The sequence below is a fragment of the Camellia sinensis genome, chromosome 9 (assembly GCF_055761805.1).
Source record: "Camellia sinensis isolate YWXY chromosome 9, ASM5576180v1, whole genome shotgun sequence".
Classification (NCBI taxonomy): domain Eukaryota; kingdom Viridiplantae; phylum Streptophyta; class Magnoliopsida; order Ericales; family Theaceae; genus Camellia; species Camellia sinensis.
In genome coordinates, this window is record NC_138969.1 from 119,893,739 (window position 1) to 119,965,827 (window position 72,089).

General features: G+C 44.3%; 1 protein-coding gene and 1 long non-coding RNA gene across 2 annotated transcripts; one reads left to right on the forward strand and one right to left on the reverse strand.

Moving 5' to 3' along the window:
• Window positions 1-4,598: 4,598 nt before the first annotated feature.
• LOC145799165 (uncharacterized) lies at window positions 4,599-5,480 on the reverse strand. The gene is made up of 2 exons (XR_014341177.1): window positions 5,382-5,480; window positions 4,599-5,173 (listed from the first exon to the last, which is right to left on the reverse strand). It is a non-coding gene; the product is annotated as an uncharacterized LOC145799165 (long non-coding RNA).
• Window positions 5,481-19,602: 14,122 nt separating this feature from the next.
• LOC114295803 (uncharacterized) lies at window positions 19,603-20,375 on the forward strand. Its single transcript, XM_082888710.1, has 2 exons — window positions 19,603-19,788; window positions 19,966-20,375. The coding sequence occupies exons 1-2, from the start codon at window positions 19,777-19,779 to the stop codon at window positions 20,302-20,304; spliced, it is 351 nt and encodes a 116-aa protein (XP_082744836.1). The 5' UTR covers window positions 19,603-19,776; the 3' UTR covers window positions 20,305-20,375.
• Window positions 20,376-72,089: the final 51,714 nt, after the last annotated feature.

The window sequence follows — 72,089 nt, forward strand, 5'->3', positions numbered from 1 at the left end:
GATTTGAAGTATGTAACGCGCAAGTCAGTAAAAGGGAGAGCGGTAGCGGAGTTCCTTGCCGACCACCCGGTTGAGGGGGATGAAGCGGTTGAGTATCTATTCCCAGATGAAGCCATTCTGCACTTCGAAGATGAAACTTGGACGATGTACTTTGACGGAGCGTCAAACCAGTATGGGTATGGGATAGGGGTGTTGCTGATAGCGCCTAACGATTCTCGTATCCCTTTAGCATTCAAGCTCCGGTTCAAAGTATCCAACAATGAGGCAGAGTATGAGGCATGTATTGCTGGCCTGGAAGCAGCCCTGGAACTAGGGGCAAGACGGTTGGACGTCATTGGGGACTCGAACCTTGTTGTGTCTCAAACAAAAGGAGATTGGAAAGTCAAGGAGGAAAGGATGATAATTTACCACCAAACCTTGGATTTGTTAATTCCTCGATTTGAGAAGCTAAATTTCACCCACCTCGTAAGAGAGAACAACAGGTTTGCAGATTCATTAGCAACTCTATCTTCTATGATAGACATCCCATCCGGAGTCCGGATGCGTCCAGTCATTATTGATCAGAAGTTTGCGCCAGCATACGAGTCGATTTCCGCCATAGATGAGGTTCAAGACGGCAACCCCTGGTATTACGACATCTGGAACTTCTTGAAAAAGGAGACATATCCACTAGGGGCAAATGCCAAAGATAAGAGGGCCATCAGAAGAATGGCTGCTCAGTTCATTATCTGCGGGGGAAAGCTGTACAAAAGGGGTCATCTGGGAATGCATAAGCTCTGTGTAGAAGCTGAAGAGTCGAAACGCCTGATGGAAGCCATCCATGGGGGGGAGTGCGGTGCACACATGAATGGAGTAATGCTGGCCAGAAAGATCCTCAGACAGGGCTACTACTGGTCAACCATGGAGGAGGATTGTATTAGTTTTGTTTGACGATGCCACAAGTGTCAAATCCATGCAAATCGCATGAACATCCCGCCGTCAAAACTGTACAACATGACTTCGCCATGGCCTTTTTCAGTCTGGGGAATTGATGTGATCGGAGCTGTAACCCCGAAGGGGTCAAACGGGCATGAGTTTATCCTAGTAGCGATAGATTATTTCACAAAGTGGGTTGAGGCCCAATCATACGCAGTGTTGAAGGCGTCGCATGTCGCAAAGTTCATCAGAAACAACATCATCTGTCGCTACGGGGTGCCAAACGAGATAATTTCAGATAATGGTTCCCACTTCAAGAAAGAAGTGATAGACTTGTTGGAGAAATACAATGTGGCTTTCCATAAGTCATCTACATACCGGCCGCAAACCAACGGAGCGGTTGAGGCCGCCAACAAGAATATCAAGCATATACTACAGAAGATGGTGGGAACCTATCGGGATTGGCCAGACAAGCTGCCATTTGCTCTGTGGGGCTACAGGACTTCAATCAGAACTTCTACTAGAGCAACTCCATATTCATTGGTCTATGGAATGGAGGCTGTTCTACCCATTGAGATTGAGGTTCTGTCGTTACGAGTATTGGCTGAATGCCAAATAGCCGAAGCAGATTGGCAGCAAAGCAGATTCGAAGAACTCATGCTCTTTGATGAAAGAAGACTGAAAGCACTGTACCACATCCAAGGCTATCAACGCAGAATTGCCCGGGCTTTCAACAAGAAGGTTAAGTCCAGGAATCTGAAAGAGGGAGATTTGGTGCTCAAAGACAACCGAGCTCCCATCCACGACCCAAGGGGCAAGTTCAAACCCAATTGGACTGGTCCTTACATCATCAAAGCTATCTGGTCAGGTGGGGCTGTGGTTCTGATGGATCTAGATGGCTTGGAGTTCTCACAACCGATCAATATGGACAAGTTGAAGAAATACTATCCTTGAGAGGCTCGCTAGGCCGAAAACCCGAAAGGGCGACCTAGGCAAAAGTCAGAGCACAAAAAAATTAGAAAATATAAAAACTGAGCTCGCAAGGTTGAAAACCCGCAAAGGGCGGCCTTGGCAAAAGTTAGAGCGCAAAAGGAGAGTGAAAATACTCGAGTGAACCTGAGCCTGAACTACGTAAGGCTTGATTCCCATCTTTGGGATACGTAGGCAACTTCACCTTGAAGTTCAGCCATAAACTTTTCTCCGATCAACTCTGTCTATTTTGATCATCTCAGTCATCTTTATCCATCAGCATTTATCGTGATCTCCGGTACAGTGCTGTTCAGACTAGGGGCAACTTTCCGTTGCCGCGACGGTGCAAAGTTACTCAGACTAGGGGCAACTTTCCGTTGCTTTGAAGTGCCGCGTTGTTCTTCAGACTAGGGGCAACTTTCCAGTTGCAGGGATCTGGGGTTGTGCATCTCAGTGATAGATCTTCGGCGTGTCCAGTTCTGATCCACATCGAAAATAGTTTTGAAAAGTTTTAATAAAAGTTGACTTTGTTCAAATCAATCTTTTTACGACTAAGACCATTTTTGGACCAAAAGCGGAAAATTTTCAGTACCACAACTTTCAATTTCATTGATTTCAAAATAGAGTTCTCCTGCTCTTGCATTACAATCGAGGTTGCTTTTTTAGGTACATTCATAAAGAAAACTTGAAAACGCTAAATAAGCAATAAATTTGGGGCATAGTTGAATCAAGTATCTCTGCGTCCCCTCCCAGAGCTGGACGAAGCATCTGATGCCAAGCTAGGCCCAACCTGTGCCTCCTCATTGAGCCAATCCAAGCACTCATCGAACAAAGTGCAACTGAAAGTGGGAGCAGGGGCCAGGAGCTCTCTAGTCCTCCATGTTGTGGCATATCGGGCAAGCTGTGCACCCCGGACCGGGAAAGCGGCTGGGTACTCAATCCCCTCCGGTGGGCAGGTCTGATCATGACCAAACTGACGCAGGAACCGGAACGGAAAATAAAATACGCAGTGGGTTAGACCAATCAATTGGATCCCAATCAGCCGAGACATACTATAGCTCATTGCCGGGAGGTTGAGCCAAGGACAACGCCAAGCAATGCCGTCTACAGACAAATTGCACATCCAATCGAACCACCACCTTTCGTCAAGAGCATTGACTAGGCGCTGTCGAAAGAAGTAGCCTCGAGCTGAATAGGCCGGGCAAGAGTCCACAACCTGCAACTTATCCATTAACCATACCTAGGGGAGGGATGGAAAATGAGAGAATAAAGAACAGAGAGATGTGCGATGAGAGAAAAAGTGAGGAAAAGGGTTTTGTGAGAAAAACCGAGCCTGAGGGTCGAGTGATGTGAGCAAATATATATGTGAGGTCGGGTGGGAAACATTACCTGCAGCAGCAGTGGACTCCCGGCGAACCTAGTCGCCTCCCGGCGATAGACAAAATCTAAGCCCATCAGTGTCTCGGCCAAGGTCATGGCAATACAGCTCTTTCCTTCTCTCAAACGTTGGGCAACTTCAATCAGACGAATGCTAGCCCCGCCGAAGCCCGAGGAAAGCAGAAAGTGAGACAACAAACATAAGCAGAGGGCGTGTTGCCTGAAACCCTGCCAATAATGGTTGCTGCGGTCACCGGCTTCGGAAAAACGATGGATCAAACCGAGGATGTCCAGTTCCCCACCGTAGATCAGAGATCGAGCGTCATGCGCCGTAAGCCCACACATCCGCCCTAAAGCCTGAGCATGGCCAAAACGGAGCTGGGGCAAGATCACTTCAGAGCATTCAGACTCCATCAAAACCTGAAAATCTTCGAAAGTGGGACACATCTCTTGGCCGCCAAAGCTAAAAACGTGCGTCACTAGATTCCAGAACCTTGCCGCGGCATGGAGAAAAGGAAGCTGTAGCGGAGTACGACTCAGCGTGAATAGTGCATTCAAGCCGAAACCCCAGAAATTTAACTTTTCCGAGCCATCTAGAGAAGAGATCCAAGATGTGACATTTTCTGCGAGAAACGCCTCCATATTTGTCTAAAACTAAGATGAAATGAATGTTGCCGAAGTTGAGGCTTTTATAGAAGGAAAAACACTATTCACGGGGACACATGTCAAAAAACAGGTGGCTGCAGGACTGAGTGGCCGGCCGGCCACCTTTTCTGGCTGGCCAGCCATTTACTTTTTCAGAAATGGCCGGCCAGCTGTCTCTCTCTACAAAATTGGCCGGCCGGCTCCCAGGGATGGCCGGCAATGCTGCAGTGTATCTCCTTGGCCCTATTTTACCCTTCGAGGGAGAGTTCCAAGCATTTCCATGCAACGGGAGAGTCAAAGGCCTTCATCTCCCTCTGTTTCGGATGCGTCCCGGTGCCCAGATCGTCAGAAGTACACTCTGTTGTTGCCAAGTTTTGTTTATTGAGTTGTTGTTTTGCTTATCGAGTTGTTTGTCGAGCGGACGTGTTTCGTGTTTTTGAGTCATTACGCTCTGTTTAAGCAATCTTTGTTTAAAGTCTTGTTTATTTGCATTGTCAACATTGTTGCATTTTGCTTATCGAGTTGTAAACTTCCTAAGGTTCTGTTATATCTTAGTAAGTTGAGTTGCTTAGTTTGTTGCGTCGGTTCACTACCTGACTTGGTGATTACACAATGCGCATTCCCATTCAATTTCATTCTTGTGCAAAATAAAATGATGCGATACGATGCTAAAAGTTTAAAATACAAACACCTTTTCAAAAGCTATTTCATTCCATCATGCTTTACAACGAACAAAGGTACAAGTTTTACAAAAAATAAAACTGCCTAACAATGTGCAAAGTGCTACAAACTACTAGCAAAAAGAAAAATAAAGCAGGAAACAACAGCATCAAAGTCCTCGGGAACGGGAATGAGAAGCACTCCTCATCCTCTTCTGCGGGACAACCTCTGCGCCATCATCATCATCTGGGTCAGAGCTGTCGTCCTCAGGATCCCCCTCAGCCTCACCTCTGTTCCCCGAACCAAAACCGGAGCCCCCCTCCTCAGCAGATGTCTCTGACTGACGATCGGTAGCCTCCTCCTCCTCCTCAGCATCCTCCTCCTCCTCATCAGGCTCCACCTCTACAACGTGAGCCCTGCGTCTGCGGACAGGCCCTCCTCGAGCTCCCCGAAAAGGCCTAGATGGCCCGGCTCCTCGGGAAGGCCGAGATGACCCCGCCCCCTGAAAAGGCCCGGGTGACCCAACTCCCTAAAAAGGCCCAGATGGCCCAGCTCCCCAAGGAGGCCCAGGTGGCCTGGCCTGCGGCTGACCGGACCATGAAGGCATCTGAAAACAAAGAGTTCAATTCAAATACATCAGTCCAAATATATACATCAGATGCAGATACAGGCAAAGGCTACGTGAAGTGGGTGCATGTAAATGCAGTGTCCAAGTGGGGTGTGTGTCAGATGTGCTCTACACAAGTAGTCTATCGATGCAGTAGAAATCAGCATGTCATCAGAAGTATGATAAATGCCAGAAAACTGAAGGGTACCTGAATGCCCGCGACAGACAACTGTGCCTCCCTACGCAGGACCATGCCCTCGAGTGTGGCCACTAGTCCAACCACCTCCTCCATGTACCCGTGCGGTGGCTGCAAATATGAGCTCATAATCATCAGTGAACAAAAATGTCTAAACATCTGAATGATGAATGAAAAACAGCGGAGCATACCAGCGGTGAGTCAGGATCAATGGCGTATCGATCACTGGGCATCGGAGGCTCTAGTGGAATCGGAGTCGGGGAAATAGCTCCATACTGCCACGCCATCAACTCAGTAGGCATATCTGGCCATCCAGGATGAGGATAAGTCGACGGAACCGGAGGAACCGGTCTACTCCCACCTCTAGATGTACCAGCCCTGCTAGTAGAAGGGGCGTCTGCAGCCCGAGCCCGAGCCTGGGCCGAGGATGACATACCGGCAGGCCTCATCATCGGGATATGAGCTCCCGTCAATGGAGGCATCAAATATATGTGACGGTAAGTGGCGTAGTCCCCCTCCTCAACATATAATAAAGCATCACTACCCAGCATGGCGCCGACTACCTCCGAGTAAGAGATCCTGTCAGCAGTCCGCATACTGACTGGGGGCACTGCGGGAGGATCCTGGGAAAGATACCCCCATACCTGGCGCAGAAAGCGTTCCCCCAGGAACCATGCCCTGCCAACCGGCCCTTCGAGCAGGACCCTATACTGGGAGATGTCCGACCCTCCGGTATACTGAAGTCGGAGACCGTCACCCAGGGACACCCAGGGCTGCCATGTGATCTGCGGATGATAAATGCATAAACCAATCAGAAATCAAGAATATACAGAGCAAATCAAAGATGAAAATGAAAGGAACTGAAAGTTCTGAGGTACCTCTGAATGTCGCACAGTGTCAAAGTACTGTCGCAGGTAAAGGAGGGTCTCTCGAGGTCTCGGCCGGTGCGGGCCCTCGAACACTAGTGAGTATGGGGTCGTGGGAACCCCTACCACCTCCAACTCTGGGGCTAATGCTGGGAAGTATACATAGGCCCATAGCTGAGAAAAGCAGTGCAGAATGTAAGTACGAAATGCTGAGAGCAAAATACAGACTGTAAAAGTGCGCTGTGAGTGCAATGTACAAATAATGAAAAGCAGAAATGTAAATCAAGAGGACAGAAAAGTACCTCCCAGGCTCTCCAGTAGCCGCCAAGTAAATCGCCCCGCCCGCGGGAGGTCGCGCTCATATAAAAGTAAAGGGTAGCCAGGCCGGCGCCACCCCAGTCATATCGATGGACCTGTGATAGGTCAACCAGAGCGCTCAGCAGGTATAGCCCGACTGTGTTCCCTCTATCGGCGAACAGGGTGGTCCCGAAGAGGAACATAAGGAAACCACGGGCGTACTGCTCTGTCTCCTCGGGAGTCTCAGGCACCATCTCCGCCCGCCGGAAGTGGGAAGAGAACCAAGTGTATCGGACTCTCCCAGAAACCCTGTCAACAGGCGGGCGAGCCCCCAATAGATACATCCAAGCGGCCTCCCACTCGCCCATATCCTCATCATAAGGGATGGACCAACCTCCTATGTCTAAGCCAGTCAACACAGCGAAGTCTAGAGGTGTCATGGTCATGTCCCCGGTAGCAGAGAAATGAAAGGAGTTGGTGGTGTCCCACCATCTCTCTACCAAGGCTGCCATCAGTGTCCTCCTGGCAGGACAACGTGACAACCCGACGCAGAAGGGCCCGAACCCTGCTAAGTCTACTAAGTCTCGGACACCCTCCGGGAGCTCAGCGTACCAGTCCCGCGCGATGGTGGAACCATACCCCCGCACACTGCGGGAACCAACCTACATTCAGAATGAATACATGTGTCAATAATGAAATGAATGGGCTGTGTGCCAATGAGATGAAATGGGCTGTGTGCCAATGAGATGAAATGGGCTGTGTGCCGATGAAATGAACTGGGCTGTGTGCCAATGAGATTAACTGGGCTGCGTGCCAACGGAATGAAATGGGCTGTATGCCGATGAAGTGAAATAAGCTACATGCAAATTTAATCTGGGCTGCGTGTTCAGAAAATTTGAAGTTTGGGCTGCGTGTTCAACTTTCTATCAGTGTGGGCTGCGTGTTCACTATTTAATCTGGGCTGCATGTTCAGAAAATTTAAAGTTTGGGCTGCGTGTTCAACTTTCTATCAGTGTGGGCTGCGTGTTCACTATTTAATCTGGGCTGCGTGTTCAGAAAATTTAAAGTTTGGGCTGCGTGTTCAACTTTCTATCAGGGTGGGCTGCGTGTTCACTATTTAATCTGGGCTGCGTGTTCAGAAAATTTAAAGTTTGGGCTGCGTGTTCAACTTTCTATCAGTGTGGGCTGCGTGTTCACTATTTAATCTGGGCTGCGTGTTCAGAAAATTTGAAGTTTGGGCTGCGTGTTCAACTTTCTATCAGTGTGGGCTACGTGTTCACTATTTAATCTAGGCTGCGTGTTCAGAAAATTTAAAGTTTGGGCTGCGTGTTCAACTTTCTATCAGTGTGGGCTGCGTGTTCACTATTTAATCTGGGCTGCGTGTTCAGAAAATTTAAAGTTTGGGCTGCGTGTTCAACTTTCTATCAGTGTGGGCTGCGTGTTCACTATTTAATCTGGGCTGCGTGTTCAGAAAATTTAAAGTTTGGGCTGCGTGTTCAACTTTCTATCAGTGTGGGCTGCGTGTTCACTATTTAATCTGGGCTGCGTGTTCAGAAAATTTAAAGTTTGGGCTGCGTGTTCAACTTTCTATCAGTGTGGGCTGCGTGTTCACTATTTAATCTGGGCTGCGTGTTCAGAAAATTTGAAGTTTGGGCTGCGTGTTCAACTTTCTATCAGTGTGGGCTGCGTGTTCACTATTTAATCTGGGCTGCGTGTTCAGAAAATTTAAAGTTTGGGCTGCGTGTTCAACTTTCTATCAGTGTGGGCTGCGTGTTCACTATTTAATCTGGGCTGCGTGTTCAGAAAATTTAAAGTTTGGGCTGCGTGTTCAACTTTCTATCAGTGTGGGCTGCGTGTTCACTATTTAATCTGGGCTGCGTGTTCAGAAAATTTAAAGTTTGGGCTGCGTGTTCAACTTTCAGTTATATTGTGGGCTGCGTGTTCACTATCTATCTAGGCTGCGTGTTCAGAAAATTTAAAGTTTGGGCTGCGTGTTCAAATTTCAACTAGCGTGGGCTGCGTGTTCACTATTTAATCTGGGCTGCGTGTTCAGAAAATTTAAAGTGTGGGCTGCGTGTTCACTATCTAATCTGGGCTGCGTGTTCAGACAATTTAAAGTGTGGGTGTTCACTTTCGAATTCGGGCTGTGTGTTCGAAAAATCGGTGTTTGAGCCGTGTGTTCGCCTCTTAACTAATGTGTACTGTGCCTTCGCAATTAATTAATAAGCCGAGTGTTCAGAAATTCGAGTGTTGAAACTACATGTTCAGGATGCAAGCAAAGTACTATGTCATAAGCTAAACTGCGTGTTCAAGCATGGCAAAGGTGCGAAATCTACGAAAAATACAGAAAATGAAGTAAATACCTCTCCGGCCTCATGAGAGAGGTGATGCTCCGGCTTTCGGAGAAGCAGATCCCCGGGTGCTCGCTCGTCAAAGCTAGTAAAGTGACGGAAGACAGCACGCGGAAGAACGTGTGCTGGCAGACGGTACCTCCCGGGAATAAAAGGTCGGGTCCTCGGGGGTAGAGTCATGGGACCAAAATCATCTCCGGCACCTGGAAAACCTCCGACGTGGGGAGAATTACCCGCCATCTTCAAAGAATCTGCAAAAGGAGCGAAAATGAGCCAAAATTGGAAAAAGTCAACAAAAGTCAACTCTCGGGAAATGAAAAAGTCAACAAAAGTCAACTCCCGAGAAAATCTTCCAAATGTTGAGACAAACTTACCTCAAGTGGCGAAAATGCGAAAAGAAGCTCCGAAATTGAAATCTAATCGCTTCAAATTGTTTAAAACTGAATGTTTTTGCGAAAACAATTTGCACGGGGCGTTGGAAAACGCGTATGAAACTCAGATATGGAGAAGAAAGTGGTATAGGAGGCAAGAAAGTGGAAGGTCTCGGCTGCCTTATATAGGCCCCAAGTCTTGGATTGAAGGAGCATCAAAAAGGAGGTGAAAAGACCAAAAAGCCCCCGGATTTGGGCATATGGCCGGCCGGCCCTCTTTTCTGGCCGGCCAGCTATCTGCTTTTTGGAAAACTGGCCGGCCAGCTATTTGCTTTATGGAAAACCGGTTGGCCACCTCCCCTTGGGAAGATAAATGGCCGGCCATGTCCCCTACATGCCCACCTAGCTCTCTGCAAATTTTGAGGAAGATTGGAGTTCCCGGGACCTGAAAAAGTTCAAGAAAAGTACACTTCCGGTCGCGAAATTGCTCCGCCGGGACTTCGGCTTCGAGTTCTGACATGTGTCTCATCATCATTCATCGAAATCAAAGTGTATCCTTTTTGAATGAGTTGTAACCTTTCAGAGAAGCGGATCGGAGGCCGTGATTGAGTCGCCTTCACCGAAACACGCATTTCCGTACTCATTGTTTCATGACAAACGGACACCCTGATTCATGCTCATTTCGCACTATCATGCACATAACTTGCATTCTCATGAGCATACTCACATTGTTATGCACATGTCTTGATATTGGCATACCTCTATGTTTGAGCATACGTTGTCACGCATGTTCCACTTTTGCATTGCGATGCATTCACTCACCGGCGCTGCGCGTGTCGAACTTTCGGAATCACATTAAATATATGTTGGTAGCATATTGTACTTGTTGCAATTTCTCTCTTTTGCAGGCACGATATTGTATGTACGGTTCAATTGAGGCTGGTGCGACCAGACGAATTGCGCAGGTATCGTATCTTCTCCGTGTGAGATGTGGCGGGGATTGAATAATCCTCCGCATTCTTAACTGCATGAAATGTAGTTGTTGCTTTGCATTCTTGCTTAAAACTGTTGCATCTATTTGCGAATACTTGCTTCATTACAGCTTGCTGCATTCGCATGACCATTGGGTTACCTCCGGCTCTTTGCATTATCATTTGCATTTTGCCCCCCCCCCCCCGCCTGCGGGCATGCCTGCGGGCACATCTTTGTTTATCTTGCCTGTTTGTCTCAGTCTTCGGCCTTGTCAAAAATGGGTCGTCTCTCGGCTTTGACATTCACTCCCGTCACTTGTGACTTTCGAGTTCTGTCAAAGAGGGGCAACTGTAGACACCCCATTTTTGACCGACCTTAAGACTCAGATGTCACCGATTGAGCGCTTGGTGATGTTGCATAATGTGCTCGTTCAGAAGTTTCAGAGTTGCGGCCGTGAGCCCTGCCTCCGGACTTTCGAACCCTCTTCTGTGCCTTGTCTCGGTTTGCGAACCAGACTCGGTTTTCTCTGTTTCTTTTCCTGAGGGGAGGGAGAGGTCCGGTAGACCATCTCTCAATGTCCGTAGGCTACATTTCGTGTCCGTAGGCCATTTTGCCCATTTCGGAGTCCGGTTTCCGGTTTTCGGAGCCGTCAGGCCGTGTGCCTCGGTTCGGGACCGCCTAACCACCTCCGTTTGCTCTAATTTTTGGCATACTCCTTATTTGCTCCCTTTTGAGGGACACTGGGGTCTGAGAAATCCACTTCGTGGCCGAATGCCACTTTCGGTGTTTAACGGGCAGTTTTCGGGGCCCCGAATTGTGTGTTTTGGCCCCCGAACATTCGTTTTGCATCGGTTTTCATTCATTTTTGGCAGGTACCTCTGTTTCATCACTAGGAAGGTCACTGAAGGGTGGGAGGCCAGCAATTGTTGCAGCAACCAGTTATACATCCTCCGACGCCCTTCGGCGCCCGTTTTTCGCACTTCCGGGCTAATGTTGAACACCTTGGGCCCATTTTCTCGAACTTTGAACCACATATTTGTGATGTACACACATGGGAGGACCCTAAAAAATGGTGGCCGGCCATTAATATTACTTGACCCTTTTGACCCCCTCCTTCCGGGCTAATGTTGAACCCCTTGGACCAATTTTCTCGAACTTTGAACCACATATTTGTGATGTACACACATGAGAGGACCCTAAAAGTTGGTGGCCGGCCAGTAATTCCACCTGACCCTTTTGAACCCCTCTTTCCGAGCTAATGTTGAGCCCCTTGGACCGACTTTCTTGGACTTTTAACCACAGGGTTGTGTTGTACACAGATAGGAGGACACCATCAGTTGGTGGCCGGCCACTAAATCTGATTGACCCTTTTGACCCCTAGCCGGCCGGCTAGGGGGTGTGGCCGGCCGGCTACCTGCAGCAAAAGTAATAGGCCGGCCGAGCTCCTTGCACTGTGCACTTTACAGCTGTGGAGCTTTCTCTCCCAGAAAAGATCTTTATCCGGGGGATATTTTGTGGGGGAAAGTTGCTCTCCTTTTCCCCCACCTTTACACCCCCTCTTTGGCCCATATAACGAGCAAGCTATATCACATTCAAGGGTTAGAAAAATTCTTCTTCAAGCTTCCATACACAACTCCATCTTTATCCCTCTCATTTCCTTGAAAATTTCTAAGTCCCTAATCACCATTTCTTCTACACCACCAAGCCCTACCATCACCACCTCATTTCCAGCAACAAGGAAGGCTTCTCAAAGGCTAAAGGAGCTACAAATTGGTCCAAGAAGCAACAAAAGTCTTAGTCTTCAAGGGTGAGTAACATTTCTCCTCTTTGACCCTTTTTCTTGATCCATTTGTAAGCCCCACATTCTTTTTGTTTCAAGCTCCGGCCCTAACTGAAAGTGGCCCTCTTTTGAGCTCATTTTCACTTTTCATTAAGGGCTCAACCCTGTTTGAGCCCTCCATGATGCACTTGCTTCATTGATCCTCTTATATGTCATGATCTTGCATGCTATTTTTGGCCCATGAGTAATCTGTTTTTGAGCATGTTGTAAACTGATATTAGGCTTATTTTGAGCCCCTCTTCAACATTGAAGAAGGGCTCAACACCATTTGAGACTTCCATGTTGTACTTACCTTTATACTCCTCTTTTCTTCCCCATTCTTGCATGCAATGGCAGCCTACCATGCTTTTGTTTCTGGCCATTTTACAGTTCTGAAAAAGTGCTTATTTTGGTCCATTCTTCATATTTCATTTAGGTCCTTTCATGGTTTGGGACCTCCATATGCCACTTCATGTTATATCTCTCTTTTATTCCCCATTCTTGCATGTTTAGTTAGCCTATCATGCTTTTGTTTTTGGCCATTTTACAGTTCTGGAAATAGTCCTATTTTGGCCCATTCTACATGTTTTATTAAGGGTCTTTGGCTGTTTGGTGAATACTTTGCATACCTCATGTTATAGCCACTTTTGAACCTCATTTTGCATCACATTTCTATCATGTTTGTACACTAATTTTGGGGCTGCCATATACTGTAAATATTCATATTTTTGGTCCCTCTTCAGTGTTGTAGAAGGGAATTTTTCAGTTTGGATTTTGCTTATATTACTTGCTTCATTACCCCTCTTTTGGCCCCTATTCTTGCATGCCATTTTTGCCATACCTATGCTTGCTTTTTGACCATGTTTATAACTGTGAAAGTGCCTTTTTGGGGACTGTCTAACTTCTGTCTTTTCATTGCATGTCCATATTGTGCATGTTTGGCATAGCTATAGGCCATTTCGGGTGCCTAAATTTGCATTTCGGGACAATTCCATGCATTTAGTGTCATTTCGCCTCATTTCGGGACTGTTTTCCCCCATATTTTAGTGCTGGAATTTTATTAGAATGATTGCTTTCCATTTCTATGCCATTGCATCGCATTCCGTCATCGCCTCGGTTTGCGTGCCCGTGTGCACGCATTTCGAGGCACCTCATTTTTATCCGCCGGCATCCTATGTGAGTGTGGCTGAGGCTCACTCATGTTGGTATAAGCCCATATCATGTTTCTATGCCATTGCATCGCATTCCGTCATCGCCTCGGTTTGCGTGCCTGTGTGCACGCGTTTCGAGGCACTTCATTTTTATCCGCCGGCATCCTATGTGAGTGTGGCTGAGGCTCACTCATGTTGGTATAAGCCCATATTTCATTTTTATGTTATTACATCGCATTCTGCCATTGCCTCGGTTTGCGTGCCCGTGTGCACGCATTTCGAGGCACTTCATTTTTATCCGCCGGCATCCTACGTGAGTGTGGCTGAGGCTCACTCATGTTGGTATAAGCCCATATTTCATTTTTATGTCATTACATCACATTTTGCCATTGCCTCGGTTCGCGTGCCCGTGTGCACGCACTTCGAGGCATATCATTTGCATTGCATTCTGTCATTTTCTCGGTTTGCGTGCCCGTGTGCACGCATTTCGAGACATCTCATTTTTACAGCATAGCGCATACTAGGTTGTATCTTAGATCTCATTCTGTCATTTTCTCGATTTGCGTGCCCGTGTGCACGTATTTCGAGGCATGCCATTCCATAGCATTGTGTATGTTAGGATTGTATCTTAGTTGCATTTCATGCATGTCATGCATATTGCATTGTGTTCGGAATAGGAGTTAACCCGGGCACGGGAAACGAGGTGCATTCATCCCATATTAAATTGTGCAATGTATCTCAATTCCCCGGTCACCGACACTCCGGATTATCCATGATGGAGTTAGGTTTTAGCTGTGTTTTCATGTGCATTCATCCCATATTAAATTGTGCAATTCGACTCCTCGGCCATCATGTCTCGGTATGCGTGATTGGTGGCACGAGGACCGAGGCACGCATATATTTGTGAAAATACATTGCTATGCCCCTTTCCTGCTCTCTGTTGCAACAAAATGAAGAATCAGCAACTTTTCGAGACTTGGCACGCTTTTCAAGAATAACTGCTAAACAGAGGCTAATTGGGGCATCCCGGTGGATTTCCGCGCAAGGCAGCCCAAATGTACATCATCCATCAGAAGCAAGGCAGTCCCTGGCTTGCACGCCAGTTTTTACAGTTTTCTTAGTTAATTCGTTAATTAATTAGGAATTTGTATATTATTTGGACTGTAATATTCTTTTATTCGGGACTGTATTATTTATTCGGACCCTCTGCACGAGGGCACAACTGTAATAAGTGTGCGTGTGTGTGTTGTATGTCTTCCAACCCCACGTCTTTCTCCCTTTTATTTATCCGCTTTTGATGGTTAGATTAGGGCATGTTTAAATTAGCATACAGTATGACAGCATGTTTGCATCATTCATCTGTATTGCATGCACCGGGCTCGGCGCATCATACTAACTGCATTGTACTTTCAATTCCAAATTGAATACATGATAGTTGTAGCATTCCATATGCCATGTTTAGAGTAGCCGAGCCTGCTATAGTTGCATTTTTGCATGTGTTGCATTAGGCATTTCTGTATACTTAGGATTCATGCATGAGTTCTAATGAGTTTCTGTTTTGGCTTGGAGTACTCGGTGAGTTTTATGCTTTAGCATCCTTGCATGCGTGTGAGTGACTGCCATGATAGCATGCTTACCATGAGGCTATGTGCTTATGTGATATAACTGCCTGAATGCCTGTGGGTGAAGGTCGGGTTGTTTAAATTGGAACAAATCATTGACTGTGAGTTTTAAGCCCACTAGATAGTGGCAAAATCACATTTTTCTAAGCCCACCTGAGGGTGGCAAATCCACGTCTTAGCCTACTTGCGAGTAGCATCATCAAACCATTTTCAAATAAACAAGCATGAAATGTTTTGTTCCAATTCGGGCGACCCGGTCTATACTTATATGCTGTGCGCATCACATAGTAACATAGGCTAATAACCGGAATAAGAACACACAAAGTTTTCAAAAATAAATATCATGGTTAGTAGAGGCCGGTCTCTGACCGGGCGAGCGGGGGTGCTCACGAAGTGACCTTCCCCAATCGTACCCAAGTTCCCGAGCCGAGGCAACTTTGGTGATGACGGACACGTGGCCTTTGGCACCGAGTCAGGGTTTCCTAAATTTCCCATTAAAAAACATTTAGGTGGCGACTCTGTATCTGGCAAAGCAGTCCATGTTTGACACTTCTTTCAAAAAATCTGTTTTTTCTCAAAATGATTTGCCGGATTTGGACTCTTTGGTTCAGACTTAGAACCGTGACTACAAATCGAGTCCGAGCTGTAGCGAGGTCCCCCGCGAACTTGTTACAACGACCCATTTTTGACAAGGCCGAAGACTTAGACAAACAGGCGAGATAAACAGAGATGCGCCGGCAGGCGTGCCCGCAGGCAGGGGCAAAATGCAACCGACAATGTAAGAAGCCGAAGGTATCTCAATGATCAGGCAAATGCAGCAAGCTGTAATGAAGCACATATTCACGATAGATGCAACAGTTTTAAGCAAGAATGCAAAGCAACAACTACATTTCATGCAATTAAGAATGCGGAGAATTATTCAATTCTCGCCACGTCTCATACGGAGAAGATACAATACCTGCGCGGTTCGTCTGGTTGTACCAGCCTCAAATGAACCGTACATACAATATCGTGCCCTGAAAAGAGAGAGACTCAACAAGCACAACATTGTTAACAACATATTTTCAAAACGATATTGAATGCAGACAATCGCGGCGTCGATAGAAAAGTGCATCGCAATATGAGGAGTAACGCACGTGACAACGCGGGTTAAGCATGAGGGTATGACAATACCCGTGAAACGTGCACAATAGTATGGGTGGTGTGCATGAGAATGCAAGTGACGTGCATAACAATGCAAAATAAATGTGGACTCGAATGCGAATTTGTCGTAAAACGACGAGCAAAGAAATGTAAGTTTTTGATGAGGGCGACTCAATCGTGACCTCCGGTCTACCTCCCGGAGGGGTCGCAACATTTTCAAAAAGGATACATCTCACTTTTGACGAGTAACGATGAGAAACGCATCGAAAGTTGAAGTTGATGTTCCGGTAGAGCGATTTCGCGACGGAAAGTGCACTTCTTCGCTTGTGCTTTCCCGGGTCCCGGGGACTCCAATCCTTACCAAAATTTGCAGAGACCTTGGGGGTCACAGGGGGAACACCACCGGCCAGTTTTCCTCCCAGGGGGAGGCCACCAGCCAGGGTAGAGGGAGAGGGGTGGTTGGCCTACCCGAAAAGGTGGCTGGCTGGCCACTTTTCCAAAACCGTGGGCATTTTGGTACTTTCACTCTCTTTTCCTTAAATCCATTCGGCCAAAGCATTTTTCCTCATAAATCCAGCTCCGAAAACACATTCTCTACCTTCCAAGACCATTTTCTCTCTCAGATCTGTGCTCTATATGCGTTTTCCAACGCGCCACGCAAGTTGTTTTCGCGAAATCTTTCAGTTTTCGTCACTTTGGACCGATTAAATTTTGATTCTGGTGCTTCTTTTCTCATTTTCACCACTTGAGGTAAGTTTGTCTCAACATGTGGAAGATTTCCTCGGGGTTGACTTTTGTTGACTTTTTCATTTCCTGAGAGTTGACTTTTGTTGACTTTTTCCAATTTTGGCTCATTTTGCTCATTTTTGCTCCTTTTTGCAGATTTTCGAAAATGGCTGGTCATTTCCCTCACGGTGGAGGTCCTCCGGACGCCGGGGATGATCCTGATATCATGGCTCTGCCTCCGAGGGTTCGACCCTTCATACCCGAGAGGTACGACCCTCCGACACATATCCTTCCGTGGGCTATTTTCTATCACTTCACTGATTTTGATGATCGAGCGCCTGGGGATCTGCTTTTGCGAGAGCTGGAGTCTCACCTCTCTCATGAGGCACGAGAGGTATTTACTTCGCCTTTTTTACATTTCTGCAATGTATTCCGCATTTTTGTACGTTTCATGCCTCTTGCTATGGATATCTGCTCTTTTTAGCACGTAGCTTGTTCTGATGCTTAGCCCATGATACAGTATTCTGTTTGCATTTTGAACACTTGAATTTCTGATCACGTAGCCCATAACCTGATGGTGAACACACAACACACACATATGTTGACAGTTGAACACTCAGCCCAAACTCCGAATTTCCAAACACAGAGCCCAGCTGAAGGTGAACACGCAGCACACACTTGTCGAGAGTAGAACACACAGCCCAAACTCTGAATTTCTGAACACGCAGCCCAAGTTGAAGGTGAACACGCAGCACACACTTGTTGAGAGTAGAACACACAGCCCAAACTCTAAATTTCTGAACACGTAGCCCAAGTTGAAGGTGAACACGTAGCACACACTTGTTGAAATTTGAACACACAGCCCAAACACTTGACGTCGAACACGCAGCCCAAACTCTAAGATGAACACGCAGCCCAAGTTGAAGTTGAACACGCAGCACACACTTGTTGAAATTTGAACACACAGCCCAAACACTTGACGTCGAACACGCAGCCCGAACTTTGAGATGAACACGCAACCCACTGATTTTGAAATCTGAGCACACAGCCTAAACACCGGATGTTGAACACACAGCTCGATTTCTGAGATGAACACACAGCCCACTGATTTTGAAATCTGAGCACACAGCCCAAATATTCGATTTGCACACAGCTCATTGCATTGTATCTATTTTAGTTTGCACACAACTCATACATTTCATTTGCACACAGCTCATTTATTTCATTTTGAGACTGAATGTATGTATTCATTCTGAATACAGATGACCTCCCGTATAGCACGAGGATATGGCTCTGTTGCGGCTAGAGAGTGGTATGCGGAGCTTCCGGAGGCTGTCCGAGATTTGGTTGACTTGGCAGGGTTTGGGACCTTCTGCTCTGGGATATCTCGTTGTCCGGCTAGTAGGACACTGATGGGTGCTTTAATGGAGAGATGGTGGGACACCACCAACTCCTTTCATTTCTCTGCCACTGGGGACATGACTATGACCCCATTTGACTTCGCCGCATTGATCGGCCTTGATATGGGAGGCTGGGCGATCCCATATGATGAGGACATAGACCAGTAAGAGGCCTCCTGGATCTACTTGTTGGGAGCTCGCCCGCCAGTTGACAGATCTTCGGGCAGGGTCCGATATACTTGGTTTTCCTCTCATTTTCGGAGGGTGGAGATGGAGCCTGAGACTCCTGAGGAGGTAGCCCAGTATACCCGCGGATTTCTGATGTTACTCTTCGGGACCACTCTGTTTGCCGATAGGGAGAACACTGTCGGACTTTATCTGTTGAGTGCCCTAGTGAACCTATCACAGGTCTGGCGGTATGATTGGGGTGGCGCCGGCCTGGCCACTCTTTATTGCTATATAAGCGTGACCTCCCGCGGACGGGGGAACTTACTTGGCGGTTATTGGAGAGCCTGGGAGGTACTTTCTGCCCCCCTTGATTTACATTTCTTCTTTCATTCTCTGTACACTGCACACACGGTACACTTTACATTTTGTATCCCTGTATTCTGCCCTCAGCGTTCTGTATTTACAATTTGCACTCAACATTCTGTATTCTGATGGCTACTGCCTTGTTTTCCACAGCTATGGATCTATGCGTACTTCCCGACACTAGCCCCGGAGCTCGAGGTGGCGATGCCTCCCATGGCCCCTTTTTCGCTGGTATTTGAGGGCCCGTACCGGCCGAGACCTTGGGAGTCTCTTCTCTATCTACAGCAGTACTTTGACACAGTACGACCATCAAAGGTATTGCAGAACTCTCAGTTCTTCATGTTTCCATTCTTTGATTTATCTTACGCATTTACGATTTTTGATCAGCTTATGCGTTGGTTACCCACAGATCGCATGGCAGCCTTGGGCGCCTTTGGGTAGTGACCTCCGATTCCAGTTTGCCGGAGCCTGGGGTGCCTCTCGGTACAGGAACCTGTTAGAGGGGCCGGTTAGCAGGGTCTGGTTTTTAGGGGAGCGCTTCCTGCGCCAGACATGGGGCTACCCCGTTCAGGACATTCCCTCAGCACCCCCAGACGACATGCGGACCGCTGATAGGCTCCCTCCCCAGGGTGTTGTCGACGCCAGGTTGGGTACTGATGCATTTCTTCATCTGGAGCAGGGAGAGTATGCGACTTATCGTCACGCATACTTGATGCCTTCGTTGACGGGAGTCCATACCCCGACGAGGAGACCCGCTGGTATGCCCTCATCGGGCCGGGCTCGGGCTACGGACGTCCCTTCCACTAGCAGGGCTGGTACATCCAAAGGTGGGGGTGGATTGGTTCCCCTGATTCCTCCGACTCATCATTATCCTGGGTGGCCAGACATGCCGACCGAGCTAACGGGATGGTGATTCGAGACTCCTTACTCGATTCCGATAGAGCCTCCCATGTCTAACCACAGATATGTCAGAGATCCTGATTCGCCGCCGGTATGCTTTATAGCTTTGATTTATCACTCAGATACTTGGACATTCATTCCTTTACTGATATTTTGCATTTGTATCTGCAGCCTCCGGTCGAGTATATGGATGAGATGCTCGGGATGATGGCCGCACTCGAGGGCATGGTCTTACGGAGAGAGGCATAGTTGTCCATCATGGGTGTCCAGGTACTCTTTTATTTTCTTGCATTTATCATACTTCCGATGACATGCTGAACTTGATCATTTCACTGCATTGGTAGGTTGCCTGTGTAGAGCACATCTGACACACACCACATTCATATACGGTATCTACATGCACCCTCATTTGAGCTGATGTATTCAAACTGCACTTTTTATTTTCAGATGCCTCCGGTATATCAGCCACGGACCGGGCCATCCAGGCCTTCTCGGGGAGCCCGGCCATCTCGACCTTCTCGGGGAGCCGGGAGAGGGGAGTCGTCCCGCAGACGCAGAGCACATATCGTAGAGGAGGAGCCCGGTGAGGACGAAGAGGAGGAGGAGGCTGCAGATCGTCAGTCAGAGACATCTGCTGACAGAGAGGAGGGTTCCGACCCTGGTTCCGGGAGTGGAGAGGAGGCTGAGGAGGATCCCGAGGATGACAGTTCCGACTCAGATGGTGCCGGTGGTGCAGAGTCTGTTCCGCAGAAGAGGACGAAGAGGGCCTCTTATTCCTGCTCTTGAGAGCATTGGTGCAGCTGTTTCCTACTTTATTTACCTTTTATACTAGTAGTTGTAGCACATTGTACATTATTAGGCAGCTTTATTTTCTGTAAAACTTGTACCTTTGTTGTAAAATGTTGCAACAAAAGAAGCATGATGGAATGAAACAGCTTTTTGAAAAAGTGTTGTACTTTTATATTCTCAGCATCGCATCGCGTCATTTTCCACAAAAAAGAGATTGAACGGTAAATGTGCATTGTGTATTTGCCAAGTCAAGTAGCGAACCGACACGACAAACTAAACAACCTAACTTACTAAGAAACAACAAAACCTCAGCAAGTTTACCACTCGATAAGCAAAACATAACAAAACTGATTAAACAAGGAGTAACAACCTTGACAAACAAAACTCGACAGCTCGACAAAACTTAAAAACTCGATAAACAGGACGATTCAACAAACAAAACAACAACTCGATAAGCAAGACTTAACAACAATTCGATAAACAAGGTGTATTTCGGACGGTCTGGGTGATAGAACGCATCCAAAACTGAGGAAAACTCGCGCCTTCAACCCTCCCGATACATGGAAATGCTAGGAACTTCCTTTTAGAGGGTAGAACAGGACCAAAGACACAGATTGCAGCATGGCCGGCCACCTTTGGGAGCTAGCCGACCAGCTTTTTGCATTTGAGGGGAGAGGGGTGGCCGGCCTACCAGAAAAGGTGGCCGGCCGGCCACTTAGCTCAGCAACCACCAGTTTTTTGACACATGTCCCCCCGAACAGTGCCTTATCCCCTTTAAAGGTCCTAGCTCCGTGGCTCATTCATTTCATCTCAGTTTTGCACCAAAATGGACGCGTTTCTCGTCGAAAATCTCACAGCTTGGATTGCTTCTTTAAACGGCTCGAAAAAATTGAACTTCCGGGGCTTTGGCTTGAATGCACTATTCACGCTGAGCCGTACTCCGCTACACCTTCCCTTCCTTCATGCCGCGGCAAGGTTTTGGAACCCGGTAACACATGTCTTTAGCTTTGGCGGGCAAGAGGTATGTCCAACTTTCGAAGATTTTCAAGCTTTGATGGAATCTGAAAGTTGTGAAGAGATCTTGCCTCAGTTTCGCTTTGGTCACACCCAAGCTTTAGGGCGGATGTGTGGACTCACCACGCATGACGTTCGGTCTCTGATCTGTAATGGGGAATTGGACATCCTCGGATTGATTTATCGCTTTTCTGACGCCGGTGACCGTGGCGACCATCATTGGCAAAGTTTCCGACAACATGCCCTTTGCTTATGTATGCTATCTCACTTTCTGCTTGCGACGGGCTTTGGTGGATCAAGCATTCGCCTGATTGAAGTTGCTCAAGGCTTGAAGGATGGAAAGAGTTGTATTGCGATGACACTGGCTGAGATGCTGATGGGCTTGGATGCTTTCCATCGCCGGGGGACGACCAGATTTGTGGGGAGTCCACTACTGTTGCAGGTAATGTTTCCCACCCAATCTCACATATGGTTGATGGATAAATTCAGGTTATGGACTCTTGCCCAGCCTACTCAGCTCGCGGCTACTTCTTTCAACAACGCCTAGTCGATGCCCTTGATGAGGGATGATGGTTCAACTGGATGTGCAATTTGTCTGCAGATCGCATCGCCTGGCACTGCCCTTGGCTCAATCTCACGGCAATGAGCTATAGCATGTTCCAGCAGACTGAGATCTAGTTGGTTGGTCTGACTCACTGTGTATTCTACTTTCCGTTCTGGTTCCATCGCTAGTTCGGTCATGATTAGAGTTGTCCACCAGAGGGGATAGAGTATCCGGCTTCATTCCCGGTTCGAGGTGCACAGCTTGCCTGATATGCCACGGCATGGAGGACGAGAGAACTCCTGGCCCCCGCTCCCACTTTCAGTTATACTTTGTCTGACGAGTGCTTGGATTGGCTCAATGAAGAGGCACAGATTGGGCCCAGCTCGGTATCAGAAGCTTCGACCAGCTCTAGGAGGGGGCGCAGGGACACCTGACTTGACTATGCCCCGGATTTATTGCTTTATTAGTACTTTCAAGTTTTTTTTTATGAATGTAATAAAAAACAACTTTGATTGTATGCAAGAGCAGGAGAACTCTGTTTTGAAATTAATGAAATTGAAGGTTGTGGTACTGAAAATTTTCTGCTTTGGTCCAAAAATGGTCTTAGTTGTAGAAAGATTAATTTGAAGAAAGTCAACTTTTATTAAAAATTTTCAAAACCATTTTCGATATGGATTGGAACTGGACACGCCTGAGATCTGTCACTGAGATGCACAATCTGGGATCCCTACAACTGGAAAGTTGCCCCTAGTCTGAAGAGTACCGCGGCACTGCACGGCAACAGAAAGTTGCCCCTAGTCTAAATAGCACTGCACCGGAGATTACAATCGAAGCCCTTAAATGCTGGTAGACAAAGATGATTGAGATGATCAAATGGACAAAGTTGATAGGGGAAAAGTTTATGACTGAACTTCTGGATGAAGTTGCCTACGTATCCCGATGATGGGAATCAAGCCTTACGTAGTTCAGGCTTAGGTTCACTCGAGTATTTTCACTCTCCTTTTACGCTCTAACTTTTGCGAAGGCCGCCCTTTGCGGGTTTTCAACCTTGCGAGCTCAGTTTTTATATTTTCTAATTTTTTATGCTCTAACCTTTGCCTAGGTCGCCCTTTCGGGTTTTCGGCCTAGCGAGCCTCTCAGGGACAATATTTCTTCAACTTGTCCATGTTGATTGGTTGTGAAAATTCTAGGCCATCTAGATCCATCAGAACCACAGCTCTACCTGACCAGATAGCTTTGATGATGTAGGGACCAGTCCAATTGGGTCCGAACTTGCCCCTTGGGCCGTGGATGGGAGCTCGGTTGTCTTTGAGCACCAAATCTCCTTCCTTTAGATTCTTGGACTTGACTTTCTTGTTGAAAGCCCGGGTAATTCTGCGCAGATAACCTTGAACATGGTACAATGCTTTCAGTCTTCTCTCATCAAAGAGCATGAGTTCCTCAAACCTGCTCTGCTGCCAATCTGCTTCGGCTATTTGACACTCAGCCAATACTCGCAATGACGGAACCTCAATCTCGATAGGTAGAACGGCCTCCATCCCATAAACTAATGAATACGGAGTCGCTCTGGTAGAAGTTCTAATTGAAGTCCTGTAGCCCCACAGAGCAAATGGCAGCTTATCTGGCCAATCCCAGTATGTTTCCACCATCTTCTGCAGTATGTGTTTGATATTCTTGTTGGCGGCCTCGACCGCTCCGTTGGTTTGTGGCCGGTATGTGGATGACTTATGAAAAGCCACGTTGTATTTCTCTAACAAGTCAATCACTTCCTTCTTGAAGTGGGAACCGTTATCCGAAATAATCTCGTTTGGGACCCCGTAGCGGCAGATGATGTTGTTTCTGATAAACTTTACAACGTGCAACGCCTTCAACACGGCATATGATTGGGCCTCAACCCACTTCGTAAAGTAATCTATCGCGACCAGGATGAACTCATGCCCATTCAACCCTTTTGGAGTGACAGCCCCGATCACATCGATTTCCCAAACTGAAAATGGCCATGGCGAAGTCATGTTGTACAGCTTCGACGGCAGGATGTTCATGCGGTTTGCATGAATCTGACACTTGTGGCATCGCCGAACAAAGCCGATACAATCCTCCTCCATGGTAGACCAGTAGTAACCCTGCCTGAGGATCTTCCGTGCTAGCATTATTCCGTTCATATGCGCACCGCATTCTCCTCCATGGATGGCCTCCATCAGGCGCTTCGATTCCTCGGCTTCAGCACACAGCTTATGCATTCCCAGATGGCCTCTCTTATACAGCTTACCCCCACAGATGATGAACTGAACGACCATTCTTCTGATTGCCCTTTTATCCTTGGCATTTACCCCTAGCGGGTATGCTTCCTTCTCCAAGAAATTCTAAATGTCGTAATACCAGGGGTTTTCATCTTGAACCTCATCTATAGCAGCAATTGACTGGTAGGCTGGCGCAAATTTCTGGTCAATGATGACGGGACGCATCCGGCCTCCGAACGGGATGTCTATCATGGAAGATAGAGTTGCTAAAGAATCTGCGAACCTGTTGTTCTCTCTTAGTAGATGAGCAAAGTTTAGCTTCTCAAACCGAGGAATTAACAAGTCCAAGGTCTGGTGGTACATCATCATCTTTTCTTCTTTGACTTTCCAGTCCTCTTTTGCTTGAGAGACAACAAGGTTCGAGTCTCCGATGACGTCCAACCGTTTTACCCCTAGTTCCCAGGCCGCTTCTAGACCGGCAATGCATGCCTCGTATTCTGCTTCGTTGTTCGAGACTTTGAATCAAAGTTTGAAAGCTAGAGGGATACGGGACTTGTCAGGTGCTGTCAGCAGCACTCCTATCCCATACCCGTACTGATTTGACGCTCTATCAAAGTACATCATCCAAGTTTCATCGTCGATGTGCAAAATGGCTTCATCTGGGAATAAGTACTCGACTACTTCGGCCCCCTTCAACTGGATGGTCGGCTAAGAATTCTGCTACTGCTCTTCCTTTGACTGACTTGCGCGTCACATATTTTAGATCGAATTCGGAAAGCAACAGCAACCAACGAGCTAGCCTACCCATAAGTGCCGATTTCTCGAAAAGATATTTGATGGGATCGAGTCGTGAAACCAACATTACGGAGTGAGCCAACTGGTAGTGCTGCAGCTTCCTGGTAGCCCACACCAAAGCTAAGAAAGCCTTCTCCAACGGTGTGTAGTGAGTCTCATACTCTAGCATCTTCTTGCTCAGATAGTAGATGGCTCTCTCCATTTTGTCCTCTGATTCTTGCGCGAGCATGCAGCCCATTGTGGTCTCAGTCACTGAAAGGTACAATATCAACGGTCTCCCCAGCTCTGGCGGTGACAACACGGGTGGGTTCTGCAAGTATTCTTTGATCTGTTCAAAAGCAGCTTGGCATCAGCCGTCCCATTGGAATTTCTTTCCTTTCTTCAGGAGACCAAAAAGTGGTTCACAAGTCAAGGTTAATTTTGAGATAAACCGTCTTATGAATTGCACTTTACCCAGAAAGCCTCGCACCTCCTTTTCAGTCCATGGTGGTGGTATTTCTAAGATGGCCTTGATTTTTGAAGGGTCGACCTCGATGCCCCTTTATGTAATCAGAAACCCCAGCATTTTTCCCGCTGTAACACCGAACGTACACTTCTGAGGATTTAGCCCCAACCGAAATTCTCTGATCCTTTGAAAGAACTTTTGCAAGGCGGTGTAGTGGCCCTCTCTTTCTTTGGACTTCACAATCATGTCGTCTATGTACACCTCAACCTCTTTGTGGATCATATCATGCAATATTGTAGCCACGGCCCGTTGATATGTAGCTCCAGCATTCTTTAACCTAAATGGCATCACTCTGTAGCAGTAAGTCCCCCATGGGGCGGTGAAAGCAGTCTTCTCCCAGTCTTTAGGTGCTATCACTATCTGATTATAGCCTAAGAAGGCATCCATGAATGAGAGCAAATCATGCCCCGCTGTGAAGTCCACTAACTCGTCAATATGCGGCAAGGGAAAGTCATCCTTCGGACTAGCTCTGTTCAAATCTCGAAAATCCACGCACACACAGATCCTGCCATCCTTCTTCGGTACTGGGACGATGTTGGCCAACCAAGTCGGGTATTCGGATACCAGCAGGAAGCCTGCGTCGATTTGCTTGGTGACCTCTTCCTTAATCTTGAGAGCCCAGTCGGGGCGGATCCTCCTGAGTTTCTGTTTAACGGGTTGGGCCTCGGGGTCAAGAGGGATCCGGTGCTGTACTATCTCAGGATCGATTCCAGACATGTCTTCGTAGGACCACGCGAAAACATCTTTGAAATCTTTTAATAAAGCGACTAAGCGCTCGCGTTCCTCTAAAGACAACGTGGACCCGATCTGGACCAGCCGCGGGTCCTCCTCAGTACCAATATTCATTGTAGTGATTTCATCAACTAGGGGTTTAACAAATCTTTCCTGCTCTTGTTCAATTAAGCGTTGCAAAACCGGAGGAATTTCTTCCTCGTCGTTTTCATCAAAATTTTGAAAGTCTCAGTTAATGCAATAAATCAAGGGCACAGAAAAGTACTCAGAAACCACAACTACTTGATTCTCATTAAGCACATCCAAATCGTCCGATTCTTCGGTTACAACAGACTCAAAAGAGAAAGAAAAAGACGACCTTGACAAGACTGTGGCATCCGGGTTATCATCCCCAGGAATACCAGACTCAGACTCAGTCGAGCTGGAACCTGATTCCGACTCACAAGACTAGGTGGAATCAGATTCCGGCTCACTACCTGACTTGGTGCTGCTGGACAAAAATCCCTCTTCATACTGCCAAATGAGAGAGGGTGCGATAGATGCATTCAAAATAGTTGCTGGCGGGCCCACAGCCTTTCCATTCTCGATCACGCATACCGAGAAGTTATCCTCCAAGCACTCCTGGTCGATCGGAGGATCTGAAAGTAGCCACGCCAGCGCTACCCCCATTTCAAGTTCGGTGTCCTCAGACTGCACTTTCTTACTCTGCCCAACCTCAGCCAATGGGTCCGTCTGCTCTTTGGCAACGTCATCCCCTGATAGTTGCAGGTCGAAGAAGATCTCGAAACCAGGCACGCGCTTCCTCTCCGCGTTCAGCCATGGCTCTGGGAAGCCACAAAATGGAAAGTCCTCCCCCTCCCGGACGAAGCGTCCGTTTAGGGTATCCTGAATGGGCCTATGCATCAACTCAAAAGGCTTCCCCGCCTTCTTTGCTTTGGCTCTCCCAACCATCTCTTTACCCTTCCTCACCCAGTCCTCTTTGGTGGGCAGATAACCCAAGCCAAAGGTATGCGGATTGTGTGGCACTTCGGCCAATGCTGCGACGCCCTTCCGGCTGCTCTTTCCCAATCCCATCCCGGGGATGTGTTGAAGCTTGTTCATGAGGTATACAGATTGAGCACTGACATACACTTCCTCATTAACAGCCATGATGTTCTGCACAATTCAGGCCTCAGCCAAAGTAAACCCTGATAAGAACAAATCCTCCATGCCATGTTCGATTTCCAAGACTGGTGTAGACACTTTCGGCGGCGGATGGATTGACGAATTCCAAAAAACAATAGCTACCCCTTTCCCGTGAGGGTACTTCAACATCCGATGCAAGGTGGAAGAGACTGCCTTGACCTGGTGCAACCATGGTCGCCCCAAAAGTAGGTTAAAGGTTGCGGGAACGTCCAAGACATGGAATTCAATGTTGTGTTGTCCTGGACCAACCTGGGTCTGAATTTTGACAGTCCCCATCACCTCCTTGCTTGTGTTATCATAGGCTCTGATCACTTGAGTAGTTGGCACGAAGTCCGCGGGCTTCAACCCGATTGCATATGCCGTCCTTGACGGGCACACGTTAATAGTGGATCCCGTGTCGACAAGAACCACTGGTACCCATTTGCCTCTACATTCCACCGAGATGTAGAGAGGTTTGTTATGATTTGCACCTTCAGGCGGTAGTTCTTTGTCAGAAAAGGTCAACGTCGGGGAACCTCCTCCCGGAAAAACCAATCCAACCAGTTGTTCCAGCGTGGTGTCTATAGAAAGCTTGGCCTTGTCCATGGCTGAAAGGACAGCCTGCCTGTGTACTCGTGATGCCATAAGCAGTCCCCAGATGGAGATGTCTACTTGTATCTTCTTTAACTACTGCAGTACAGCCTCTTCTTCGATTTGCTTCTCTTTCTGTCTCTCAGCTTCCTTATCCTTTCCGGATGCTTCTAGCTGGTCTAGGTGCGAGGTTTGAAATATCGCCCACTTCTTGTCATATGATCAACCTCGCCGATATACCAGGTGTCGTCTGGCTGGTTACTCCCCCAATCTTCATCTGTGTGGGTGAGACATAAATCATCGTCTTCCCACCACATTCCGTCGGCAGCTGACAGACACCTGTCCGGCCCTGGTGTGATCGTACTCGCAGTACCTTTAGCCCACATGCCCACCGCGTCTTCTGCTCCTGTGCCCACAGTACTTTCGGCCCCTTCACTGGCTTTTGCCTTCCTGATTCTCTCAGAATCCCAAAACTTTTCTTGTTCTGACTGCATCAATGCAGTTTGTGGTTCTGCATCCACAATGCTCAAGTCCTGAGGGAAATTCTTCATACCGGCGCTCTCTGGCAATGTATTCTGACTTCCGGCCCTTCCGGCAACAATTGATACTCTCGCCCCTGCCGGGCCCTGTTCTGGTTGGAACTCTTCCACAATATCCGGTTGATCATCCAGCCATCCGATAACCTTTGCCGATTCCTCGTAATCAAACCAGTTGACTGCCGTGCCCCCCTGATTCTTGGTCATTGAAAAACTGTAGGTTGGCAAAGTCCTCTTCTATAGCCGCCACGTCATCTGTTCCCTGGTAAAATCTATCTCCCTGGATCACACACAGTTCTGCTTTCTCTGGCAATTCTACACTTGGCTTAGACTGGCCTACTGACAGGATGTAATCACTCGGATCATAGGCTTCCCTAGCAAAGTTCCCAGACTACTCAAACCCTGATTCAACAACTCCATCCCCCTCTGCAATCTCTCCCGTACCGTCTTCAACAGTCACCACCATTGGCTCAGGTTGGGTTGTGGAGGTACCCAGCATGCACAAAAAGTCAGTGCAGTCAGGGAGGAACACCTCCGGCTTAGGGAGATGGGACGGGGTGATATATATGCTAGGATCGTAAGACACGACCCCAGTCTGGATAAAGTTGATTCTTTTGGGAGGTGGAGCTTGGTTGTGTAGGGAGTGGGTTGGTTGTGACATTGGGTCTTTCTGGTGGCAAAATCACCTATTTGTCAACGAGATCTTGAATCTCGTGACGTAGTCTGAAACATTGGTCGGTGTCATGACCGTGTTGTTGGTGATATGCGCAATATTTGGCTAGGTTGTGAGTGGCGGGGGTGGATTTGCCAACGGCCTCGGTTCCAGGGGTTTTAGGTGTCCTTTTCTGATTAAGATCCCTAGAGCCTTGGACAAGGGCATGTACAATGGAGTGAAGGTCCTTTGGCCTCTAGGTTGGTATTTGGTGGTTTGTGTATTGCTTCCGGATTCACCGGAAAAGGGTGTGGCTGCCATGGGCCTTGGAAGGGGAGGGGGAATGGTGGCGACCATGTTTACCTCCGAAGTTCTTGCAGTTGCAGCGCCATTTGGGCCTGCATTATTGTTGCAGTTAAAGGTTCTTCGGGGTTGCTCTCTGTCTTGGTCAATCAGACCCTATTTCATTGCATCTTCAATTTGTACTCCCATCTCGTGCAGATCCGAAAAGGTGGGGAAGGGGAGCACAATCATTTTTTGCATCAGTTTTGGCTGGAGATTGCGTACAATCATCCTGATCTGGTCCTTATCGGTGGGCCTTATAGTCATCATCGAGGCCTTCGCTCTCCACCGGGTCACGAAATCCGAGAAACTCTCCTTGTGCTCCCGCCTTATTGTTTCGAGATCACGAGTTGTGATCTCAATTTGGGTGTTGTAAGAGTATTGCGCAACAAAGGCCTCAGCCATTTCATCCCAACTCCGCTTGACATCATCCTCCAACTTCGCATACCAAATAGTGGCCACGCCTGACAGGGTCTGACCGAATAGCGAAAGCTTCTGGGGTCTAGTGAGGCCCATTGGCCGTAATATATCTGAGAATAGCCGAAGGTGGACCATGGGATCATCAGATCCGTCGAAGCGATCGATCTGCCGCATTTTGAATCTATCCGGCAACGTTACAGCCACGTCAGTATATTCATCCTCGATATCCGGGATAGCCTTTACCCCCTGGGATTTTTTGAATAGCTTCTCGAGCTTGGTCAGTTTCAGTGCTGTATGGTTTACCTCGAACTCGAAGGGAGGGTCCGGTTGATTGACAGGCGTAGGTGCCTTAGATAGCTGGGGTAGAATTGGGGGCAGAGCTGGCCCCATTGGTATGTCCGTATCTGCCTGGACATTTGGTGCCTCCTCGGGTGCTGGGATTCCCGGTGGGGGAGGAACCGGGTGTGAAGCAGATACTCTGGTTTGTTGTTGCAGCCTGGCAATTAATTCTGCTTGCTAGGCCGTGATCTCGGCCTGTTGTTTGGCAAACTCATCCCGGCGAACAGCGTCCTGCTGCATGGCTCTCATGGTCTCTTGCATCTGACGCATCATTTCCTCAACTCCTGTCGGTGCCGCCATACTGCCCTGATTTGTCTGAACTATTGGCAGGTCTATTTCTATAGCAACAATTGGGATCTCAATCTGACTGTCCACTGATGGGGTAATCCACTGCTCTGGCAACCTCTGCTCGGATACACTGCGTTTCCTTGGTCTTTGCCTGATAACCGGGGGTAGAGAGTGGAACACTGGTTGTCCGTCAACCAGATCCTCAGATCGATTGAGTCAGCGACCTCTTGTCCACAGTGCTTGGGGAATATCTACTTGGTCGGAAGCAATTGTGCTAAAACTGTCCTAGTAAAAAGATAAATAAAGCAATAAGGAAATAAATAAACAGATAAACGGACAGCATATCAACTTAAAGTAAATGCACAACACACAGCCGGGCATAACAACACACGGTCGGTAAGCTGAACACACACTGTCCTCAATCACTGATCATTATCCCTGAATCACTGTTCCCAAAAACTGAATCAGATACCCGCAGATAACTGATTTTCAAACACTAACTGATGCCCGCAAGCCTGATGCCCCAAACTCATAAACTGATACATGCAACCCCTGTAGAGACACACTCTGACAGCACATAACAGATAATTGAGAGCCAAAACACCCCTATGTTGGGGGAGGGTTTCCCTGTCCTATTTTGTCAGGAGCTAGGGTTTCACTATGCACGCAGCGGTTTCAAACAACCTATATCGGGTAAGCAAACTGTCCTAGTTTGGAATGGTCACTATGGATCCGAATATGCACTAGGTCGAATGGTCGAAAAGGGTGCCCCGGTAAAACCGGGGTTTGTGTTCCCATACTGGCAGAGCCCATAACCGGTCAGCCTTATGGTCATGCTTTGACAAGACAAGCCTCCGGCAAACTGTTCAGGAATAGCAGATGGCAAACACAATGTCCTAGGCGCACCAATGCAAATGCAATGCAAAGAAACACATAAGTGTAGTCAAAACAAGATATCATGAGTTCGAATCAAGTTCTCTAAGTTCCCCAGCGGAGTCGCCAGAAACTGTAGACGTCCCCGAACGCCCTGGGAGGATGAGGTCCGTTCAGTTCATTTGGGTTCACTACATGTTCGGACTCTCAAATTGTCACGGTTCTTAATCTGAACCAAAGAGTCCAAATCCGGCAAATCGTTTTGAGAAAACAGATTTTTTTGAAAGAAGTGCCAAACATGGACTGCTTTGCCAGATACTGAGTCGCCACCTAAATATTTTATTTTTGGGAAATTTAGGAAACCCTGACTCGTTGCCTAAGGCCACGTGTCCGTCATCACCAAAGTTGCCTCGGCTCGGGAACTTGGGTATGATTGGGGAAGGTCACTTCGTGAGCACCCCCGCTCGCCCGATCAAAGATCGGCCTCTACTAACCATGATATCTAGTTTTGAAAACTTTAGGCGTTCTTATTCCGGTTATTAGCCTAGATTTACTATGTGATGCGCACAACATACAAGTATAGACTTGATCGTCTGAATTGAAACAAACCATTTCATGTTTATTTTTTAAAGTGGTTTGATGGTGCTACCCGTAAGTAGGCTAAGACGTGGATTTGCCACCCTCGGGTGGGCTTAGAAAAACATGATTTTGCCACTATCTAGTGGGCTTAAAGCTCACAGTCAATGCATTTATTCCAATTCAAATAATCCAACCTTCACCCACAGGCATTCAGGCAGTTTATATCACATAAGCATATAGCCTCATGGTAAGCATGCTACCATGGCAGTCACTCACACACATGCAAGGATACTAATGCATAAACACTTACCGAGTACTCCAAGCCAAAACAAAAGCTATGTTAGAAATCCATGCATGATCCTAACTATACAGAAATGCCTAATGCAACACATGAAAAATGCAACTAAGATAGGCTCGGCTATTCTAAAGATGGCATGTGAAATGCTACAACTAACATGTATTCAACTTGGAATTGAGATACAAATGCAGTTAGTATGATGCGCCGAGCCCGGTGCATGCAAGACAGATGAATGAATGCAAACATGCTATCATACTGTATGCTAATTGAAACATGCCCTAATCTAACCATGATAAGCGGGTAAATAAAAGGGAGAAAGACGTGGGGTTGGAAGACATACATCACACACACGCACACTTATTACAGTTGTGCCCTCACTCGGAGGGTTCGAATAAATAATACAGTCCCAAATGAATAAATAATACAGTCCCGAATAAATACAAAATCCTAATTAATTAACACATTAATCTAGGAAAGCAATAAATTGCATGCAAATCTGTGGACCGCCTCAGCTCTGTTCCGGATGATGAATGATGCATGCTTGAATTTGCCTTGCGCAGAAATCCCTTGCGATGCCCCAGTTTGCCTCTGTTTGCAATTTTTCATGGAATGCGTGCCATGCTCCGGAAGGCTGCTGATTTCTGATTTGCTGCAACAAAGAGCAACAAAGGGGCATGACAAAGTATTTTCACATATGTATGCATGACTACTCTTCAGGGAGTGTAGTCCTCGATCCTCGTGCCACCAATCACGCATCTCGATGCATGATGGCCGAGAAGTCGAATTGCATGACTCAATATGAAATGAATGCACATATGGACACAACAAGGCCTAGACTCCATCATGGATAATCCGGAGTGTCGGCGACGGGGAATTGAGACACGTTCCGTTACTCGGAGTACGAAACGTCCCTCGTTTCCTGTGCTTGGGCTAACTCCTATCCCAAGCACAATGCAATATGCATGACATGCATGAATGCAATCCTAACATGAAACCTAGCATACGCAATGCTATGAAATGAAATGGCATACACAATGCATAATGGACTTACACTAACATGAGTGACCTCAGCCACACTCACATCAGTAGCCATTAGGTGAAAATGAGACTCTCGAAATGCGTGCACGCATGGACGCAAACTGAGGACCGAGCCTAAGGCATAACATGTAACTCTAACAAGGCATGGCAAGGGATGCAAGATGGCATGCAAACTCACAAATTCCAGCACTGAAATATGATGCTAAACAGCCCCGAAACATGGAAAAATGGCACCCGATGCATGAGATGAACCCCGAAACTCGAAACTAGGCACATGGAATGACTTATAGCTATACAAAGCATGCATTAGTTGATTATGAAGTCTAAAGACAGAGCCAAGGCAGTCCCAAAACATGAACATTTCCAGTTCAAGGCACGGCCAAAAGCTGCTAGCAAGATGGACTAAAGTAGCATGCAACTTTGACTAGCAAACATGAGTTATATGGAAAGTATAGGATGCACATCGAATCTTACCAAACCAGCAAAAATCAGTGAATAAACATGTGAAAATATGCCCAAATAACCATGGAGATGCAACCAATACATGCAAAAATGATGAGCTCCTTTAGAGGGCCATGCAATGGATTATTAAGCACATACAAGGTGGACACTTAGCATGGCATAAGCAACTATGAAAATCAAATATGGTAGTCTTAGAACTCACCAAATTGACCCTGGAAAGTGACTTTAAAGCATGCAAGATAGGGTCTCTTTGGAAGGCTAAAAATGACCACCAAACAAGTCAAGGTGAGAGGGGGTCACCCCCCTCCGAGTTGGAGGCTCAAAACAGTGTGATAGCCACTGAAAATCCACTAGATTTCAGTGGCTAGAAGGCCAAACCAAGCATGCAACAAGAGCTTAGGTGTAAGGCTCGAAATAAGGGACAATCAAGCATACAAGGAAGCATATGACCTCAAACAAGAAAATTCCCTTAATCAAACATGAAGATGATGTCAAAAGGAGACTCTTTCCAGTTTATAACAAATCTCAAAAGTGAATGCAAATAGGGCTACTCTATTATGCAAAAATGGCCCTTAAAGAGAGATTATAGACAAGGGACAGCAACTGGCCCCAAATAGCAAAGATCCATTCAACAAAGTTGAAGAGGGGCTCAAAAAAATGCACTTTACAGTTTATATCAAGTCTCGAAAATAAACGCAAGTGAGGCTAAAACAACATGCAAGAAAAAGGCCTAAGAGAGGGATAAAGAGACAAGTGGTAGAAGCTGGCCTCAAACAGAAAAGAGCCTTTCAACAAAGTTGAAGAGAGGCTCAAAAAAAGACATTTTATAGTTTATGGAAAAGTCCAAAACAGCTCACAAATAAGGATAAAATACCATGCAAAAAAAGGCCTAAAAGAGAGATAAAGAGGCAAGTGGTAGTAGGAGACCTCAAACAGCAAGAGGTCCTTGAGAAAACATAAAAAGAAGCTCAAAATATGACTATTTACAGTTCAGGTCGGAGCTCAATAATGTAATTAACAAAGGCTAAGATATAAGCAAAATAAGGCAAGAAAATAGGAGAAGAAGACTTACCCTTGAAGACCAAACTTCAGCAGCTCTTGGACCAAATTTCTGAGCTCTCAACCTCTTCAAAACAGTCCCAAAATGCTGGAATGGAGGATGGAGGCCTTGTGCTATGGGTTGGTGTGTAAATGGCCAAGAACAATGGGTGTTTGGAGCTTGAAAATGGAGAGCAATGGAGGAGGGAAGGATGTATGCTCCAGCTGGTTTTCTAACCCTTAGAAATGGAGGAGAGTACTGGTTTTGAAGAGGGAGAGAGGCCAAGGAAAGGGGGGGGGGAAAACAAATTCAAATTTCCCTCCCAAAAGGCAGCCCCTCGGATACAGGATCTGGGGGGAAACAAATTGCACAATTGGAACACACTTGGAGAGATGATCATGGCCGGCCAGGTTCAAAAGGTTCAGGTGGCCGGCCGGCCAACCCCCTGGCCGGCCGGCCAGGGGTCAAAAGGGTTAATCAAAATTGCTGGCCGGCCACCCCAAAAAGGTGGCCTCCCATGTGTGCACAACACAAATATGTGGTCAAAACCCAGAAAATGTGAACCAGGAGAGAGAAAAGCCAACTTTTTAGAGGGTTTCAAAAGGGTCAAGGACAATTACTGGCCGTCCTATACATATTGGTGGCCTCCCAGGTGTGTACAACACAAATATGGGGTTTAGGACTAAAGGAAGTGGCCCCGAGGTGGTCAACATTAGCTTTTTAGTGAGGAAAACGGGCGACGGAGAGCGATGAAGAAATAAATCTGGCTTTTCAGAACAATTGCTGGCCTCCCACCCTCCTACAAGCTTCCTAACAATGAAAATAAGGTCTCCACCAAAAATGAACCAAAACGGATGCAAAACGGAGGTTCGGGGACCGAAACGCGCGGCCCGGGGCCCCGAAAACAAGCTGTTAAGCACCGGAGGTGGCGTTCGACCACGAAGTTGGTCTCTCGGGCCACAGTGTTCCTCAAAATGGAGGAAACAAGGTGTGTGCCAAAAATCGGAGCAAACGGAGGTGGTTAGGCGGTCCCGAACAGAGGCACACGGCCGTCGGCTCCGAAAAACCAGAAACCGGGCTCCAAATGGGAAAAATGGCCTACGACCACGAAACATAGCCTACGGCCACTGAGAGATGATCTACGAGACCTCTCCCTTCCTTCGGGAAGAGAAAACAGAGAAAACAGAGCCTGGTTCGCAAACCGAGGCAAGGCACGAAAGAGTCCGGAAGTCCGGAGGCAAGGTTTGCAGCCGGGACTCTAAAACTTCTGAACGAGCACAATATGCAATATCACCGTGCGCTCAATCAGTGACGTCTGAGTCTTAAGGTCGATCAAAAATGGGGTGCCTTCACTTAGTTATAACTAGAATGAATTATATTAGACCTAAGCCTAACTAGATCATAATTAAGGTCCTAATCACCCTCATTCCATTACATTCAAACTAAATCAAAGAACTGTTCAATAGAATTGGAACCAAGGACAAAATAGTCTTTTTGTAACTTTTTTTTATTTTTTATTTTTTATAAATACACCACTCACCTCCTCATTTTTGAAGCACTTACACACTCATACATACCATTAGAGGACAATAGTGAACCTTGGTGGTGGATGAAAGGAAAAAAGGAGAAAATTGAGTAAATACTTCACTAGGCATTCAAGTAAGCCACAACACCATCTCTCATTCTATTTTTCCTTTCAAATACATGTTCCTAGAGGCTTTAAATATTATTTTCAGAGGTGTTTTAATGGTGTTCTTATGTTAGAAATGAAATGGGTTGAGCCTTGTTCCATCATTCCTTGTGTTTTCTCTTAATAGATATAAAATTATCTTTTTCTACACCTATCTCACATGATTTCCAAAGGCACACCTTAAATCTAAAATTCTAAGTTAAACATATATTTTTTAGCATGTTTTCATCACAACAGAAGTGAAAAATTATCCATGGTTACCCCGTTTTCTTACTTTTTCTCTTATTTCAAGTTTTGTGCTCAAAAAATCGGTATATACATCTCGCTTGAAAAAATTATAGAAAAATGCAGAAATATCTCCTTAACCTCATTTTCATATCCAACCCTTTCTAGAAATGCTAGCTTTCATGAAAAAAAAGAAGAACGTTTTATCGAAAAAGACTAAGCGGTTTGAGAGAAACTCCAATTTTCGTAATAGTCAACTTATGTGAACCTTGTGTCAATACCTTGTTAAAATCTATCAAAAATGTAGCATTGCTATCTGAGGTGATTGGACTTTGAAGGCAGGCTATATTGACTCATCAGACCTTTCTCGAATCTTACTTAGTTATTAACCAAATGACTCATTGGTGACGTTTCCTAGATTTGTCACCTTAGATAAACCATGTATTTATTATTAATATATTCCTTGATATTCCTGATTTTTGGGACATCACAAGCAGAGTTACTAGTCGGCTGGTCAAGCTCATGGTAGGTTGGATGATCAAGCTCAAGTAATGGGTGATCCAGGTCAAGGGTAAGAACAAGTGGGAATGTACGTATGGATTCTTGGGATACCACAAAAATGGGACATGATCTCACCGAAAGCGAAGCAATAAGGAGATGCATTAACAAAGATCTCTTAGTAGTAACTAATAACAACTATAAGTAAGTTAACCATAATGGAAGCAAGGTGCATCGACACAGAGCATTTCAGTATTGCTATTCCATTGAGAATATCATTGCAAAATCATTGACTTAAACATTAAAATGTCCCTCAGCTATGTAGACGCCTCATTTTTTACTAACCGTAAGACTTGGGCATCTCCAAAGCAACCCTGTATGATGAAATAAAGATGGACCTCAATCACTTTCAAGTGCAAATCTTCAATTGGGAGAGTTCCAAAAATATTTTCCAACCTTAAAAATGTTTTCGAAAAGAGTTTTCAATGATTAAGATGCCATTTTGAGCATTCCACTAAGTCCAACTCTACTTTTTCTTTTAAAAAAGTAAGCAAAGATGAAGTCAAATTGCACGGAATGAGGGAAACTACTAAAGAAAATTTCAACTCATAGGTAATCATGAAAATCTCCATGTTTTATAACTTGTGGATGATCATGTATGGAGATAAGTAGTGTGGCCGCCATTGTCCTAACCTCAACTGCAGGTATAGCGATTCTGGTTTTAGACCTGACCTATTTGATATTCTGGACTCGAGTTTCATGGTTTCGTATTGTGGTTCATGTCTTACGTCTCTTATATTTCCTTGAGTTAGGCTATTGGGTTGTATTAGTTATGTTTGGAACAAGTTGGTAGCTTGGTTTTCAAACCTTTGTTGCTAAGAGTTTTACTCCTCCGCTCAAGCGTCACTTCCTGCGCTCGAGCAGTGATCATTTTGTGGCTTGGCACTCGAGCGGGCTTTGTGAACTCTCAGTACTTTTGCAGGTCTACAAAACTGTTGGGAGCATGTATTCTACGCACAAGTGGTGCTTTCTGCGTTCGAGCATTGGCCTGCTATCTGCAAAACTACTAGAAGTGTGCAATCTACGCTTGAGCGCCACTTCTTGCACTCAAGCGGAACAACTTATTGTGTCTGACGCTTGAGCGTCACTTCTTGTGCTCGAGATGACTGTGTGTATATCAGTTCGTAACAAGCACTTTTTAGATCACTTTTTCATCTCTCTCTCTTTCTTTCTCTAAAACATTTCAAAACCTTAGATCTAGAGCTTCTCTCTCTAAAACCTACCTTCTCTCTACAAAAACACTTGGATCTATCCATCTCACAACCCAACTCCCTTTTTTAAAATGGTAGAGCTTACCTAGGGCTTCATTTTCATCCGATCAAAATTGAGTTTCGGTGTTGTTGAAGTTCTTTCACTCTCTTAATCGTCTTCTAACTTTGAGGTAAGGATTTTCTATACTCCTGTATGACTCTTAATATAGTTATTTGTTTTGTATAAACACTATTATGAATTTGGAGGATATTAAACAAATCTAGGAATTTGTTTCGAAATTAAAAGAGGGGTTTTCAAATGAATGTGTTGAAAATGGGTATGGGAGTGAATATGAGATTGTGTTGTAGTAAAATAGTTGATTTTGATATTTGGGTTGAGTTTTGGAAGAAAGAGGAGTTTGCCCTAAAATGACTCAAACATTTATTTTGTACAAATAAATGGAATTGGTTTTGAAAATGTGAAATTGGATAGATGTTTATATAAAGGGTGGAGTTGGATATGCTTTATCTCTCACATATGGAAATTTGGATAGTTTATCTATCTTGGAGGTTGTATATCTGTTTAGAAATATCTATTTTGGGCTATCGGTGAAGTATAACTATGATTGTTGTAGAATTTGCATGAGGACTAGGCGAATTGAAACTAATCTCTCATCCGTTGTCATTGAATATGACTATGTCTTTAATACATTGTAAATGTATAATATTTGGGAGAAGAAAGGGGATGTACTCCATGTTTGGGAGAAGAAAAGGATGTACTCCATTGAATCAAGTTGGCTTGTGTGTCTAGGGTGAAAGTCCCGAAAACCACGTATATACATGGGTGCCGATTCTCGCGGACGAGATATCCATAAAATGAGAAATAGAAGTGATTGTATGATGGTAGTTATGATTAGAGACCTATTGAGTTGTATACCCAACTAAGTTGTCTGAATGAAATGGAATTGAATTCATGAATTAAAATATACAGTTGGTACTGCATGGTTTACTAAAGAATTATGAATCAGTTTATCAATGGCATTGTATATGCATATTACCTTTATATCGCTATTAAGTTTCATATGTTGTGTTGGATTATTTCTGCTGGGCTTTGGCTCACCCTATATGGGAAAACCATTTTTCAGGTGTTGGTGATATGCCTCCTCCAAGGACCTAGCTTGGGAGGACAGTTTTTTTTATTTATCTTTTTATTCATTTTGTACAAGCCTTAGGCTTTATCTGTACTGAGCTTAAGACTCATTTTTGTTGTACCCAAGCAATGACTTGGAAAGATGTAAGCCATCAAGGCATGTGACTATTTGTGCAGCTTTCAGTTCTTATTACCATCACTTGAATGTATATCAAACTCTAATTAATGAAAATATGTTGTTTCAATTATATTTTTGCTTATGAGATAGATTTATCACATTTATTTGGGGGCATTACAGCAGGTGATATGGGGCAACTACAGGTTGTAGTTGTCTCAGACAGTTTCTGGAAAGTGATCCCCTTAGCATCTTGAAATATCCCATATGCATATATGTTGCATATAAATGCGTATGTGATATTCCTGAAGCTATTTCTTGGCCTATATATATACCTTATTTTGGGTAAAGAAAAAAAGAAAGCAATCTGTGTTTCTCTGTCCCTCTTTACCTTGCCAAAACTCTGTCCAAACACCTCTTAATCACTCTTTGTCCTTCATTGAAGACTAATCTTGAACTTTTTGAGTCTCCTTTGAAGCTTGAAAGAGGATTTGGGAGTTGCTTTTCTTATATCTTCTTGCTTGAGGCTTAGGAGGAGATATAATCACAATTTTTTCCATTTTTTCCAAAAACTTCATTTTTGACTATAGAGTTTTCCGTTTTTTTTTTTTTCCAACTTTTTCCCTCCTAAATTTTTACCAATGCCCAATGCCCCCTTATGTTGTAGTATGCCCCCCTCTTCTCTCTCTCTCTCTCTCTCTCTCTCTCTCTCTCTCTCTCTTATAAACCCAACCTTATTTTGTTTTTTGCTCTCTATTTTTTCTCCTTTTACAACTTCAAAATACAGACACATTTTTTCTGCTCTCTATTTTTCTTCCCAATTTCCCACCATTTCTTTCTCCAAGTTGCCTAAATTGGTAATTGACAATCGAAGTATCGATGATTGAAGAATAGTTATTGAAGATTGAAGATCATTGAATGCCATCAACAAGTTCAATTCAACTTCCAATTTGTAATTGTATGTCTCTCTTTTCTCTTTTTGATTGTGATGATGAATGAGGATTTTTCCCATTTTTTGGGTTTTATTCTTGATTGATATCTTCTTTATGTGTTGATTTGTAGTATTTTCTTAACTTCTAGGAAATGTATTTGCACTTGCTTGATTAGGACCTGAAATGTTTTTGGAGAAGACATATGTGTAAGTCCTAATAGGTAGATTTATTGTCCAATAGGTCCTATGATAATTAATGGCATTTTTTCATTAAATACCATTAAAAAGCATCACTAATTGTTAATTTTCAGCAACAATTTTGAAAATTTTGTCACAAAATTGTCACTAATTATAAGTTTTAGTGACAGTTTCAAAAAATCGTCATACAAAAAAGTCACTAATTTTTAACTTACAACGACAATTTCAAAAATTCGTCACAAAAAAACATCATTACTTGTAAATTTTAGGAACAATTTATAAAAATCGTGACTAAAGGTCACTAATTATTAATTTTTAGAGACATGCAAAAAATAATTATTTAGCGATGGTTTTATTAGGACTTATTTTGAATAAGACTTGATGGGAATTAAATCAAACTATTTATTTTCTTTTATTTATTTATTTATTTATTGTTTCTTGATGCATTATTGATGGGTTTTTTTTTTTTTAGTGAACACATTTATTTCTTTCTTTTTGTTTTTGTTTTTGTTTTTATTTTATTTTTATGATGTACTAGCCTAATGGTTTAATTCATTATTCTATAGGTGTTTTTACTTAATGGTCAATGTTATAGCTTGGTTGGTTACATAGAAAAAATATTTTTGATTGATTGGTATATTATCATGCAAAACTTTCAAAAGATAAAAACTCGTAGGGGTCAATTGTAAAAGTTTATATTAAAAACTTGGTACTTTTTGTGATATTGTCAATGAAATGTAAGTTTCTATTACAAACTTTATATTAGCTCTTGTTGCTATGGCAAAGTATTAAGCTTTTGTTTATGATTTTTTTCCCCTTATTGTGATTAATAGACTTGGCCCTCCTTAAATTATTTCCTATCTCTGCCACTGAAGTAAATCATTATCATCATCTGGTTTTTTGCTTTATTTCTTGCATTTTTAGCATGATGATAGTCTAGCTACTTGCATGTGGCCCTCTTTATCGTGTTTTTATTAGATATTGTCATTATCTTGTTATGTTGATGATATGTTCTGATGCTCTACATGCATAAAATGCTTAACATGATATTTTAGTAGCAACCAAGCCTTTAGATTTTTATTTCTTGAGTTCTCTTGCATCTAGTAGAGTTATGCATCTAGGATCATGCATCTTTTCCTTTATTCATTATTCATTTTTTGAATTGGCTTAATGTGGAGGAGTACTAGATGAGCTTCTCCCATTTCTTTGCATCATGTTTGTCTTTACTTCTCTTATTATCTCCAACAAGCTACCATGATGCTATTTCCTTACTTAAGATATCTCTATGTTTCCTCATTGGTTGTAGGGCATTTCACCAAAGTTGGAAACGCCTTTATCCCTTTCATGAGAGTTTTTCATCATCTTTCTTCAAAAAACTCTAAATAAAACATTTTCAATAGAAATGATCAAAGCTTTCCAAAATAGGTAATTGTGGGATGCCATTTTGGGGTTACCGAGCAGGTCCAACAATTCAGACTTCTGATCTTTTGATCTAGTTCCACAAGTGCAATGTGAAACGTGAATGAGAGTCCAGATCCATCAATTTGTAAACAAAATCCATTTTATTGCAATACCTTTGCCAGAAAATTGACTACATCACTAGATCTCAAAGTAGCTACCTAATCTTTTGGAAAAACTAGGGAACCCGTGACTCATTCCAAAAGCCACTTTCTGTCATAACCAAAATGTCTCGGTTCGAGAACTTAGGTATGAGAGGGGAAAGTCATGAATTGAGCACCCCACTCACCTGATCAAAAGATCAACCTCTACTAAGTCATGATGTGATTTTTATAGTCTTCATATATTCATATTCCAGTTTTAGATAATGCTAATATTACTATCTGAGGCATACAATGGATTGTGTCGCTTGTTTTGGCTATACTTTGATGTCATACATTTTGGAAAGAATTTTGTACAACTTGGCATAAAAATAAAAATAAAAAAATAAAAACAACTTAGCAGCATAGGACTCAATAACATTCCAGCGCAACGAACATGATCTCCATCCACTGGCATCTATATAGATATTTCAATTAAGCATCTAGCCTCATGGTATAGCAATGGGTATAATAAATAACATGTACATACAAAATGCTAAAGCAGGAAAAATGCTCACCAAGTACTCTGTGATAAGCAAAAAGAATGGGTTAGAAATAAATGCTTGATCCTATATACAGATAACTAATGCAGTACATCCACAATATGCAACTAGGGATTAGGCTACTATCAAATGACATGTGTATCATTTCAATACATGAGATAATGTATAGAACCACCTTTTGAATCGATAAAATCCATCCATGCAAATGAACCAAACCCATATGCATGAAAAATGGATGCATAACATGGGCATGATAAATAAAATGTGATGCCATATACAACATCCACAAAAAGCGTCTAAATAAGAGGGATAAAATACATGGAGTTGGGAGTTATTACAACAATTCAAATGAATAGAAAAAAAAAAGAGGCAAGAGGAGAAGATTATTACAACAAATGAATTAACAAGACATGGGGTTGGAAGAATTATTACAACAAGTGAATTTGATCCAGCCAAATGACTTCTAAATCTAACAAATCATGCTAAATAAATTGGAAATTTGTACACAGCAACTGAAGAAATGACCAAGAGAAAACTTCTCGAAAATTGTCCTATTCTACTTTGATTTGCTTGGAAACAAGCCTTAGGAAGCCCCGAGTCCTTTTAAAGTAAATTGAGTGCATTCATCTGTATTTATCTATCTTCCTTAATTGTCTTTGTCACAGTTGAGCCTTTGAGTCTTGTGTTGTTATCTATTCCTCCTTGTGATTATTCATGTATGTATATTTTAGTGTGTCCTAGGATGTCATCTTGTACTTTTGGGAGTTAGAAGGAAACTGGGAAGTTGGGAATGTTTTGAGATTGTTTTGTCTCAATTTCAGGTTGAGACCGCTCGAGCAGTAATATTGACCTTCCAGCATCTCATTTTGCAATCTGAACTTTTTGGAGCATGTATTCTTCGCTCGAGCAAAGTTTATCATCACTCGAGATGTCTTTTACAAGGGGTAAGGAGATTCTAGGAGTTGGTATTCTTCGCTCGAGGCCAAGAATTTGTTCACTCAAGTTGTCCTCAAATTTGAATTGTTCACTCGAGCGCAGAATTGGTTGCTCGAGCAGTTTGTCTGTAATCTGCTCCGAAAAATGTGTCCAATCACTTATGAGCCTTACACACCTTTCCTTCACTTTTCACTTGACTCTCACTCTTTCTCTCTCTCTCTCTCTCTCTCTCTACATTAACTCTTACTCTCCTTTTCTTTCATCTCTCTCTAGAAACCTTCCACTCAGATCATTTACTTCCTTGATCTCCTTTTATCTATTGAGTTTTTGACCATAGAGCCTTCTTTAATTTTGCAGAGCTTATCAAGGGCTATGTTGTGTACAGTGGAAATTGGATCTTGACACCATTGATTTTGAAGCTTTTCATCTTTTCTTCTCAAAGTCTTTAGGTAGGGAGTTCTTTGAGCTATATATATATATGTGTGTGTGTGTGTGTGTGTGTGTGTGTGTGTGTGTGTGATTTTAGCATGTCTATTCCTCCCTTTTATGATCTTGGAAGTGTGGTGTGGATTTTGTAATGTGGGTTATGGATGTTGATGAAAATGACTTTCATTGTGAGGATGTCCTAATTAGAAATGTTTTATGAAACTCTTGAGAATATTTTTTGAAAAGGAATCCATGAAAGAATGAAAGAAAAACCTTTTGGGTCAAACCCTAGTTTTAAAGAAATTGGGAAAAAGTGAATTTTATGAAATATCTATTGTGAACATAAAAATGGTATAAATGTCACATGGATTATATTCTGTTATGGTTTTGGAAAATCATTGAACAATTGGAAGTTTACTTTGAATGAAAGTGGAGATTTATGGAGATATTGTATAAATGAGATGCTTGGATAATCACCTCTCGTTTCATGCGTTTGTATCATTTTGAATATTGTTCAATTATGGATATGCCTTGGAAATTAATTCATTGTTTTGAGAAAACAATTATTGTTATGGAGACATTTTGAGGTAAATATGGTTGGTAAGTCCGGATAGGGGGTGTAATTGATATTGTTTAAGTTGGCCTAAGTGTCCAGAGTAAAAAACCGAAAGCATGCGCGGAGAAGGTACCACATGTCTTCCGGTTAAGAGGCAGTAAAGTGGGGAGATTGGAAGTGCATGTTATGCCTACTTGCAGACACTAGTCTACGGATTACCTGAGTTATATTTACCACCCCATTGTCTAAATTTTGAATTCATGAAGAAAATGAACATTTGAACGGGACATTACATGTATTTTTCAAAAGAAATAGAAAATTTTGATATTTGAACAAGGCATGGCATGGCAGTGTATTCATGTGCTTGAGACTGCTTAGACATATATACTTTGTTAAGATATCTCTACTGGGCTTTGTGCTCACCCCTGGTGGATTTGTACAAGAAAGGAGGTGGTGATCCCACCTAGTTGAAGGTGTACAATGCTTGAAAAAGAGCAAGAGGCTCTTTTTTTTGTGAATCTTTGGCAAGCCATGGGCTTAATAGGTTTGGGTTTGACAACCTTTTGCGTAACCAGGCTTAAGCCTTGGAAGTTGTAGCCTTTGGGCATATGTTTTGTAGTTATTTCTTCACTTGTTATTGTTGCACATGCTATAGATTCACCCTTTTAGGAGATTGAATATATATTGCATGTGAACACTTTTGTGTACCTCTCATATGAAATGAAATGTTATTTGGGGGAAACTTATTTATCATGGTGGAAATTGAGTATCGATTGGAATCATCATGTTTTATTCGTGTCTATTATTTGGGGATGTTACAAGCCTCACTAGGCCGACTACAAAATAATTTGGCTGACCACAAGGGAAATCGAACCGGCTCAATCCTCCAGGATGAACACTACTGTTATGCAAAAGAGACGGGACATAAACAAAGAACAGTTTCCAAGGGGTGTTCATCACTTCTATCTCACCCTCTGGCAGTGAACACTTAAGGAGGAGGTAGATAGGCCCCAATTACACAAATAATTATACACAACATGTATTCTACCATAACTAATCAAATTGAATGAATTTAAACAAACAAAATTCAACCCTAAGAAATAGATAGGAATCTACAATCATCTCTTTGTGAATAGGGGTAGGTTAGTACCTAAATCCATGCTATTAATTGGAGAGAGTAGATTAATACCCATCATTTCTTAGTAGAAGCTTTGCCTTTAAAACAAGAAACTCATCAAAGATTATTGAAGCCACCTCTTCTATTCATGGAACAAAGGTGTTTCCACCCCCTTTCCATGTTCATAGATGATGGAGTAAAGAGTTTTCAACATCTTTGACGTAAAGCTTTATTCTTTACTACTAAGAAAAATCAATGAATATAAAGAACAACCGCTTTCTTATCATCAAATCTCAAAGATCATACCTCTAGCCCCATGAAAGCACCACTTAACTCATTTATCTTGAGCATGGGTTGAAACATATAGACCAATATGATGGAATGGTGAGATATGTGATGAGAAAGTGTGGAAACAAGAAAGAATTTACTTTACATAATCAAACTTGAGTGGATGGCTAATATCTACCTCCGATCACATCCACAAGGTTCCAATATACAAGAACAAGAGATTATAACTCCAGAAAGCAAGGAAAGGAACTAAAACTATAAAAAAAGCATAGAAACTATCAACTTAATGGATGGGTGGCTACTTTCTACCCCCAACCACATCCATGAGGACTTATTACAAGATTACAACTTGTATGTAATGAAGTTTAGAACTTAGAAATGAAGAACACGAGAGAGAGAGAGAGAGAGAGAGAGAGAGGAGATGGTACAAAGTTCAAAAGTTCAACTCTTTAAAGAGGATAATCTTCTTGATTCTTAAACTCTTTCTTGGCACCCTCAAGGTCCTTTAGATAAAATTTAGGATGTTCAATATCCTTATCAAGAAGCTTAGAGTCAAGCTTTAAGAGTGTTTAGAGGTTTGAAGTTGAGCAAGTGAAGGTTGAAGATGAAGTGTAGGAATGAAGCTCTCAACTCTCTCTTTTGGCCTTAGACAAAACTTATTAACCTTAATAAATGAACTTTCATCGTCTATATATAGAGTTTTGGACGTAAATATCTGAGATATTTATGAAAAACTCACGAAAAAGGCCAACTTTCCCGAAAATGTTCGATACTCGAACAATTCAGTCGGTCGTACCCTTTTATATCTGGCGACTATATTTTTATCTGGCCATGAATTGTTGTCCAGCCAGTTGGAATATACATTGTTGGATAAATGAGGTAAAGCCACTCTAAACATGACGCGACAAAGAACTCCACAAGCTACTCCAAACATGCCTCGAAACAAGAAGAGAAAGGGAAGCCGCAGTCAAACTCGCATGTAACCAGCAATCACAGTGATAGAGAACTCCAATCCTAACCAGCAGTCAACAAAATCGAACCTCGAAACAAACCCAAAACATGCTGCAACGTGAGAAGGGGAAAGGTGGCCAAAGCCAAACTAGTAATGACTAGCAGTTAGAGCAATAGAGAACTCCAATGCTGACAGATAGTCAACAAAGGTAAACCGCAAAACAAACCCCAAACACACTGCAACATGAGAGGATGGAACGTGGCTAAAGCCAAACTTGCACATGACTAACAATCATAGTGATAGGGAACTCCAATCCTGACCAGCAGTCAACAAAGATAAACCCTGAAACAAACCCCAAACACATTGTAATGTAAGAGGGAGGAAAGTGGCTAAAGCCAAACTCGCACGTGACCAACAGTCATAGCGATAGGGAACTCCAATCCTGACCGGTAGTCAACAAAGGTGAACCTCAAAACAAACCCCAAACACGCTGCAACGTGAGAGAGGGGGGAGGTACCCAAAGCCAAACTCACATGTGACCGAGAGTCATAGCGATAGGGAACTCCAATACTAACCGGCAGTCAACAAAGGTGAACCCTGAAACAAACCCCAAACACACCACAACGTCAGAGGGGTGAAGGTGGCCGAAGCCAAACTTGCACGTGACTAGTAGTCATAGTGATAGGGAACTCTAATCCTGACCGACAGTTAACAAAGGTGAATCCCAAAATAAACCCCAGACAGGTCGTAACGTGAGAAGAGAAAAGGTGGCCAAAGCCAAACTTGCACGTTATTAGCAGTCACAGCAATATATTACTCCAATCCAAACCGACATTCAAAAATGGTGAACCCCAAAACAAACCCCAAACACGCTGCAACGTGAGAAGGGGAAGATGGCTGGAGCAAAACTCACACGTGGCCGATAGTCACGGTGATAGGGAACTCTAATCCTAACCGACAGTCAACAAAGGTAAACCTCGAAAGAAACCCCAAACATGCTATAATGTGAGAAGGATGGAGGTATTTGAAGCCAAACTTGCACATGATTGGTAGTCAGATCGATAAGGAACTCCAATCTTGACTGGCAGTCAACAAAAGTGAACCCCAAAACAAACCACAAATACATTGCAATGTGAATGGGGGGAACAAACTCCAGACATGCCACAATGTGAAAGGAGGAACAAACTCTAGACACACCTCAACCTAAAACACGTAAGAAGAGGAACAAACTCCAGACATGCCGTAACGTGAAATGAGGAACAAACTTCAAACATGCCGTAAAATAAAAAATATAAGAGAAGGAACAAACTCTAGACAGGCCACAACGTGAAAAAAGGAACAAACTCTAGACACGTCGCAGCATGACAGGAGGAAGAAACTCCAGACATGCCGTAATGTGAGCAAATGAACAAACTCTAGACATACCACAACATGAAATGAGGAGCAAACTCAAAGGTGATCATGCACCACGTGTCCAGGACAAACACGACAAGGAACAAATATAATAAGGTAATTACAACATGTAATGAAACAAATGTAGGGAAAACACTACACAATAGTGTAGCAAACGAAGCTACAGATACATTCATTATACCCGACGAGAATCAAGGCTGACTTGTCTTGGATTGCAATGCTTCAAAAGCTCCTTCTACTGACTTGAATGACCATACTTCAGATGGTGATGGAGACAACAATTGTGTACAGTCTCTTATCCTTTATACGAAACATGTTGATGGTCAACAACACATCTTCTAGGTCAGACATAATAATAACTGGCCGGATTATCAGATAGCCTGCCGATCTAATCGGGGAGAACACAGGGGTTGCTTGGAATTTTCACTTTCCAAAAGTTCTATAAAAGCATGAAACCATCCAACTTCCATGCAAACTCATCCAAAAACACCCCTCCCACTTCTCTGAGCTACTTCTGAGTATTACCCATAGATGGTGATGATTTCCTTCCATTTTCACTCGAGTCTCCCGTCAGTTTTGACAAACTGAACACCCTCGGGTGACAGTGGCTCCTCCGAGGATAGCTTAGTGGAAGCATTTGTCCTTGCCATCAATCAAAATATGGATTTCGAGCTAGCATATACTATAGTGCATGCTAGGGGCCGAGGTTGAGGCCACAGAGGAGCAAGGGGCCAAGGTCGGGCTCGGGGTCGAGCACTGGGCCATGCTCAAGCCCGTTGACGATACTACGGGCTCGACCAAGGTCTTGGCGAGGGTTGGGGTTAGGGTCGAGGCCATGGGTGAGGTCTCTTTCATCTTAATTTTTCGAACTTACTAGATGAGGTTCATTTCTTTAATACCCAAAGCTGATCCTTTTCCAAATTGCTTTCACCCTTGATCTTCCACTAATGGTTCACATTTCTTCTCTCTCTCTCTCTCTCTCCCTTTTGTAGGACAATGAGGTTACTCCATCTCTTGAAGTGATTATCATTAGTAGTGATGATAATGAGAGTGATGATTATGACGGCTACTTCAACGATCCTTATTACAGTAGCAACGACCCTAGTAACGATGACGACGAGCCTGGTGAGATCCGTGATCCGTTTTTCCCCGGGATAGCTGCAACTGCTACTTAGTTTATGCTCTTAATTAGTCCCACCTTTTGTTATGCTTTTTCTTTTTTTTTCTTTTTTCTTTTGCACAACAGTGCTTTGTATAGACCTAGGGGATTTTGAACTTTGTGAACAATCTTTTGATGTGTAAACCCAGTTGTACCGCTCTCCTTGAATGAATGAAATGAATAATTCTCTTGTTTATGTACATTGCTTTGCAAGTGAATGAATGAATCTTGAATTCATGAATTCTGAAGTTTGAAATGACTCTAACAATTTTGAACTTTGAAACAAAACTCCGAGGCTTCTGTAACATTCAAACAACTTCTGGTCTTCTTCTGGCCAGACCAAATATTAGCCAGTCAAATAAGAAATTATCCAACATAACAAGTCGGGCAATGCCGGGGCAATTCTGACTTTTCACCTTCTGACAGTTACAAAAAGGCACGAAACCTTTCGAGATCAACCTATTTCTATGCGAAAAACTCACTAATATTCATCACACCACTCTTGACCACTCCTCATGGCTAACAATGTTCCTCCCTCTCATACCCTCAATTCCCTTGTTAGGTCAACAATGATTCACACTCGTGATGATCATGTTTCTTTTTCCACTGGTAGAAGAGAATGAGCTCTCTCTTTTGCTACCTTTCGGGAGATGAACAACTAACTAACCAATGCCATTGCTTTTATAAGAGGTCGCAGCAGAAGTTATGGTCTAGGTTATTAATGAGCCATGGGTCACACATGCATTCATGGTTGTTGGTAAGAGTAGTGCTCAAGCATGAGTAGTGTTCAATGAGGCAATGTTGAGCGAGGACAAGGTCAAGGACGTGGACCTTTGCTTTCCCGTTTCATTCCTTCCCCTTCTTCAGACCTTTTCGACAAGGTTACCACTCTGATTTTTGAGCTAACTCATCTCTCAAACAACTTTTATCTCTTGTTCCTAGACTAATAATTCCTTTGTTATAGGACGATGTAGAGGTATTTCGACCTTTCACTCTCGATATAGCTATCGTTAGTAGTGATGAAGAGGGTACCACTGGGTCTTCCGACTTCGGGGAGAGCCCTGATAGCTGGAGTGGTAGTAGTAGCGACAAGGACACACCATGAGGGTTCAAGTACCTCCTAAAACACTGCCATGCTGCTCATGCAACTTAGTCTAACCTGGTTTTGAGAGTCATGCCCACTTTTGGCATATCCTCCCTAATTTTACACTAAGAAATGAGGATGAACTTTGTATAGTCTTTGTATAGTTCAGGGCATTTGTACAAAGAAGCCCTTCTGTAAGATGTAATGTATATTAAAAAATACAGATCACGACAACTAATTGTATCTCTCTTTGTAAACCCTTTTTGTAACAGCTCTCTCTGTTTATATATACCATGACTCTTATCAATAATCAACGATTCCTTGTTTTAAACCTTGTTCCTCTAAAACTAAAAGGAACTTAATCAATATCGCACTCTCTTCACTTTAGATGGAAATAGGGAGCATTCGGGAAAAAATGGGATTTTACCTGTAGAACATCATTTCACCGGTCACTTTTCCTCTTTGCCGGCCAAAAACATGTCCAGTCAAACAAATCGTTATCCAGCCGGCCCTATCGCGAGCTGTCAGCGACAGTTTTGACTTTTTGCTTCCCAAAACATTATATAACACCAAAAGCTCCCATTCATTTGTTACAACTCCCTCTGAAACTACTTCCCCCTCTATTTAAACTTTCCCTCTCTACGTTTCTTTCCTCTCTCGAATTTCAAACCGATCCATACCCATTTTCACATCCACATACTGACATTCTATTAAAGGTAACACAAGATTTAATATATTCATAAATGTGCTATTACTAATTCACGCATGTCCTAATATAATAGACAACATGATAATTCACTCCTTGTAAGCACCAGATAAAAACCATTTCGCGACATTGCTAGAGTTCTAGTTAGAATTAACAGTGATCAAGTGCTCTTCTAACCGGACTTCTAAGAATTCATAGACACAATCAATATCTTAGAAACCAAATCCCATACTCATTTAATCACATAAGCATGTTATCACATAGCATACCAAGCATATGTTTATTACTAACTAGCGAAACCAACTCATTGTGGGCATAACCACATCCCACAAGCCCAGGATATTCGAACCTAGTTAGCTTTGATACCAATTTGTAACTCCTCGATAATTTAGAAGATTCAAACAATCTATAATCTAACATTCATCCATTCAACAAGTGGAAAAAAACCATGTGTACACATATATATGAGTTCTCCTAAACTAGTTCACATGCATAATTCATTCATCGATATTACATCATGAATCTATAGCATGTAGTGGTTAAGCATGAATATCTAAACTATTACAACTATATGCCGTAATGGCTGCACATTTCCAAGATGAAACTTGGGTACAACAAAAGTGGGATAGAAACCCAATACATATATGCCCTAGGCTTGTACAAAATGTTCTCAAAAATAATGACAAAAAGTGAGCCTTTGATTCCACAGTCCTCCCAAGCAAATTCCTTGGCGGAGGCATATCATCAACACCTGAAAGTTAGGTTGCACAGAGGGTAAGCTAGAACCCAGTAGAGATTAATTTAATAAACCACATAAAGCTTAACAAGGGCATATGGTGAATGCATATAAATGTCCTTTCCAAAATGATGCATATTTTTATCTTTCAAATAATGCAATGACGAGTTTATAGCTAAGTTCATAACTTTTTATTTCCAAAACAGAAATCAGGGTAATGGATACAAATATTGGGAATCTCTTGGTACGTGTCTACTAGTAGGTTATACAAGCACTACCAAAGTAATTTTATCGGTACTACATAAAGGATCAGCAACTAACTACGTGGGTTTCAGGACTTCACTACGGACACATAGGCTAACAATTATAATAATCACACTCCCTAACTAGACTCACCATGGTATTGACCTATTTTTCTCAAAAATAATACATTTCAAAAGCGAAAAGGTTTTAATTTACCTAGTTCTCATTATAACTTCTACAACAAACAAGACTATCCTCCACCAATAGCCCAAAGACAGATATCTCTATGCAAGAAATAAATTCAAGAGATAGATTTAATATAGAATTTCAATACTCAAAATAAAAAATACATATTCTACTCCCCCATCCAACCTAACAAAGGTTTATCACAACAACATTTCAATCTCAACCTTGGCATTTTCTTATATTCACATCAAGAACACTTAAAAATTGCCAAATATTCCCAAACCAATATCCTTTCAACATTTCTACACATTTAAAGTAATTTCCCAAATTTCTCAATACTAAAATCATTATTATGCCATTTCCACAAAAACCCCCTCTTTTCAAAATCAAATCCAAGTACAATAATCCAAAAGTTCACACAAACTCAACCAAAACACTATTCTATTCAAGAGCACATTATGAGGCTAAGAAACATACAAAAATGTTAAAGAAATCCCTACCTCAAAGCTCGAGAAGAGAAAGAACCACACCCGAAAACCAACGATGCCGAAAACTAAAAAATTTTCGATCAGAACATAGCTCGGAACTTGCTCTACCTTAAAGCTTCAAGCACTAGGGGTAGGAGATGAGTGTAGCTAGATAAAAACCAAGAGTTTAGAGCTTGGAGGTCAAAAATGGTTGTCTAGATAGAGAAAAATGGAAGATGATCTCAAAAAGTAGATACTTTTAACTTTTGATGGTATATATAGATGGACTGGTCATAGCCGTGAATAACAGGCCGCGGGAGTGAAAGACATAATCCTAGTTGTAAACAAGAATACCAAGAGCATGAACCCTCAAGTCGTGGCCTAACCATGTGGCCCCACATGGGCCTCGCACATTTTGTCCAAACAAGGACCTGAAGGGTGCATTTTGTTGCGAGCGCGACACAAAAGACCGCGGGCACAAACAGGGACGTAGCGGGCGCGACAATCCTTTCGTGGGCACATAGCAAACGACTAGGAAAAGTACTGGGAGGCGTTTTTCATCATGGCCTGGTTACGTCTCCTCGCGGGCGCAACCTAATAACGCCACAACGGCGAACAAGGAGGTCGCAAGCACGACCTAAGGAAATAAGGAAAGATTCAACCAACCTATTAAGTATAAAACAAGGTTCCTAGAGAGAACTAAAACCAAGGATGAGCCATACCAAACTCCATAATAATCACAATACTCCAACAAGAGTAGAAAATTAATGGGTCTAAACACAGGCCACTATACCTTGCTCCGTAATTCCCCCGAGACTTCCAAAGGTGGAACCTTCACATGTATGGGGGACCATCTTCTAGAAACTGCTCTATTTCTCACCAATTTTGTCTGGCCAGCCAAAACATATCTGGCCAAACACTTGTTGTATAACCATTTCAAAGTTGTACAGGTATGCAAGAAAGTTGTCCAGCTAGGTATGTTTGGTATGGCAGGGCCAAAATGAAGTGCAAACAGGATATTTCCAAATGATTCTCCTCATTTCCATTCATTTCTATACTGTCTTTGATAGGGTTTTGAAAGTACAAAGTTTGGATTGAAATGTGAGCTTGAATAAGATAGAATGATTGGATTATACATGCCTAAAAATATTTTGAAAATGGTTTTAATTGGTCTAAAAATAGTTGGCCAAAATGGGTGTAAGGTTGGGATTCGCTCTCATATACGGCTTTTGCTAAGACATCAAAGTCTTGTGCGTTCCTTATTTTGATTATCAGGTGAATACAATGAGGTGCCCAAGTCTTAGGCTGGCCAAAATCAGGGGTCTATAGGAAGTTGTTCAGGAGAAACTTGCATCTATGCAAGACCATTAGATTGTTGGAAGAGAAGCCACAATTTGCTATCTCGAGTGATTAATTCTTAATAGAAAAGGGAAAAGTACTTGTCAAAGTTAAAGTTTTTGGCTCTACATCAAGATAAGAGGCGTTAAATTAACTGGAAGTAGCCTCTAAAGATGGTTTCTCAAGGCAAAATTATGGAAAATATGTCCATAGCCATAGTTGTAGAAGCCAAAGAAGGCCTATGGCTCCTAAAAATCGTGAATCTACCATCTCCTCCATGCTTCTACACAGATGGGCTAAAACAGTAGAAGAAAGACCCAATTTTCTTCCAATAGAGAAAGACTTTGCAAAATCAGTGAAGTCCTTTGTAACTTTGTAGGAAAAAAGGTTAACGATGAACTTGTTAAGCCAATATGCCAAGAAAGACATGTGTTCTTCTTCTATAACTTCTCCATCAGCCTTTTTTCTTTGAGAAAGGAAAAACTCATATGTTAGATCTTTTATCTCACGATAAAAGAAATGCTTTACAGGAGATGAAAGAATTGACCTCTTCACCATATAGATGAATTCCAACCAAGAAATCTACATCTTGAATGGTGGGTGCCATCATACCAAATCGAAAGTGAAAGGAATTCATTAAAACAAACCAAAATTTGCTTGTCGCTAATTGTAGACGTCCCCGAACGCCCCGGGAGGATGACTCCCGTTCTGTTCATTTGGGCTCACTACAAGTTCAGATTCTCAAATTGTCACGGTTCTTAATCTGAACCAAAGAGTCCAAATCTAGCAAATCGTTTTGAGAAAACATATTTTTTTGAAAGAAGTGCCAAACATGGACTGCTTTGCCAGATACAGAGTCGCCACCTAAATATTTTATTTTTGAAAAATTTAGGAAACCCTGACTCGTTGCCTAAGGCCACGTGTCCGTCATCACCAAAGTTGCCCCGGCTCGGGAACTTGGGTACAATTAGGGAAGGTCACTTCATGAGCACCCCCGTTCGCCCGATCAAAGATCGGCCCCTACTAACCATGATATCTAGTTTTGAAAACTTTATGCGTTCTTATTCCGATTATTAGCCTAGATTTACTATGTGATGCGCATAGCATACAAGTATAGACTGGATCGTCTGAATTGGAACAAAACATTTCATGTTTATTTTTGAAAATAGTTTGCTACTCGTAAGTAGGCTAAGACGTGGATTTGCCACCCTCGGGTGGGCTTAGAAAAACATGATTTTGCCACTATCTAGTGGGCTTAAAACTCACAATCAATGCATTTATTCCAATTCAAATAATCCAACCTTCACCCACAAGCATTCAGGCAGTTATATCACATAAGCATATAGCCTCATGGTAAGCATGCTATCATGGCAGTCACTCACACACATGCAAGGATGCTAAAGCATAAACACTTACCGAGTACTCCAAGCCAAAACAAAAGCTATGTCAGAAATCCATGCATGATCCTAACTATACAGAAATGCCTAATGCAACACATGCAAAATGCAACTAAGATAGGCTCGGCTATTCTAAAGATGGCATGTGAAATGCTATAACTAACATGTATTCAACTTGGAATTAAGATACAAATGCAGTTAGTATGATGCGCCGAGCCCGGTGCATGCAAGACAGATGAATAAATGCAAACATGTTATCATACTGTATGCTAATTGAAACATGCCCTAATCTAACCATCATAAGCTGATAAATAAAAGGGAGAAAGACGTGGGGTTGGAAGACATGCATCACACACACGCACACTTATTATAACATTGCCCTCGCGCAGAGGGTCCGAATAAATAATACAGTCCCAAATGAATAAATAATACAGTCCCGAATAAATACAGAATCCTAATTAATTAACAAATTAATCCAGGAAAGAAGTAAATTGGCACGCAAATCCATGGACCGCCTCAGCTCTGTTCCAAATGATGAATGATGCATGCTCGGGTTGCCTTGTGCGGAGAATCCCTTGCGATGCCCCGGTTTGCCTCTGTTTGCAATTATTCTTGGGATGCCTGCCAGGCTCCGGAAGGTTGCTGATTTCGGATTTGCTGCACCAGAGGGCAACAAAGGGGCATGGCAAAGTATTTTCACATATGTATGCATGACTACCCTTCAAGGAGTGTAGTCCTCGATCCTCGTGCCACCAATCATGCATCTCGATGCATGATGGCCGAGAAGTCGAATTGCATGACTCAATATGAAATGAATGCACATATGGACACAACAAGGCGACCGGGAATTGAGACACGTTCTGTCACTCAGAGTACGAAACGTCCCTCGTTTCCCGTGCTTGGGCTAACTCCTATCCCAAGCACAATGCAATATGCATGGCATGCGTGAATGCAATCCCAACATGCAACCTAGCATACGCAATGCTATGAAATGGCACACACAATGCACGATGTAACGAGGCATACACAATGCTCTAACATACAACCTTGCATACGCAATGTTATGAAATGAAATGACATACACAATGCATAATGGACTTACACTAACATGAGTGGACCTCAGCCACACTCACATCAGTAGCCATTAGGTGAAAATGATACTCTCGAAATGCGTGCACGCATGCACGCAAATTGAGGACCGAACCTAAGGCATAACATGCAACTCTAACAAGGCATGGCAAGGGATGCAAGATGGCATACAAACTTACAAATTCCAGCATCGAAATATGATGCTAAACAGCCCCGAAACATGGAAAAATGGCACCCGATGCATGAGATGAACCCCGAAACTCGAAACTAGGCACATGGAATGACTTATAGCTATACAAAGCATGCATTATTTGTTCATGAAGACAGAGCCAAGGCAGTCCCAAAATATGAACATTTCCAGTTCAAAGCATGGCCAAAAGATGCTAGCATGGTGGACAAAGTAGCATGCAATCTTGACTAGCAATCATGGTTTACATGGAAAGTATATGAAGCAAATGTAATCTCACAAAAACAGCAAAAATCAGTGAATAAATCATGTGAAAATAGGCCCAAATAACCACTGATATGCAACCATGGTATGCAAAAATAATGAGTTACTTTGGAGGGCCATGCGAGGAGTTATTAAGCACATGCAAGGTAGACATTTAGCATGGCATAAAAAACTATGAAAATCAAATATGGTAGTCCTAAAACTCACCAAATTGACCCTGGAAAGTGACTTCGAAGCATGAAAGGTAGGGTCTCTTTGGAAGGCCAAAAAGGCCACCAAACAAGAGAAGGAGAGAGGGGGTCACCCCCCTCTGATTTTGGCTCTCAAAACAGTGTCTTAGCCACTGAATATCCACTGGATTTCAGTGGCTAGAAGGCCAAAACAAGGCCAATGCAAGTGCTCACATGTATGGCTCAAAACATGAAGAAATAAGGCATGCAAGGAAGGAGATGGCCTCAAATAAAATAATCCATTAATAAAAAATTAAGATAATGTCAAAACAAGACTTTTTCCAGTTTATAACAAGTCTCAAAAATGAACATAAATAGGGCTAATCTATCATGCAAAAATGGCCCTAAAAGAGAGAATATAGACAAGGGAAAGCATCTGGCCCCAAACAGTGAAGAGACCTTCAACAAAGTTGAATAGGAGCTCAAAATGAAGCACTTTACAGTTTACATCAATCCACGAAAATGATCACAAATAGGGCTAAACTATCATGCAAGAAAAAGGCCTAAAAGAGGGATAAAGAGACAAGTGGTAGCAGATGACCTCAACTGGAAAAGAGCCCTTCAACAAAGTTGAATAGGGGCTCAAAACAAGACATTTTTCAGTTTATGACCAAGTCCAAATCAGCTCACAAATAAGGCTAAAATACCATGCAAAAATGGGCCTAAAAGAGAGATTAAACACAAAGGGTGAGGAGAAGACCTCAAACTGCAAAAAGTCCTTGATCAAACATGAAAAGAAGCTCAAAATATGACTATTTACAGTTCAGGTCGGACCCCAAAAATACTTGCAAATAAGGCTAACCAATCATGCAAAATAAGGCAAGAAAATGGGAAATAGGGACTCACCCTTGAACAGAAGCTTTCTAGCTGCTTTTGGTCCAAATTTCTGAGCTTTTAACCTTTGCAAATGGCCTCCAAGGTGCTGGAATGGAGTGTGGAGGTTGTAGGCTTGGAGGTGGTGTGTAAATGGCCAAGGATAATGGACTTTAGAGCTTGGAAGGGAGAGCTATGGAGGAAGATGGTTGTGTGCCTTAGAAAACACCTCTAACCCTTAGAAATGAAGCTCAAGTGTTGGTTTTATAGAGGGAGAAAGGCCAAGGAAAAGGGGAAAAAACCAATTCAAGTTTCCCCCCCCCCCCAAAAGGCAGCCCCCCAGATACAAAATCTGGGGGGAAACAAAGGGTACAGCTGGAAGGCATTTGGAGAGAGGATTCTGGCCGGCCAGGTTCAAAAGGTTCAGGTGGCCGACTGGCCACCCCCATGGCCGGCCGGTCAGGGGTCAAAAGGGTCAATGAAAATTGCTGGCCGGCCACCTAAAAAAGGTGGCCTCCCATGTGTGCACAACACAATTATGTCGTCAAAACCCAGAAAATGTGAACCAAGAGAGAGAAAAGCCAACTTTTTAGAGGGGTTCAAAAAGGTCAAGGACAATTACTGGCCAACCTATACATATTGGTGGCCTCCCAGGTGTGCACAACACAAATATGGGGTTTAGGGTTAAAGAAAGTGGCCCCAGGGTGGTCAACATTAGCTTTTTAGTGAGGAAAACGGGCGACGGAGAGCGATGAAGAAATAAAGTTGGCTTTTCAGAACAATTGCTGGCCTCTCACCCTCCTACAAGCTTCCTAACAATGAAAATAAGGTCTCCACCAAAAATGAACCAAAACGGATGCAAAACGGAGGTTCGGGGGCCGAAACGCCCGGTCCGGGGCCCCGAAAACAGGCTGTTAAGCACCGAAGGTGGCGTTCGACCACGAAGTTGGTCTCTCGGGCCACAGTGTTCCTCAAAAGGGAGGAAACAACGTGTGTGCCAAAAACTGGAGCAAACGGAGGTGGTTAGGCGGTCCCGAGCCGAGGCACACGGCCGTCGGCTCCGAAAAATCAGAAACCGGGCTCCAAATGGGAAAAATGGCCTACGACCACGAAACGTAGCCTACGGCCACTGAGAGATGATCTACGAGACCTCTCCCTCCCTTCGGGAAGAGAAAATAGAGAAAACAGAGCCTAGTTCGAAAATCGAGGCAAGGCACGAAAGAGTCCGAAAGTCCGGAGGATAGGCTCGCAGCCGAGACTCTGAAACTTCTGAACGAGCACAATATGCAATATCACCGAGCGCTCAACTGGTGACGTCTGAGTCTTAAGGTTAGTCAAAAATGGGGTGTCTACAGTTGCCTCTCTTTGACAGAACTCGAAAGTCATAAGTGACGGGAGTGAATGCCAAAGCCCAAAGACGACCCATTTTTGACAAGGCCGAAGACTTAGATAAACAGGTGAGATAAACAGAGATGTGCCCGCAGGCGTGCCCGCAGGCAGGGGCAAAATGCAACCGACAATGCAAGAAGCCGAAGGTATCTCAATGATCATGCAAATGCAGCAAGCTGTAATGAAGCACATATTCACAATAGATGCAACAGTTTTAAGCAAGAATGCAAAACAACAACTACATTTCATGCAGTTAAGAATGCGGAGAATTATTCAATTCTCGCCACGTCTCACACGGAGAAGATACAATACCTGCGCGGTTCGTCTGGTCGCGCCAGTCTCAAATAAACCGTACATACAATATCGTGCCCTGTAAAAGAGAGAAACTCAACAAGCATAACATTGTTAACAACATATTTTCAACGTGATATTCGAATGCGAACAAACGTGATGTTGATGGAAAGTGCATCGCAATGCGAGAAGAAATGTGCGTAACAACGCGGGTTAAGCATGAGGGTATCATAACACCCACGAAACGTGCACAATAGTATGAGTGGCGTGCATGAGAATGCATGTGACGTGCATAACAATGCAGAGCAACTGCAAACTAGAATGCATGTTTGTCATGAAACAATGGGCAAAGAAACGCGAGTTTCGGCGAGGGATGCTCAATTGCGACCCCCGGTTTACCTCCCGGAGGGGTCGCAACATGTTCAAAAAGGATACATCTCACTTTTGACGAGTAACGATGAGAAACGCATTGAAAGTTGAAGTTGAAGTTCCGGTAGAATGATTTCGCGACGGAAAGTGCACTTCTCTTGTACTTTTTCAGGTCCCGGGGACTCCAATCCTCCCCAAAATTTGCAGAGAGCTTGGTGGGCACCTGGGGAACACCACCGGCCAATTTTCTTCCCAGGGGGAGGACACTGACTAGGTTTGAGGGAGAGGGGTGGCTGGCCTGCTCGAAAAGGTGGCCGGCCGGCCACTTTTCCAAAACCGTGGGCAGTTTGGTCTTTTTGCCCTCATTTCTTTAAATCCATTCGGCCAAACACTTTTTCCTCACAACTCCAGCTCCGAAATTGCCTCCTCTACCTTCCTAGAGCATTTTCTCTCTTAGATCTATGCTCTATACGCGTTTTCCAACGCCCCGCCCAAGTTGTTTTCGTGAAATCTTTCAGTTTTCGTCACTTTTGACCGATTAAATTTTGATTTCGGTGCTTCTTTTCTCATTTTCACCACTTGAGGTAAGTTTGTCTCAACATTTGGAAGATTTCGTCGGGGGCTGACTTTTGTTGACTTTTTCATTTCCCGAGAGTTGACTTTTGTTGACATTTTTCTAATTTTGGCTCATTTTGCTCATTTTTGCTCCTTTTTGCAGATTTTCTAAAATGGCTGGTCATTTCCCTCACGGTGGAGGTCCTCCAGGCACCGGGGATGATCCCGATATCATGGCTCTGCCTCCGAGGGTTCGACCCTTCATACCCGAGAGGTACGACCCTCCGACACATGTGCTCCCCCAGGCAGTTTTCTACCATTTTACCGATTTCGATGATCGAGCACCCGGGGATCTTTTATTGCGGGAGCCGGAGTCCCACCTCTCCTATCAGGCACGAGAGGTATTTACTTTTCCTTTTTTACATTTCTGCAATGTATTCCGCATTTTTGTACGTTTCATGCCTCTTGCTATGCATATCTGCTCTTTTTAGCACGTAGCTTGTTCTGACGCTTAGCCCATGATACAGTATTCTGTTTGCATTTTGAACACTTGAATTTCTGATCACGTAGCCCATAACCTGATGGTGAACACACAGCACACACATATGTTGACAGTTGAACACTCAGCCCAAACTTCGAATTTCCAAACACACAGCCCAGCTGAAGGTGAACACGCAACACACACTTGTCGAGAGAAAAACATACAGCCCAAACTCTGAATTTTTGAACACGCAGCCCAAGTTGAAGGTGAACACGCAGTACACACTTGTTGAGAGTAGAACACACAGCCCAAACCCTAAATTTCTGAACACGCAGCCCAAGTTGAAGGTGAACACGCAGCAGACACTTGTTGAAATTTGAACACACAGCCCAAGTTGAAGGTGAACACGCAGCACACACTTGTTGAGAGTAGAACACACAACCCAAACTCTAAATTTCTGAACACGCAGCCCAAGTTGAAGGTGAACACGCAGCACACACTTGTTGAGAGTAGAACACACAACCCAAACTCTAAATTTCTGAACACGCAGCCCAAGTTGAAGGTGAACACGCAACACACACTTGTTGAGAGTAGAACACACAGCCCAAACTCTAAATTTCTGAACATGCAGCCCAAGTTGAAGGTGAACACACAGCACACACTTGTTGAAATTTGAACACACAGCCCAATTTGAAGGTGAACACGCAGCACACACTTGTTGAGAGTAGAACACACAGCCCAAACTCTAAATTTCTGAACACGCAGCCCAAGTTGAAGGTGAACACGCAACACACACTTGTTGAAATTTGAACACACAGCCGAAGTTGAAGGTGAACACGCAGCACACACTTGTTGAGAGTAGAACACACAGCCCAGATTGAGGGGAACACGCAGCCCACTGATTTTGAGATTTGAACACACAGCCCAAATACTTGATTTGCACGCAGCTCATTGCATTGTATTTGTTTTAGTTTGCACACAGCTCCTACATTTCGTTTGCACACAGCTCATTTATTTCATTTGCACGCAGCTCATTTATTTCATTTTGAGACTGAATGTATGTATTCATTCTGAATAGAGGTGACCTCCCGTATAGCACGAGGATATGGCTCTGTTGCGGCTAGAGAGTGGTATGTGGAGCTTCCGGAGGCTGTCCGGGATTTGGTTGACTTGGCAGGGTTTGGGCCCTTTTGCTTCGGGATATCTCGTTGTCCGGCTAGTAGGACACTGATGGGTGCTTTAGTGGAGAGATGGTGGGACACCACCAACTCCTTTTATTTCTCTGCCACTAGGGACATGACTATGACCCCATTTGACTTCGCCATATTGACCAGCCTTGATATGGGAGGCTGGGCGATCCCATATGACGAGGACATGGGCCAGTGGGAGGCCGCCTGGATCTACTTGTTGGGAGCCTGCCCGCCAGTTGACAGATCTTCGGGCAGGGTCCGATATACTTGGTTTTCCTCCCATTTCCGGAGGGTGGAGATGGAGCCTGAGACTCCTGAGGAGGTAGCCCAGTATACCCGCAGATTTTTGATGTTCCTCTTCGGGACCACTCTGTTTGCCGATAGGGGGAACAGTGTCGGGCATTATCTGTTGAGTGCCCTAGTGGACCTATCACAGGTCCGGCGGTATGATTGGAGTGGCGCCAGCCTGGCCACTCTTTATTGCTATATGAGCGCGACCTCCCGCGGACAAGGGAACATACTTGGCTGTTATTAGAGAGCCGGGGAGGTACTTTCTGCCCCCTTTGATTTACATTTCTTCTTTCATTCTCTGTACACTGCACACACGGTGCACTTTACATTTTATATCTCTGTATTCTGCCCTCAGCATACTGTATTTACAATTTGCACTCAGCATTTTGTATTCTGATGGCTACTGCCCTGTTTTCCACAGCAATGGATCTATGCGTACTTCCCGACACTAGCCCCGGAGCTCGAGGTGGTGATGCCTCCCATGACCCCTTACTCGCTGGTATTTGAGGGCCCGTACCGGCCAAGACCTCGGGAGTCTCTTCTCTATCTACGGCAGTACTTTGACACAGTACGGCCATCAGAGGTATTGCAAAACTCTCAGTTCTTCATGTTTCCAATCTTTGATTTATCTTGCACATTTACGATTTCTGATCAGCTTATGCGTCGGTTACCCGCAGATCGCATGGCAGCCTTGGGCGCCTTTGGGTAGTGACCTCCGTTTCCAGTTTGCCGGAGCCTGGGGTGCCTCTCGGTACAGGATCCTGTTAGAGGGGCCGGTTGGCAGGGCCTGGTTTTTAGGGAAGCGCTTCTTGTGCCAGACATGGGACTACCCTGTTCAGGACATTCCCTCAGCACCCCCAGACGACATGCAGACCGCTGATAGGCTCCCTCCCCAGGGTGTTGTCGACGCTAGGTTGGGTACTGATGCATTTTTTCATCTGGAGTAGGGAGAGTATGCGACTTATTGTCACACATACTTGATGCCTTCTTTGACAGGAGTCCATATCCCAACGAGGAGATCCACTGGTATGCCCTCATCGGGCCGGGCTCGGGCCGCGGACGTCCCTTCCACTAGCAGGGCTGGTACATCTAGAGGTGGGGGTGAATTGGTTCTCCCGATTCCTCCAACTCATCATCATCCTGGGTGGCCAGACATGCCGATTGAGCTGACGGGATGGCGATTCGAGACTCCCTACTCGATTCCGATAGAGCCTCCCATGTCTGACCACAGATATGTCAGAGATCCTGATTCGCCGCCGGTATGCTTTATAGCTTTGATTTATCACTCAGATACTTGGACATTCATTCCTTTACTGATATTTTGCATTTGTATTTGCAGCCTCCGGGCGAGTATATGGATGAGATGCTCGGGATGATGGCCGCACTCAAGGGCATGCTCTTACGGAGAGAGGCACAGTTGTCCATCATGGGTGTCCAGATACTCTTTAACTTTATCGCATTTATCATACTTCTGATGACATGCTGAACTTGATCATTTCACTGCATTGGTAGGTTGCCTGTGTAGAGCACATCTGACACACACCACATTCATATACTGTATCTGCATGCACCCTCATTTCATGTGGTTTGCTTGCATCTGTATCTGATACACACATTTGAGCCGATGTATTCAAACTGTACTTTTTATTTTCAGATGCCTCCAGTATATCAGCCACAGACCGGGCCATCCAGGCCTTCTCGGGGAGCCGGGCCATCTCGGTCTTCTCGCGGGGCCAAGAGAGGGGAGTCGTCCCGCAGACGCAGAGCACATATTGTAGCGGAGGAGCCCGGTGAGGACGAAGAGGAGGAGGAGGCTGCAGATCGTCAGTCAGAGACATCTGCTGACAGAGAGGAGGGTTCCAACCCTGGTTCCGGCAGTGGAAAGGAGGCTGAGAAGGGTCCCGAGGATGACAGTTCCGACTCAGATTGTGCCAGTGGTGCAGAGCCTGTTCCGCAGAAGAGGACGAAGAGGGCCTCTTATTCCTGTTCTTGAGAGCATTAGTGCAGCTGTTTCTTGCTTTATTCACCTTTTTACTAGTAGTTGTAGCACATTGTACATTATTAGGTAGTTTTATTTTCTGTAAAACTTGTACCTTTGTTGTAAAATGTTGTAACAAAGGAAGCATGATGGAATGAAACAGCTTTTTGAAAAAGTGTTGTACTTTATATTCTCAGCATCGCATCGCGTCGCGCCATTTTGCACAAAAATGAGATTGAACGGTAAATGTGCATTGTGTATTTGCCAAGTCAGGTAGTGAACCGACACGACAAACTGAACAAACTAACTTACTAAGAAACAACAAAACCTCAGCAAGTTTACAACTCGATAAGGAAAACATAACAAAACCGATTAAACAAGGAGTAACAACCTTGACAAACAAAACACGATAGCTCGACAAAACTTGAAAACTCGATAAACAAGACGATTCAATCAAACAAAACAACAACTCAATCAGCAAAACAATAACTTGATAATCAAAACAATGACTCGATAAGCAAGACTTAACAACAACTTGATAAACAATGTGTATTTCGGACGATCTGGGCGATAGAATGCATCCAAAACTGAGGAAAACTAGCGCCTTCAAGACTCCCGATACATGGAAATGCTAGGAACTTCCTTCTAGAGGGTAGAACAGGACCAAAGACGCAGATTGCAGCATGGCCGGCCACCTTTGGGAGCTGGCCGACCAGCTTTTTGCATTTGAGGGGAGAGGGGTGGCCGGCCTACCAGAAAAGGTGGCCGGCCGGCCACTTAGCTCAACAACCACCAGTTTTTTGACACGTGTCCCCCCGAACAGTGCCTTATCCCCTTTAAAGGTCCTAGCTCCGTGACTCATTCATTTCATCTCAGTTTTGCACCAAAATGGAAGCGTTTCTCGTCGAAAATCTCACAGCTTGGATTGCTTCTTTAGACGGCTCGAAAAAGTTGAACTTTCAGGGCTTTGGCTTGAATGCACTATTCACGCTGAGCCGTACTCCACTACACCTTCCATTCCTTCATGCCGTGGCAAGGTTTTGGAACCCGGTAACACATGTCTTTAGCTTCAGCGAGCAAGAGGTATGTCCAACTTTCGAAGATTTTCAAGCTTTGATGGAATCTGAAAGTTATGAAGAGATCTTGCCTCAATTTCGCTTTGGTCACGCCCAAGCTTTAGGGCGGATGTGTGGACTCACCACGCATGACGCTCGGTCTCTGATCTGTAATGGGAAACTGGACATCCTCGGATTGATTTATCGCTTTTCTGATGCCGGTGACCGTGGCGACCATCATTGGCAAGGTTTCTGACAACATGCCCTTTGCTTGTGCATGCTATATCACTTTCTGCTTGCGTCGGGCTTTGGTGGATCTAGCATTCGCCTGATTGAAGTTGTCCAAGGCTTGAAGGATGGAAAGAGTTGTATTGCAATGACACTGGCTGAGACGCTGATGGGCTTGGATGCTTTCCATCGCCGGGAGACGACCAAATTTGCAGGGAGTCCACTACTGCGCAGGTAATGTTTCCCACCCAATCTCACATATGTATTGCTCACATCACTCGGCCCTCAGGCTCGATTTTTCTCACAAAACCCTTGTCTTACTTTTCTCTCATCGTACATCTCTCTATTCTTCATTCTCTCATTTTTCATCCCTCTCCAGGTATGGTTGATGGATAAATTGCAAGTTGTGGACTCTTGCCCTGCCTACTCAGCTCGCAACTACTTCCTTCGACAACGCCTAGTCGATGCCCTTGATGAGGGATGGTGGTTCAACTGGATGTGCAATTTGTCTGCAAATCGCATCGCCTGGCGCTGCCCCTGGCTCAATCTCCCGGCAATGAGCTATAGCATGTTCCAGCAGACCGGGATCCAGTTGGTTGGTCTGACTCACTGTGTATTCTACTTTCCGTTCCGGTTCCAACGCCAGTTCGGTCATGATCAAACTTGCCCGCCAGAGGGGATAGAGTATCCGGCTACCTTCCCAGTTCGAGGTGCACAGCTTGCCCAATATGCCACGGCACAGAGGATGAGAGAACTCCTGGCCCCCGCTCCCACTTTCAGTTATACTTTATCTGACGAGTGCTTGGATTGGCTCAATGAAGAGGCACAGATTGGGCCCAGCTTGGCATCAGAGGCTTCGACCAGCTCTGGGAGGGGGCGTAGGAACACCTGACTTGACTATGTCCCGGATTTATTGCTTTATTAGTACTTTCAAGTTTTTCTTTATGAGTGTAATAAAAAGCAACTTCGATTGTGTGCAAGAGCAGGAGAACTCTGTTTTGAAATTAAAGAAAATGAAAGTTGTGGTACTGAAAATTTTCCGCTTTGGTCCAAAAATGGTCTTAGTTGTAAGAAGATTAATTTAACAAAGTCAACTTTTATTAAAACTTTTCAAAACCATTTTCGATATGGATCATAAATGGACACGCCTGAGATCTGTCACTGAGATGCACAACCCCGGATCCCTGCAACTGGAAAGTTGCCCCTAGTATGAAGAGTACCGCGGCACTGCACGGCAACGGAAAGTTGACCCTAGTCTGAAAAGCACTGCACTGGAGATTCCAATGGATGCTGGTAGACAAAGATGACTGAGATGATCAAATGGACAAAGTTGATCGAGGAAAAGTTTATGGCTGAACTTCAGGATGAAGTTGCCTACGTATCGTGATGATGGGAATCAAGCCTTACGTAGTTCAGGCTTAGGTTCACTCGAGTATTTTCACTCTCCTTTTACGCTCTAACTTTTGCCAAGGCTGCCCTTTGCGGGTTTTCAACCATGCGAGCTCAGTTTTTATATTTTTTAATTTTTTATGTTCTAACTTTTGCCTAGGTTGCCCTTTCGGATTTTCGGCCTAGCGAGCCTCTCAGGAGTAATATTTCTTCAACTTGTCCATGTTGATCGGTTGTGAAAATTCTAGGCCATCTAGGTCCATCAGAACCACAGCTCCACCTGACCTGATAGACTTGATGATGTAGGGACCAGTCCAATTGGGTCTGAACTTGCCCCTTGAGTCGTGGATGGGGGCTCGGTTGTCCTTGAGCACCAAATCTCCTTCCTTTAGATTCCTGGACTTAACTTTCTTGTTGAAAGCCCGGGCAATTCTGCGCTGATAGCCTTGAACATGGTACAGTGCTTTCAGTCTTCTCTCATCAAAGAGCATGAGTTCCTTAAATCTGCTCTGCTGCCAATCTGCTTCGGCTATTTGACGCTCAGCCAATACTCGCAATGACGGAATCTCAATCTCGATAGGTAGAACGGCCTCCATCCCATAAACCAATGAATACAGAGTCGCTCCAGTAGAAGTTCTAATTGAAGTCCTGTAGCCCCACAGAGCAAATGGCAGCTTATCTGGCCAATCCCGGTAGGTTTTCACCATCTTCTGCAGTATGTGTTTGATATTCTTGTTGGCGGCCTCGACCGCTCCGTTGGTTTGCGGCCGGTACGTGGATGACTTATGAAAAGCCACGTTGTATTTCTCCAACAAGTCAATCACTTCCTTCTTGAAGTGGGAACCGTTATCCGAAATAATCTCGTTTGGGACCCCGTAGCGGTAGATGACGTTGTTTCTGATAAACTTTGCAACGTGCGACGCTTTCAACACGGCATATGATTGGGCTTCGACCCACTTTGTAAAGTAATCTATCGCGACTAGGATGAACACATGCCCATTCGACCCCTTCGGAGTGACAGCCCCGATCACATCAATTCCCCAAACTGAAAATGGCCATGGTGAAGTCATGTTGTACAGCTTCGACGGCGGGATGTTCATGCGGTTTCCATGGATCTGACACTTGTGGCATTGCCAAACAAAACTGATACAATCCTCCTCCATGGTGGACCAGTAGTAACCCTGTCTGAGGATCTTCCGTGCTAGCATTACTCCGTTGATATGCGCACCGCATTCTCCTCCATGGATGGCCTCCATCAGGCGCTTCGATTCCTCGGCTTCAACACACAGCTTATGCATTCCCAGATGACCTCTCTTATACAGCTTACCCCCACAGATGATGAACTGAACGGCCATTCTTCTGATTGCCCTTTTATCCTTGGCATTTACCCCTGGCGGATATGCTTCCTTCTCCAAGAAATTCCAAATGTCATAATACCAGGGGTTTTCGTCCTGAACCTCATCTATAGCAGCGATCGACTCATCGGCTGGCGCAAATTTCTAGTCAATGATGACTGGACGCATCCGGATTCCAAACGGGATGTCTTTCATGGAAGATAGAGTTGCTAAAGAATCTGCGAACCTGTTGTTCTCTCTTCGGAGATGAGCAAAGTTTAGCTTTTCAAACCGAGAAATTAACAAGTCCAAGATCTGGTGATACATCATCATCTTTTCTTCTTTGACTTTCCAGTCTCCTTTTGCTTGAGACACAACAAGGTTCGAGTCACCGATGACGTCCAACCGTCTTGCCCCTAATTCCAGGGCTGCTGCTAGACCGGCAATGCATGCCTTATATTCTGCTTCGTTGTTCGAGACTTTGAACCGGAGTTTGAAGGCTAGAGAGATACGGGAATTGTCGGGTGCTATCATCAACACTCTTATCCCATACCCGTATTGATTTGACGCTTCGTCAAAGTATATCGTCCAATATTCGTCGTCGATGTGCAAAATGGCTTCATCTGGGAATAAGTACTCAACTGCTTCACCTCCTTCGACTAGATGATCGGCTAAGAACTCTGCTACTGCTCTTCCCTTGACTGACTTGCGTGTTACATATTTTAGGTCAAATCCGGAAAACAACAGTAACCAACGAGCTAGCCTACCCGTAAGTGCCGGTTTCTCGAAAAGATATTTGATGGGATCGAGTCGTGAAACCAACATTACGGAGTGAGCTAACAGGTAGTGCCGCAGCTTCCTGGTAGCCCATACCAAAGCTAAACAAGCCTTCTCCAACGGTGTGTAGCGAGTCTCATACTCTAGCATCTTCTTGCTCAGATAGTAGATGGCTCTCTCCATTTTGTCCTCTGATTCTTGCGCGAGCATGCTGCCCATTGTGGTCTCGGTCACTGAAAGGTACAATATCAACAGTCTCCCCGGCTCTGGCGGTGACAACACAGGTGGGTTCTGCAAGTATTCTTTGATCTGTTCAAAAGCAGCTTGGCATTGGTCGTCCTATTGGAATTTCTTGCCTTTCTTCAGGAGACCAAAAAGTGGTTCACAAGTCAAGGTTAATTTTGAGATAAACCATCTTATGAATTGCACTTTACCCAGAAAGCCTCGCACCTCCTTTTCAATCTTTGGTGGTGGCATTTCTAAGATGGCCTTGATTTTTGAAGGGTTGACCTCGATGCCCCTTTGTGTAATCAAAAACCCTAGCATTTTTCCCGCTGTAACACTGAACGTACACTTCTGAGGATTTAGCCGCAACCGAAATTCTCTGATCTTTTGAAAGAACTTTTGCAAGGCGGTGTAGGGGCCCTCTCTTTCTTTGGACTTGACAATCATGTCGTCCATGTACACCTCAATCTCTTTGTGGATCATATCATGCAATATTGTAGTCGCGGCCCGTTGATATGTAGCTCCAGCATTCTTTAACCCAAACGGCATCACTCTGTAGCAGTAAGTCCCCACGGGGTGGTGAAAGCAGTCTTCTCCTGGTCTTCGGGTGCCATCACTATCTAATTATAGCCTGAGAAGCCATCCATGAACGAGAGCAAAGCATGCCCCGCTGTGAAGTCCACTAACTCGTCAATATGCGGCAAGGGAAAGTCATCCTTCGGACTAGCTCTGTTCAAATCCCTGAAATCCACGCATACCCTGATCCTGCCATCTTTCTTCGGCACTGGGACGATGTTGGCTAACCAAGTCGGGTATTCGGATACCAACAGGAAGCCTACGTCGATTTGCTTGGTGACCTCTTCCTTAATCTTGAGAGCCCAATCCGGGCGGATCCTCCTAAGTTTCTTCTTAACGGGTCGGGCCTCGGGGTCAAGAGGGATCCGGTGCTGTACTATCTCAGGATCGATTCCAGGCATGTCTTTGTAGGACGACGCGAAAACATCTTTGAAATCTTTTAATAAAATGACTAAGCGCTCGCGTTCCTCCGAAGACAACATGGACCCGATCTGGACCAGCCGCGGGTCCTCCTTAGTTCCAATATTTACTGTAGTGATTTCATCAACTAGGGGTTTAACAAATCTTTCCTGCTCTTGTTCAATTAAGCGTTGCAAAACCGGAGGAATTTCTTCCTCGTCGTTTTCATCAAAATTTTAAAAGTCTGAGTTAATGCAATAAATCAAGGGCACAGAAAAGTACTCAGAAACCACAGCTACTTGATTCTCATTAAGCACATCCAAATCGTCCGATTCTTCGGTTACAACAGACTCAAAAGAGAAAGAAAAAGACGACCTGGACAAGACTGTGGCATCCGGGTTATCATCCCCAGGATTACCAGACTCAGACTCAGTCGAGCTGAAACCTGATTCCGACTCACAAGACTCGGTGGAATCAGATTCCGGCTCACTACCTGACTCGGTGCTGCTGGACAAAAATCCCTCTTTATATTGCCAAATGAGAGAGGGTGCGATAGATGCATCCAAAATAGTTGCTGGCGGGCCCGCAGCCGTTCCATTCCCGATCACGCATACTGAGAAGTTATCCCCCAAGCACTCCTGGTCGATCGGAGGATCTGAAAGTAGACACGCCAGCGCTACCCCCATTTCAAGTTCGGTGTCCTCAGACTGCACTTTCTTACACTGCTCAACCTCAGCTGATGGGTTTGTCTGCTCTTCGGCCACGTCATCCCCTAATAGTTGCAGGTCAAAAAAGATCTCGAAACCAGGCACGCGCTTCCTCTTCGCGTTCAGCCATGGCTCTGGGAAGCCACAAAATGGAAAGTCCTCCCCCTCCCGGACGAAGCGTCCGTTTAGGGTACCCTGAATGGGCCTATGCATCAACTCAAAAGGCTTCCCCGCCATCTTTGCTTTGGCTCTCCTAGCCATCTCTTTACCCTTCCTCACCCAGTCCTCTTTGGTGGACAAATAACCCAAGCCAAAGGTATGCGGATTGTGCGGCACTTCGGCCAATGCTGCG